A 72,089-nucleotide genomic window follows, 5' to 3' on the forward strand; every position below is an offset into this window, starting at 1 on the left:
AAAAGCACATTTTTTATTAATGATAATCATAATTAAGATTCTAATTATGATGCGCTGCAGCCCGCTCAACGAAAAACGCCCCTCCTTGAAAAATTTCTTTGTAAGCTTTCACATAAAGCTTAATTAAGCTTTATTAAATGTTTTATTTATTAAAAAAGTATTTTTTTAATTCCAAAAAAAACCTTTTCGAAAGCTTTTAAAATCTTTTCAAAAAGTTTGGAAAAGCGTGAAAAAACATGAGAAAATATGAGAATTGAGAAAAAAAAACTCTTGAATTTTCTGAAATTTTTTTCTTGGAATCTCTTGGCTTTTCGCATTCTCGGAAAACCTTTTGGCTTTTCGAATTTCGGAAAATCTTTTGACCTTTCGGATTTCAAAAACTTTTGATCTTTCACATTCTGTTTTTTTTGTCTTTTCATTTTCCCGAAACTGTTGGCTTTCCGTATTCCGAGAAAACCATTGGGATTCTGAAATTTTTTGACCGTTCGTATTCTAATGCGTTCGAGGTTAATAAAAATTTTTAAAAAATTTCTGAAAATTAGTGAAAAATTAGACAAAGGTTATTTTAAATTTCAAAAATCTGTGGGGTTGGTGTTTGGCATGTGGTGTGTCCATTCGGGTGCCCGTCACTATTCAAATTCTTTTAAAAATATATTTTTTGATCCAAAAAATTAGAAAATCCATTAAAATTATAAATTTTCCTTGGATTTGAGAATTGTCGTGCAGAATTGGAAATTTCGTGTGAACGATGGGATTCTCAGGAAAAATAAAGAATATTCTAAAAATTATTTTTAAAAATCCTAAAAATTGATATTTTTAAAATATCAATGGTATTTTGGCAAATCTAAATTGCTATTTTTTTTGAAAAATATAGGTTTGGAATGCCATAAGATAGGTTTGGTGGAATTCAAAATTATGATATTTTGAGGCCCTATAAAATTAGAAAAAATTAGAAAAAAATCATGATAATTCTTTTTCTCGAGAATTTAATATTTTCGAGGGTTATTTAATGTTGAAGTATGTTTTCTCATGTTGACATTAGATACATTCGGGTTATTCGCATATTATTAATACAATTGTATCTCGTATTAGTAGTTATTGTTTAGATTAATTCTAAACGATATTTTCATGATTTTTTTACCATTGTTTAGCCATTCTTTTTGGACATGTTCCATACTTTTGATAGCTATAATTTGCATTCAAAGTGTGTCTCACCTTTGACACTTGTACATGATAATTTATTTTACACTTGTTTAAATGTGGTCTATGCTTAATTTCCTAAGCCTAAGACAAATTCTATCATGGGTCAGTTGATCGGTTTGTTTTGGTGGATTTTATTGGATGTTTTCCAAGTTTTATATGGACTCATCAGGTTTTGCCTAGATCACTTGTGTCTACGGGTTTTTCAATGAGTGTTGCATACATGTGTTTCACTTGCTTACTTTGGAGTTTTGCTTGAATGACATCACGTCATATACTCCGGATTGATGAGTCGGCCACCAATTTTAATGCTTCTTTTGACATGATTAATGACCATTAGATGGCATGCATTGATTTTTATGATCAACTATGGTTTTCATAGATTTGAGGAGCTTCTATGCTTTTATCCATGGTTTTATAAGGATCTTTTGATCTTTTGGATAATTTCATGTGCTCTGAAGGTAGCATTTGCCTTCGTTTTTTGCACGTAATTTTGGACTATGTTCCTTGTACTCTTGTACATATTCCAACTCGGATACCTAGTTGCTTATGTATCTAGGTGAGTTGTTTTTCTATCCTAGATTGTTTATTGGGTAGTTATCATTAGAAAGGCGCCAATAATTCAATTTCTTTTCATGCACTCGAAAAGAGTTATTCCTTGATGTAGTCTCAGATATATAAAGATAGGTTTTAGTATGTGAAAGTCTGGGATAAGGCCATTTTATTCCTTTTATAGAAGATTTTATTTATATTTCCTAGACGGCATACTAGGGAGTTTCAGATTGGTAAGGTATGTATGGGTGGTATCATAGTAGTATGGGATGCTAATGATCCCTCACATATATTATCATAGTGGTATGTATGGGTGGTATCATAGTGGTATGGGACGCTAATGATCCCTCACATATATTATCTTATGCGATAATTTGGGCTCAATATTTTTGCTTTGCTTACATCACTTAGCATGTTGACCTCAACATTCAAAGACGATCTCATTTTCTGAATTCACTAGAAGTTATAGTGTAGGCATGCTAACCCACATTAAGCTTGTGAGCATGGGAGCATGGGAACAAGCTCTAGTGGAGCATGGGTTAGGACTAACCTTAAGGGTTAAGGTTGTTGAAATTAGATCATTGTGATGAGCTATGGTGGATCAAACACTAGAATCAACATCATTAACAAAGTGATTAACAAATAATTAAGACATAATTAGTGAGTAATTAACAAATAGATTACACAAACACTCACAAAACCCTAAAAGAGAACACACAAGGTGAGAGGTTGAAAATCTTCTTCTTTTTCACACAACATTCAACACACCGTATACAAAGATAAGAGTACACACAATATGAAAAGGTACTCAACCAAATACATACTAGGGTTCTCTATAGTGTGAAGCCAACTAAATGAGCTGGCGCTACAACTATGCCAATCTCTAGAATGGCTGCCACACAGCCTGTCATCCCACTGGCCGCATATCACCCATGATCTCACCAACCATGCCAGTGATGTAAGTGTGGGACCTATCCCCCAGGCGGGTCATCAGTCTCCATCGCCTCACTAGATGAGCTCGATATCTCAACACTCCCCCTCGAGCTCAACTCCATCTCATGTACACCAAGCGAAGCCCTGAATCTGCAGAGTTTCTCTGTACCCAATGCTTTAGTGAAGATGTCAGCGACCTGATCCTGTGTGCTGACATAAACAAGATCAACGTCTCCTGCCAAAACCTTCTCTCTGACAAAATGGTAGTGGATCTCTATATGCTTCGTGCGAGCATGAAAAACTGGGTTCCTGGCCAACTGTATACTACTAATGTTGTCACAGAAAATGATAACTTGTCTATCCACTGATAGACCCAAATCTGCAAGTAGCTTTCTCAACCAAACTACCTCACATGCTCCAAGGTGCTGCCATAGCAGCACCTCTGTACTCGACCTCTGTACTGGATAGAGCAACCGTAGGCTGCTTCTTGCTGCTCCAAGTCACAGCAGCACTACCCACCAAAGAAAACATGAAGCCACTAGTAGATCTTCTATCTAAGATACTACCAGCCCAATCAACATCTGTGTATCCATGTACACATATCTCTGTCCCAGTTTCATAAAATAGTCCACAACGCAAAGTAGACCTCACATACCTCAGTATGCGTCTCAATGCATCCAAATGCGGCTTCCGAGGAACCTGCATAAACTGACTCACCAATCCAACAGCATAGCTCAAATCTGGCCTGGTGATCATCATGTAGATCAAGCTTCCTACTATGCGCCTATACATGGTAGGATCCTCCAAAATCTCTCCTGAATCTGCACTCAACTTGCCATTCTGATCCAATGGCATTGAGATAGGCTTACAGCCTGTCATACCATACTTGGACAACATGTCCAAGCCATATTGTCTTTGCAGTAATCCAATACCATGAGGTGACCTAATCACCTCAATGCCCAAGAAATATTTGAGCTCTCCCAGATCCTTCATCTCAAACTTCTGTCTAAGCAAGATCTTTACATCAAAGATCTCTTGCAAGCGCACACACACTCACAAAACCCTAAAAGAGAACACACAAGGTGAGAGGTTAAAAATCTTCTTCTCTTCACACAACATTTAACACACCATATACAAAGATAAGAGTACACACAATATGAAAAGGTACTCAACCAAATACATACTAGGGTTCTCTATAGTGTGAACCCAAGTAAATGAGCTGGCGCTATAACTATGCCAGTCTCTAGAATAGCTGTCACACAGCCTGTCATCCCACTGGCCGCATATCACCCATGATCTCACCAACCATGTCAGTGGTGTAAGTGTGATGCCTAGCCCCCAGGCGGGTCATCAGTGTCCATCGCCTCACTAGATGAGCTCGATATCTCAACAAAAAGTAATATGGACTCCTGATAATCCAGATATGCTAGCCGCCCAGATACACATGAAAAGGCTATAGAAATAAGAGAAGGAAAATTTTGAAAAATAGACTAGAGACAAAGCTAAAGCTAAATAAAGATTTCAAAATAAAAAGTTATATATGAACATGATTTCAATCGGAGTAAGCTAAAAAAGATGTCGAAATGGAAGGACACATCAATGGGAGTAAGCTTAAAACGGACCACGGACTCTTGATCTAGATATGCTAGCCCAGGTGCACATGAAAAGGCTAAAGAAATAAGAGAAGGAAAAAACAATAAATATGCTAGAGACAAAGCTAAAGCCAAATAAAGATTTCAAAACAAGATGTTATATATGAACATGATTTCACTCACTTCTCTAAAAGATGGAGACTTGAACATCAAACTAACTACTACACTAAAGGTTTAAATCTCGACCTTTGGGAAGCAAACCTCTGCATTGCAGTGACTGATATAAGGGTAAGTCTAAACTTACTTTCCTATGAAACGTCGGAGACCCTGGGTTCAGATCTTGAATCTACAAATGCTAAACTCTGAGTATAAGTTCATGCATGATACATGTAAAAGGATTTTTCAAAAGCTAATATTTTTGTTATAAATAGCCCCTTGGTCTGAAAGGTTTATATGATGCCTGTAGGAACAATGGAATAACCAGTATTACTGGGCTGAACTTGGATAAATGGAACCAATTGCACCACCCAATTGGTAGATAAAATTGCTTACCTCAAGAGGGATGATGACACAATCACAGTGCCACTCTAGAGCCCCATCAAGGCCATGGTACAAATCATCCCGAGCTTTGCAAAAGACAACTACTTTGTAGTCCTCAAGGTGATAAAGAAATGCAACCTGAACCATTGCAAAGTTGCCCCATGCAAGAGAAGTTGCCAAATAAGTCAACGCCCCACACAAGAGAAGTTATCAAATAAATCAATGACCTTAAATCATCTATAAGCTTGACAATCTTGAAAGCAATGGGTTCAAAAACATTGTCTTCAATCTCAAGGATATTATGAAGGAGAAAAGTAAAACAAAGATATATGCTAAACATGGTAAACCTTACACACCCGAGGAAGATTAAGCAATGTTGGGTGTACCGGTGATGGTACTAGAAAGAAGCTCAAGGCTACTATGAAGGTCCCACTCAAATCTAGATATCTAAGCAAAAGAAAGGCCATGAAAGGAATAGTGTTAAGAGTCCTCTATAGCAAAAGTACAACCAAGAAAGGGAGACTAGAGGTACCCCATAAAAGAAGAGTGCTAGTAAGAAGCCTTAAGAACCTCAAAAGATATGGAGAAAAAAAGCCATAAGAACCTTCTTGCAGAAACAATATTAATCCAGAATCAAAGATTGGAGTAAAATAGGTAAGACCTTTAAATGCCTCCTGCAAGGGAAAAGAAAGGTAGAAGTAACACAAGAACCCATTTCGAACAAAGGAATGGACCACAAGAACCTACTACAATGTCCATAGACATCCTCATACACTGGATGGAGGAAGAGCTAAAATGTTCAAAATAAGGAGAACCTCTATCTACATTTGCCATCAACCTTAAAGGGGAAGTCTAGCTGATTGGGTACAAACACCCAAAACAATCATAAGGATGCTAAAGCCCTAATTGCATCTTTATTTCCCTCAAATCCTCTGCATGCACGAGCAATTGGCCTTTGGCAGGGATAATCAAATCAATGTTGCCAATCTCGGTATTTTATTTACACAAAGAATGGATACCCACATTAAGAAAATCACCTTGTGAGGTTAAGCATGAACACATTAGCTCCATAAGGTGAAAATTTATTGGGATTGCCTGCAGTCCCTTCACAGCTCATGCCGCATTGCCTTTTACCATTAGCTCACATACGTACACCTGCACGTGCACGTGCACGTTTGCACGTGCCACAGTATGACCATGGCACCATGACCTGGAACATATGTGCATTTGCAGCTTCACCTCTGCTGGCTAGCATATGAAGGGTAAAGATGGCTTCTGTGGGATGACCATGTGTTTTGTTGCCCTGGAATTGGCTCACCCCTCCTCCAAGCATGCTGCATGTAGGTGGGTTGCCTTGATGGGCTCCTCACATAACCCGCCACTGCCGCTCCGTGTCTGTCTTCCATGGCATGCACAAAAGGCTCCACCCCTCTTGCAGGTAAGGATGAGAAGTAATCTCCACTTGCATTGGCAATGAACTGAGGTGGATAGCCAAAATGGCCCATTACATGCTCATCAGAGCTTTCAATCTGATGCTTTGCTATCTGCAGAGCCCTCAGTACCCCCATTACCCTGTCAAGACCGGCATCTACCGACTTCCGATGACTCCACAGGTCCCTCCCTCTCTCTTGGTAAACACCATATCCCCAGGGGACAGAATGATCATGAGAAGCAGCCCTCGTAGAAGATAGAGTGTCGAAGCTATGTGCATACTGTTGCTTGTCCATATGAAAACGAGAGTACGAGGAACCACAAGTCAGATCTTTGGAATGCTCTGCCTGGCTGGCTTCTTGGGCTCTGATTCTTCTCTTGAAAATTTCTTCCCATGAAGAGTTCATCAAACTTTCGGAGGAACCTTGGCTTGATTTTCCACGTGCACTCCTTGAAGGTGAATCAAACTTAGCTCCTCTAGCCGTGTCTTCGTGATTGTCGGCCTTCATAGCTCTAGTATTGTCTGTATAAAGAGAGGAAATATCCACACTTTCTTGGATGTAATCCTGGTTCCTGTACAGCTTCTCACCTGACTCTCTAGACAGGTTTTGAGCTTGCTCTCTACTGTCTGTATAAAGAGAGGAAATATCCTGCCTCTGATAAGATGCACCTCCTGTTGGAATATGAGAGCCTTCACTGGAAGAAACTGAGTTGGCATAAAACTTGAAACTAGAAGACAGACGTTTGCTGTCACGTAGACTTGGCACCATGTCAGCATCAAGATGCCCTCCCACATCAAGTTGGTTGTTCAAGATTTCCTCTTGTGGATCTGCCAATGGTGTTTGTATGGAATGGGAGGTCTCATCTTGCAAGTTGCTGGATTTTTTTGGAATCAAGTCTGCATCAAGTGGTGTATTCTGGTCCTTGCTAGAATCAGGTGCACTGTCACAAGTTCCGGTCTCGAAGGGCATATCAATGCCGTCACCCTCAACAATGTCTGCATCATCCACCACCCCAGGTAACCTTCCCTCAGAGACGTTATTTCCAGCAACCAAGACAGCTGCACCCCTTGCATTCTCATTATTTTCAGAGATCACATGGTGAGCAACCAGCAATGGGACCATTGGCATACCTGCATTGTCACCATGGTCCCCTTCCAAAGGCTCACCAACTACATCTTCTACATGCTGTTTCGACACACACTCATCGACTTTAGCTAACTGGGCACCGTCATGCATGATCTCCATCCCTTCCTTGATGTCTGGCTTATCTGTAGTAACTGAAACGTCCTCTTCTTCTTTAAACTTAGTGTCTGGAGGGTGATCCTGCAGTCCAAAAAAATCGTTACTGACAAGGGATGGCACACACAGCCTAACCATGGGGATTCCACACCTAATATATTCTACTAAATTTCAAGGACTCTACACTTAGCCTTCACTTCCTATACACAAGATCATGTTAGCAGCAGCATGTACCACTGCCCACTCTGGTGTACTCAAAGCAAAAGTTTGATTGCAAAAGTACCAAGATTTCAAAACTACCTGTTCTTTGCCTCTATCATCGTTCAACCGGTTCCGCTCATGGAACTTCTCTTCCCATGCCCTCTGTGCACTCTCCTCTTCTTCAAACTGCTCAATAAACTCTGTCTGGCGCTCGAGAACTCTCTCCACCTCTGTCTCTCTTTCTTCATCAGATTGAAGGCCATCTTTTGTGTGGTCATGCTTAGCCTCTCCATCTCCTTCCAAATCTGCATCTTGGTTTCTACGCGAGCGCACGCGCACACACAGACACACATACAATTTCAAGGTTATCACAATACCATCAGGGTACTTACAAGAGACATCACCTTTCCCATCCCATGAGAACCATGCATCTGCTCTGTCTCAGATGCTAAATCAAAGTAGTAAGCTAAACATTATCGTATGCAGAAGAAATCTACCTGGTTCCCTTTTTCCTGATTTGGCGAACTGACTTCCCAACCCATCTTTTGTGAGGAGACTCTCTATCAGGTGATGGTGTGCTGATTGACTTCTGTGAAAAGCTTCTGTTAAGCCACCCTGTGCCTTGCCCCCATTCCTTGTCTTGCAGCCTCTTAGTTCCTCCTCGGCTGGCCCAAGCCAGGATCCCCTTTTCTCTTGTTGTGAGTTGGTCCATGTCATCATCATCACCATCATCAATGCATTGGGTAACCATTACATTCCCTTCAAAGGCATCCATCTGCCCTCCTACAGAGGCTTCATTATCTTCAGCCTTATCATGCTCTAATTGTGCATAACTCTTTGGTTTGGAAGCCATGCCACCATGGCCATCTATGGCTGCTCTCTCAAAATCTTCAACAAAAAGATGTCCAGAATCTTCCATAAGCTCTCCCTTGTGCTTGGAGAGGGCCTCCCATCTAGCTTCCTCCAGCATCTTCCGCAGTTGAATCTCAGATTCCACATGCTGCTCGAGCTCTGAAACCTAACATGACCATAAATGCAATGCAGGGTGAGGTTGAGTAGAATGCTTGGCTCATGGTTATGTGGTTGAAATGTTAGCTTAAAATCATGTGGCTTGGTAAGGTTTTTAATCTAGTCTCAACCAGCATGATTCTGAGATGAGACCATAACAATTAAACGCTAAATTAAGACCTTAGTGGAGCCTCAATTCAAAGATAAGATGTAATGAACCTTCTTTGCCAACTGTTGTGCCCGTTGCCGAGCAGCTCTTGAAACAGATCGTTCTGAAAGCAAGCGGGCGCGGAGGAACTCAATGGTCATTGCTGCTTGATCTTCAGGTAGAGAGGCTACCCTGTACAGATATGGTTTAAGATAAGATTAAGCTCAATGCATGTTGAAAAAGACAGTTTAGCACAAAATTTTGCTGAATGCACAATTTAATGCAGGATTAAGTTGCATTCAAAGGTACACTTTAGCACAACATTGAAGGTCAACTCACTGTTCAACATTTCCGTTCAATGCAATTAATTAGTTCAGGTTAAAGCTTACTGTACAGGATAGTTAACTTCTTCAGAAACAGAGAAGGTGAACTATCACAGCCCTTTACCTTTCAATAGAGGAGCTCCTATCAAAGGTGGGCTGCTGGAATTGTGAAGAATGATCATTCTCCTCCATAGCTGTGCGGCTGATTATGTTATGTTACCTGCTAGCTAAACTAGATTAGCACGAAGCAGGCCATTCATTTCACACAATGTAGTATGTGCTTTCCTCTGTTCTGCAACAGGAAGGCTATTAGTTTTTTAAATGACCTATAGCTTTGCATCAAAATAGCCTATTATCAACACTCTGCTGGCATGCAGGAATGTCCCGTAATCTTGATTAATACCCTAATCGTATCCTTGATTAGTATATAATCTACACTCTTGCTAGCATACAGAAGGAACCCAATACTCTCAAACAGAATGTTTCAAGCATGATTCAACACCACCCAAATTTGACAAAATGTAAAGTGTTCAGGTCCCGGGAGTAGAGCAAGGCAATTAGCCATAGCTAGAAAATGCTTATTTTTTCCTTGAATAAATTATTGCGCCCTTTTGAAATGACCCTTTTTGGGTATTTGTTTTTTCCCTCAATAAAATATTGAGCCATAAATAAAATGGCCCTTTTCTCCTACATGAGCTTTTGTTAAATAAAAATAACGAGGACCGTTGGGTAGGAACGGATCGTAGTAGCCGAGATGGCACATGTTGCCTTTGGCCAAAGGCAACAGAGGTGTGGGTGGTTGCGACCCCATTCTCATCCCTTTTTGGCCAGTGGGAGAATTGAACCCCAGTTTTTATGAGGACCGTTGGGTAGGAACGAATCGTAGTTGTGCCGAGATGGCACAAGTTGCCAAAGGCAACAAAGGTGTGGGTGGTTGCGACACCATTCTCGTCGCTTTTTGGCCAACCTTCTTTCGTAATGGGTTTTGTCTAAGGAGTGTCTGCCTACTTGAGAGGCTGGACTAAATCCATGTTCGTGTGTCTGTGACACACTGTCGATTTAGTCCGTGTCCCTATGAATCAGCATGCTACATCACACTACCGATTTAGTTCGTGCTTCCGTGGGTTAGCATGCTACATCACACTGCCTCCATGTGTGTTCGAGTAAAGTTTGAAGATGATGGTAGATTTCGTTTGTAGTGTCTGTGACACAGCATGCCACATCACACTGCCTCCATGTCCGTCCAAGTAAAGTTTAAAGATGATGGCAGACCACACTGTCTCCACGTGTGTCTGAGTAAAGTCTCAAGATGATGGCGGATTTCGTTTATAGCGTTCATGAGTTAGCATGCCATATCACACTGCCTCCATGTCCGTCCGAGTAAAGTTTGAAGATAATGGCATACCACATTGCCTCCATGTGGTCTCCAAGTAAAGTCTGAAGATGATGGCGGATTTCGTTTGTAGCGTATGTTAGTCAACATGCCACATCACACTAGCTCCATGTCCCTCCAAGTAAAGTTTAAAGATGATGTTAGACCACACTAGGGTTTAGGATTCAAGGTTTAGGGTCCGAGTAAAGTTTGAAGATGATGGTGGATCTCGTTTAGGGTCCGAGTAAAGTTTGAAGATATGGCAGATCTCGTTTGTAGCGTCCTTGAGTCAGCATGCCACATCACACTACCTCCATGTGTGTCCAATTAAAAGTCTAAAGATGGCAAATTTCGTTTGTAGCGTCCATGAGTCAGCATGGCACATCACACTGCCTCCATGTTCGTCCGAGTGAAGTTTGAAGATGATGGCAGATCACACTGCCTCCATGTGTGTCTGAGTAAAGTTTGAAGATGATGGTGGATTTCGTTTGTAGCGTTCATGAGTTAGCATGCCACATCACATTGCCTCCATGTTTGTCTGAGTAAAGTCTGAAGATGGTGGCAGAACATTTTTGATCGGTCGAAGCTCCGTGAGCATTCATGTCCATGGACATGCATGAAGTGGCCCTAATTGAAAAATAGCCCTTTTTTCTTACATGGGTTTTTGCAAATGAAATATATGGCCCATTTTTTCCCTACTAAAGCAATGCTCGATAAAAACAGTAGTTACATGAAACTGTACTGCCTAGATTTTGAAAAAACAGACTAAAAACTTATCATGCCCTTAAATTTCAGGGTTGAATTTCAATAACTTTATGTTAAATTCCTGGCAAACAACTAGATTTAGCATGAAAAATCAGTCAATTTTCTGAAATACCATTAGTTTAAAGGGTTAGGAAAAAGGTTTTTGTCAAGCACAGTACTAGTGGCAATTCGCCATGGCTAGAAAATGGGTTTTGAATGATTTAATGCACCATGATTTTTTTTTCCTCTGCTATAGGTTCATGCACCATTTTTAGGAAATTGGGATTTTAAAAATTAATGCGCTTCATAGGAAAAATGGTTTTTTTGGTCAAAAGTTCCCTATGCGCCCATTAGGTTTTTAAAAATAAAAATAAAAATAAAATAATTAAATAAACTTTAAAGCGCTCCCACGCCGGCCCAGTTTTTACGCAGTCAGCGCTGCTGTTTCCATCTTTTCCTGAGATGTTTTTTTCAATATTTAATTTTGCTTTTAAAAAAAGCATTTCGCTATCTTTTTCCGTCTTTCTGTCATGGGCGCACCGACATCTTTTTCAAAGCATGGCAAATAAATAATAATAATTTTGGATTTAGTACATCTTCGCCCGCGCCAGCCTCCTGCGCCGCCCTGATCGCTCAGCCTGTGCACTCCTCCCCGCGGCCAACCCCCAATTGCGCTCCCTGTACTAGTTCCTTGCGTGTCGAGAGAGAGAGAGCGCGCGCGCGCAAAGACAGGCGACGGCTCCCCTGCGAGCGAAAGCGAGAGAGAGAGACGTGTGGTCTTCTCTGCATTCCTGACATAGACAGAAATAGAGAGAGAGAGAGAGAGGGGTTCGTGCGCCTCGGTCTTATCGACGTGCGGTCCCAGATTCTTGAGAGAGAGAGAGAGAGAGAGAGGGCGTCTGGGAGACGCGATGTGCGTGCACGCGCGTGTCGGCCCACCCACACATGTGTAGGCCTTATTCTTTAGCGACAAAGGACTTTAACGTGGCGTCCCACACACATTTCTTTCAAGAGGCACGTCATGATGTATATTGGTGCGGGTTCGATCCGTGCTCTCTACGGTGTTGTGCGTCCATGTAAAACCAGAGCTGGGTGTGTGAATAGTGTATATAAAACCAATGTTTCTCGCCAAATTTTTTGAAAAAAAAATGTGCATCAACAGGTCCTAGATTCACGCCCCATGACCCGTCCAGCCCAGAGTATGCACTTTAACCATCCCACCAAACACAGTTATATGAAACAAAGGTGTTCACACGATCATAAAGTGTATATGATTTTTCTTGCCCCCCTAAAAAGTGATCGTGGGTCGGGGGGTCCCCACATCTGCAACACGTCCCCCCCTTGAAATATATCCTCAGGCCAGAGGGAGATGTCAAGGGGTCATGCTCTTCTCAACGGCCCAGTTAACTTGGCCAGGAAGAAGTCTTGAAACTTGGCCAAGCTAAAATGAAACTAGGCCACTTAATTTGCTTTGCAAACTTGGCCAAATACCTCATGCTAATGGAAGCAAGCATGTGTGGGAATGGATGTAAAAACTACAAGTTTCTTGGTCCAATTAATTGACCGTGGGAAGAGACTCTAAGCCTTATAAAACTGAGAGAGAGAGAGAGAGAGAGAGAGAGAGAGAGAGAGAGAGAGAGGGGTTTAAAAGGAAGTTTCCCAAACATTGCCCAAGACTTTAACTAACTCCATGTCAAGTATTTTTATTATCAAACTTGCTCTAAGTTTGTATTATTCCAACACCCATAATCCTTATTCCCAACAAAGAGAACATGCCTGCCCTTGAGGCTTGGCCCCTTGTGTCTTCGTCTTCGAGGTCTAAAAGATATGTCCATGTAATTTCCCACTATAGTTATGAATACCCAATCTCTCCCATTTACACGTGCATATAGCTCCACACCTTTTAAGGTAGGTACATTGCCTTCTTGGATTGATTATAACTTTTACTTTATAGGCTTTCCCCAATCTCTCCCATTTACACCTATAGCATAGCTCCACCTTTTAAGGTAGGTACATCTTCTTCTTGGATTTCTTATAACTTATTACTTTATAGGTTTTGATTCCCCAATGACAAATTTTTAGGTCCCTGTAAGAAGTGCATTGGAGCATGAGAGTGAGCACATCTTTCTTGCACTTTAATATTGGCATGCTACAAGGGGGCTAAGGTCCATCTATCCATAAGTGATGGCCCTCCTTTTAAGGTACCTTATGAATAATAGAGCCAATGATGCTACAAGGGCTAAGGTCCATCTATCCATAGGTGATGGCCCTTCTTTTAAGGTACGTTATGAATAATAGAGCCAATGATGAGGTGGAATTGAGTTGCGCGCGCACACACACACACACACACACACACACACACACACATGTATGTATGTATGTATATATATATGTATGTATGTATGCATATATGTATGTATGTATGTAGAGAGAGAGAGTACCTCAAGATAAAGAGGGAGGATTCAACATATTACTGCCATTGAAAACGATCTTTTCCCTCTCAAAAACAAAAAACATCGAATAAAAAATTTCATAGGGTGTAGCCAATTAAGTGCACCCTAAAAATTTCAGGCATTTTCTTACTCAAATCAAAATCTAACCCTATTAACAATTTGTAAGACTAAGACAAGTTAATTCAAAACTTTTAGAGAAACCAAGCATTGTGGCATGACATCCTTGAGGAGCCTATGGGGAGTAAGATTAGAAAAAGTGGGGTTTCAATGGGTTGGTGGGCAACATTTCATCACTCTACTTGAGCGCCATAGGAGATACTAAAGTTCTGGGAGATTATTTGTTTATGGAACCTGTATCTTTCTCCATTCTACTGGAAATTTTTTAATGGAATCTGTATCTTCAAATTATAAAATACAACTAGATTTTTCATGCATGTGCGCATTTACACGTGTGCGCACAAGCACACACACTTACGCACGAGAGAGAGAGAGAGAGAGAGAGAGAGAGAGAGAGAGAGAGAGAGAGAGAGAGAGAGAGAGAGAGAGAGAGAGAGAGAGAGAGAGAGAGAGAGAGGCTAACACTCAAGCATGTGGTTGAGTTAAATAATCGAATTGAGTGTATGGCCAAGCATGTGGTTGAGTTAAATAATCGAATTGAGTGTATGGCCAAGTATGTGGTTGAGTTAAATAATAGAATTGAGGGTTTCGCGTGTGTAGTACCATGAGTTATTTACGAGGATAGTTGTAATAAAATGAGAGAGAGAGAGAGAGAGAGAGGGGTTTTTCTCATGGAGGCACTTAAAGAATACACTTAAACAATATTTACATACATTTTGGGGAGAGATGGCTTAAGTATTGAATTACCTTTTAGAATAAATACACCTTTTCTTAACATGAAAAGTCTATTAAAAGTTAATAAATGCTTATCCTTGGAATGATCCTAGTGACCTTGTTGGAATTCTCAAAAGGATGAATACTAAGTTGAATTTCTTCTTATAAAGAAGTGGGGTCATTTGTGCATATGCTCAAGTTACACCTTCACACAATCTTGAGGCCCATCCTCACATTTCCCACCTTCAATGCCAGTAACTCCACAATGCTACCATATGACCCTAATCATTATTGTTCACATCTATGCCATATTCTTGTGCCCTTGTGCTTCCTTTATTTCTTCAAAGTGCAAAATCTTAGGAAACATTGGTTTGTCTAGTGAGATTTTTTTTAAACAAAAACACATAACTCTATGGATTTTAAAATTGTAGATTGTGAACATGATAATGCATGTCACATAAAGAGAACATAAAGACAACAATTTTATTTTTTTAAATTGGCAAGCGGCATATCACTAATTCTGTTGAAATTCATCCAAAAGTTCATCACAATCCTTGGTTACAATCAATAAAAAATGATTGTTCTATCTCATAAAAATAACTAGCGTCAATTAAGCCTAATTATTTTGCAATTCATCCCAATCCTTGGTTACAATCAATAAAAAATGATTGATCTATCTCATAAAAATAAGTAGTGTGAATCAAGCCTAGAATTAAAATTGCACCCTTCCAAGAGTGGTTTATTCTTTAGTCCATCAAAATAAAGGATGAAATTAGAGAAAAATAGTACCCTTTCAATCTATTTACATAGAAATGGAGGCTTAATATGCCTCCTTCAAAATGAAATTTTGGGGTTGCCCTCCAAATTGTGGAGGGTTGGTGTGAACCATTGTGCTACCCTCAAGAGGGAAGTACCGTGTTTTTAGTTTTAGATATAAGAGAAAAGTCCTTCTCATAAAAATGCACATATAGGACTAATTTATAACCTTACTTGAGCCCATAGTTTCCTATGGGCACTATCATCTCGAACCACGCCATCTTATCCTAACAATATCCTTCAACAATACCACACCATCTTGGCCTCACAAGAAAACCTTATCAACATTCACGAGATGCAAAGATCTACAATGCATGCATTCAACAACGGTATTGGTACTAAAAATCAAAGCATTATCTTGCACAAATGTCTACTCAAGAAATAGCTTTCTTAAAATTTTCCTAATTATGTTAAATAAGATTGTGCATATGCATTGTGCATATGCAATGAAAATGGAACATGTGACACAAACCACACAACTCTAACCTTTTAGATAGCTGAAATATATATTTTTAAAAAACGACAATAGAATATCTATACTCTCAAATTACTAAATTGGAGGAGATGCCTAAATTTACACAAGGAAACCATGGAGTCCATCAACAAGATGCATTAGTTTTTCCACTACAAGAACACAATTTTTGGTAAACCAACCACCATTCTTAGAACCTATGTGAAAACTCTCATGAATCCCTTTGAGACACTGGCTCTTTACCCTTCTCCAAGTCCCTCTTCGTTGTCCAAATGGAGAAGAACTGGAAATTAGTTCCATGGTAAAGCTGCTTACTAAGGAACATTATCCCTAGTGGTACATCAAAAGAGACATGTCCTGATTGCCGTAATAATTGTGGTTGTTGAGCTTCTTACTAGTCATGGTTTGCTTGGGAATCTGTCTCAAGATCCACACCAAAATGTTTGAAACATATTGGCATTGACACATAATTTGATTGCTTCCTGTGGGAACAAGCCTTAAGGTTCCAAGTCCTACTCCTTCACTATTCCATTAATGCTTATTTTAAACCACAAAAAATAGAAAAAATAGCATTAAACTTACGAAATTCCCTTCAACATCGATTCATCCATTGAATAGTAGTAACACGTGTTCCAATCGCCATATCGACGATCCACGTGCAAATCATCAACATAAATCAATAAAATAACATTTTTATTAGTAAATATTAAAATTTACTTCAAAAAATACCAAAAATTATAATAAAAAAGAAAAATACCAACAATTAACTAGAGATTGCTTTGATAATACTGTTAAAACCCTAAGATCTCTCTAGATAATTGTTATGCATAAACATGCATAAATTAGGCACATAAACTCAACCACCCACGACCACCACCGAGCCCAAGGAAATGCACACAGGAAATATAATGAAATACATCATACCTTTACCTTGATGTCCCATACCATCAAGAGGTATAACTCCAATCCAATAGCATGTAGCTATAGTGTGAAATGGTAGGTGAGTAGATATGATCCTCTACACAAGAGACCATAGCCTAAGCCTCCAAGCTTCCCGTGAGTGTGCCCCATGCCCCTATTATATAGGAGGGCCTTCAAGTGACTCTTGACTCTCCATTTCCCATGTGTTACCCTTGGATGCCTGACCCTAACCTTAACCCTTAAGGTTAGTCCTAACCCATGCTCCACTAGAGCTTGTTCCCATGCTCCCATGCTCACAAGCTTAATGTGGGTTAGCCTCCTAGTATATGCACAAATAATGTGCATATAACAGGAGCACTTTGTTGTGTTTGGTCGTTTGTTGGGATCAAATATTTGGTGGGTTTGAGGAAGTATGGTTTGATGCGCTATAGTCGACTATATCATCATTTGCAATAATTAGTCTAGATTGGGTTTGCAAAGGTCCTTAGTGCTTCTAGTGTCAATCTAAAAAATGTTTTCAGACACATTTCAAAAAAGAAACTACTAGGCTCACATCTCTAGGCTCATGTCTCTAAGCACACATATCTAGGTTCACATCTATAGGATCACGTATCCAGGCTCATGTCTCTAGGCTCACATATCTAGGTTCACATCTATAGGATCACGTATCCAGGCTCATGTCTATAGGCTCAAGTGTCTAGGATCACTCCTCTATACTTATGTTTGTAGGCTCATATATGCCAGCTCATGTGTCAAGGTTCATGCCTTTTAACTTATGTCTACGGGCTCACGTATGTAGATTCATATATCTAGGTCCACGTATATAGGTTCATGTCTTGAGACTCACATTTGTAAGATCATGTGTCCAGGCTCATGCCTTTAGACTACTGTTGTAGGCTTACATGTCGAAGTTCAAACCTTTAGACTCATGTATGTAGGGGCTTGTGTTCACGCTCATGTCTCTAGGTTCACGCATCTAGACTCACATCGTTTTTGTATGAGCTAGCCTCAGATACTTCCCTTTTATAAAATAAGCCTACTTGGGGCATGAAAATCTAGGAATTGAGCCTATAACAAGGTTGGTATTAAGCACTTATTGGGGGCAATAATTGTACTTTAATTTTCTAATAATTATGAAGGATGAGAATTTTCCTTAGAATTTGTAGCTGGTATAGAAAGAAAATCTTCCAAGAACATGAGTAGGTATGCGTGTACGAGTCTTTAGGGTAGTAACAATGTTAGTTATACCTACCTCCATGCTCATGGTTTCACATGTCTAAGCTCATGTCTACAAGGACATGTGTCAAGACTCGCATCTTTTTACACGAGCCTTTGGGCTCATGTTCCCAAGCCGAGAGCTAGCTTAGCCTGGTTTTTGGTGTTTTTAGACTTTGATAGGGTGTGATTAATGGTCCTAATCCTAGTTATTGGTTGGTATACAAAAATATATATATTTTTACTTCCAAGGACATGAGTAGGTATGCATGTACGAGTCTTTAGGGTAGTAACAATGTTAGTTATGCCTACCTCTACACTCATGTCTCCAAGCTCACATGTCCATGCTCATGGTTTCACATGTCTAAGCTCATGTCTGCAGAGCAGGGACATGTGTCAAGACTCGCATCTTTTTGCACGAGCCTATGGGCTCATGTTCCCAACTCAAGAGCTGGCTTAGCCTGGTTTTTGGTGTTTTTAGACTTTGATAGGGTGTGATTAATGGTCCTAATCCTAGTTATTGGTTGGTATACAAAAAATATATATATTTTTAATTATTTTTTGATGGATTTGCATGCTTATAATCGACCAATTCAATAATGCATGAAAAATTTATGAAATGTATGAACAAAATTGATAATCCCATTAATAGATCTTAATGCTTATGTTTTTGGAGTGGATTCCACTTCTAATCACAATTTCTAGGGTATTCCTTAGCTCACAGTAATAAAATTAAGCCTCTTGGGCTCTAATTTAATGTAAATCACCAATGAGCAAGGGTTTTTCCCTTCCAATAGATGAAATTAGAATGTGCTGATGCAAACAAACTTCAAATAAAATTAGAATAAAATTAAGCCTCTTGGGCTCTAATTTCACGTAAATCACCAATAGATGAAATTACAATGTGCCAATGCAAACAAACTTCAAATAAAAATAAAAAGGACTACTTTCCAACCCCTATATTCTACACCTAACTTATTCTACAATAACACCACACTGTAACCCCTAACTTTTTATTGGACTGCATTCCAACCCCTATCTTCTAAACCCATCTTATCTTGAATTTCTTGAATTAACACCACATTGTAACCCATCCTTGCTACCTTGTTCTTCTTTCACCAAGCCATCTCATTCATGGACACACTACACTCATACTATATTCAATCCCATCTACTTGTGTCCAACATGGCCACTTCGTGTCACTTGTTCATGAATTCCACACTCTTACCAAGAGAGGAAGATCGCCCTCATGGCACCATTAGGCCTCAACTTTCCCTTGTTCCACTAGGCTAGCTTTATAACATGCCCAATAATCATTGCAACTCATTGGGCATCTTTTGATTCAATCATATAGTCTACTCAGACCTCGAACAAGCCCTTTCCCCACTAGTGACGCCACCGTTCAAACCATCCATGTAGCTTACCGCTGTAGGACATCTCCATGGACGAGGCACATGAGGCCTTTGCATTTTCCCAAAGCCATAAACTTGAAGACGAGGAGGGTGACCTTGATGAGTTCCTATATGAAACCAGGGCGGGCATGAGTCTCCTAGAGAAGAAGCCCCAAGCTAATCATACCTCCTCATGGGATAGTTTGGGTGACAAATCGAATTCCCTAGAGCTAAACCACCCAACTCTCCACCCCCACGCATAACCCTTCCATCAAGCTATCTACAACATTTTCCATGGGAGCCCCTAACTCAACCCAAAGCCTTGACCTTCTCAATCAACTAAACCCCCTCATTAATCACATCCATGAGCCCCCAATCCTCGAAACATCCCACAATGAAAAGGAGCTAGTGATGTGAGGGGAAGAACCCATGGATGTCCTTGCCTATCTATGAACATCAGCTCACAGAATCGTCGATTGTGCAGGACCTCACATTCCAAGGAAAATTCCATAGCCATTTGGATACACCCTTTCACATGGTTGATATCCATTTGGTGAACCAACATGTGGATTTCTTACTTGCACAGTGACAAATCAACAACCCACAACACACCAAAACTGAATAAGGAGTTGACACTTTGTTGATCCCAGCAGCCGACTACCCACCTGTAGGTCACACATACGAGTCCAACCTGAATCCTCATATGTTAGAGATTTGGTAGTGCTACACTGTGAGATCATGTACTTATGCTATAGGCACTTTTGTCCCAGTGGTTTTTCCCCATGGCCAAAGGTGGGAACGGGAATCTTAGTGTTAGCTGGTATAAAAGAAACCTCTTCCTCACTTTAGGGTTGTTGTTCATTTTTGTACTTCATTGTACCTTGAGCTATTATTTTTAGTGAACTAGCCTTTGACACTCTCTCTCTCCCTTGTGTGTCTTTAACCTACGAGAACATTGAGTGAGTAAGTGTTTGCAGCTTTGCTTCCATCAAAGCTAAGAGTGGCATTAGAGAAAAGCCTTTTCATAGCTTGCTTTTTGGTTTTCTTCTAGCTTTCAATGGTTTGTGTTCAAGCTTCCATGCTTCCATATCTTGTGTTCAAGCTTTCAATAGCTTGTTTCAATCGAAGTTCAAGTTAAAGCTTCTAACAATGTTTTTAACTACTGTGCAGAGCATCTTGTGTACAAATAGCACACTAGCTCTTACAATCAGGTGGTATAGTTCATGTCAATAGTCGAGATGTGCAACTCAAACATGCACATCCATTTAGATAGTTGGATGTAGATGGTGCAGAACAGATAAGCAACTCAATTTGTTATTTTGTCTCCATCGATGCAACGTCTATTTTCGTCAGTTATTTGAAGGCTATGCCACTTTGTCAATGATAAGAGATATCCCTCAAGAATTTTGTCATTTTTCATCACTTCACTATAGTGCAATACGTGGCAAATAAAATTTGTAATTGTTTATGATTTTCTAATCGCTTAACAGTCCAATATAATCATAGATTTTTCCAATTGCTTGACTAAGCAATTGTTAGTCTAAGAAATCAAGAATAGTTCAATTGTCTAGCTTTTACAATCGTTAGGCTGAACAATTGGCAACTTCTCTAATTGTCTACTTCTCCAATGATTTGTTATGTAGTTTATATGTAGTTTAATCATATGCGGGTTTTTCCAATCGTCCAATTATTCTAGTTCATAAATCATCAGCTTCTCCAATCATCTCACAAAGAAATCACTCTGAGTTTCCAACTGTGGCTTTTTAAATCAGCCAGTCCAATCGCTCGATTGTACTTTTCCAATGGAAAATTATACTTATCCAATCGTACAACTCAACTTTTTCAATTAGTGATGATCGTTACTTCTCTAATCGTTCCAATCTTTTGATCACTACTCTCCAATCGTTCGATTGATGATTTTCGATCGATTGATCATACCCCTCCAATCATTTGCATCTTTAATCTTTCAATCGGTGATTTTCAATCAACCGATCATACCCCTCCCATTGCACATCTCTAACCGTCTGATCTTACACAGTTCAATTGGCAATTCACCTTGTCCAATCATTTGATCCAACAGTCCGAGGAGAAATAGTCCATAAAATTTATTTTTGAGAGTCTTAATAGTTATCAAGCTTTAGCAACCAAGGATAAGGGCAAGAAACTTTAGCAAAAGACCAACTCCAACAAAACTTCTAAGGCTAAGGGTGATTCCAAATAGCCAAGGAAGGTTACTTGCCATGGGTATTGCAAAAAACCTGACTATGGAATTGAAAATTGCTTTAAACTTCAAAACAAAGAGGAATCCAATAAGGGTTTCAACACTTCTATCTCCGATAATAAGAGTTCTAAGAAAGAGGACTATGCTAATGTTGTTGTCCATCAAGAATTTCCACCTATGGCAATTTGAAGTTATAATCCTTAATAAGATACATGTCTTAGTGCAGCAGTCACTCTATGATAGTTGTTTCTTTTATAGTGGTGCTTCTAAGCACATAACTTCTCAATGAAGTTTGGTCAAAAATTAAGAGAATGTGCAAAGTGGCCACACTATTACGTATGCTAATTCTCACCAACTATTGATGTGACAGTTGGTACTATTACTTGTGCCAATTCTCACTACTATTAGTGGTGAAAAGAGGATCTTTGTCTTAAAAATGTACTTTTTTTTCCAAGAATTCACAAAAATCTATTTTATGTACCCACTTTAGCAAGGGGGCTTCTTAATGTTGAATTTGCATATGGTAAGCATTAGAACATGACAAACAAATTGTGCTTACTGGATCATTAAACCACAGGTGGTTGTACAAATCAGACATGTATAACAAGTGTGATGTTACTTGTCTGGCAGACACTTCTAATGCAATGAAAGATGCTCAGTTGTTGCATGCTAGGTTTGGCCATACTTCTATTGGTGGTGGTTTGACGCTTTTGTAGGTAACATGGAATGTTAGAGGATCTTCCTTACCTTGATCCACCACCTATATATGTTTATGAAGGATGCATTCTGCAAACTTGCTTGCCAACCTTTCCCAAAGTATGCAGCAGGCAGAAGCAAAGCAGATGGACCTAGATATGTTTGTGAAGGATGCATCCTGCAAACTTGCTCGCCAACCTTTCCCAAAGAATGCAATAGTAGCAGCAAATCGATCTCATCACGCTTATACATACTGATGTGTGTGGTCCAATGAGGATAATTTCTTTTGGAGAAAATTATATTTTGTAATATTTATTAATTACTACAACAAATTCAGCTGGTTTTACCCTATAAAGCTAAATCAAAGGAATTTTCTTTATTTCAACACTTTGCTGCTATGATTAAAAATGGAACTGGCATAAAAATTCAAACTCTTCGTTCAAACAAAGTGGATAAATATATGACTAATTTTGGCATAAACAAGCATTAAGCATCAATGTACAACTCCTTATACACCATAGCAAAATGGTGTTACTGAGAGATGTAACATGACTCTCATAAAGATAGTTAGATGCATGGTTAAAGGTTGGCACCTTCCATATAAGTTTTGGATAGAAGCAGTTCTATATGCTACCTATGTGTGCTGAATAGGTGTGTCCCATTAAAGCTTTGAAGACTATCACTCCTTATAAAGATTGGCTCAATTGGAAACTAAAGGTTAACCATAAGCATGTTTTTGGTTATTTGCCATAGATGTATGTGCTAGCACAAAATCAAACTAAGCTTGATGATTAGGCAATGAAATGCATTTTTTTATCGACTATAGTGTTGTGACAGCAAAGGTTATCATCCTCTCTAAGAAGATTATTATCAATAGGGATGTTGTTTTTACAGAGGATTTTGTCTATCCATTGATGGAAATAGTATCTCAGATAGAAGATCTACTAGTGGCTTCATGTTTTCTTTAAGAGATGCTGCTGTGACTTGGAGTAGCAAGAAGCAGCCTACGGTTGCTCTATCCAGTACAGAGGCCGAGTACAGAGGTGCTGCTATGGCAGTATGTGAGGTAGCTTGGTTGAGAAAGCTATTTGCAGATTTGGGTCTATCAGTGGATAGACAAGTCATTTTCTGTGACAACATTAGCAATATACAGTTAGCCAGGAACCCAATTTTTCATGCTCGCATGAAGCATATAGAGGTCCACTACCATTTTGTCAGAGAGAAGGTTTTGGCAGGAGACGTTGACCTTGTTTATATCAGCACACAGGATCAGGTCGTTAACATCTTTACCAAAGCATTGGGTACAGAGAAGCTCCGCAGATTCAGGGCTTCGCTTGGTGTACATGAGATGGAGTTGAGCTCGAGGGGGAGTGTCGAGATATCGAGCTCATCTAGTGAGGTGATGGACACTGATGACCCGCCTGGGGGATAGGCCCCACACTTACACCACTGGCATGGTTGGTGAGATCATGGGTGATATGCGGCCAGTGGGATGACAGGCTATGTGACAGCCATTCTAGAGACTGGCATAGTTATAGTGCCAGCTCATTTAGTTGGGTTCACACTATAGAGAACCCTAGTATGTATTTGGTTGAGTACCTTTTCATATTGTGTGTACTCTTATCTTTGTATATGGTGTGTTGAATGTTGTGTGAAGAAGAAGATTTTCAGCCTCTCACCTTGTGTGTTCTCTTTTAGGGTTTTGTGAGTGTGTGCGTGCTTGCAAGAGCTCAAGCTCTCTTCTCCCCTGCATCTTTTCACTTTTTAGCTTACTTCCATTGATGTGTCCTTCCATTTCGATGCCACCAAGACTCTCAATTCTAAATGGTCTCAAGACTCTCAATTCTGAATGGTCGACACCATCAAGACTCTTACTGAATGGTCACCAAGACTCTCAATTCTGAATGGTCGACACCATCAAGACTCTTACTGAATGGTCGACACCATCAAGACTCTTAATTCTAATCAGGAGTCTGTAATACTTTTTTAGCTTACTCCCATTGATGTTTCCTTCCATTTCGACACCATCAAGACTCTCAATTCTAAATGGTCCCATACCCTAATATTTTAACTTTTTCTACTTATTGGAACCAACCTCAAATATAAGGGCTAGATCCCCTTCCTTGAGTTCTTTCTCCTTGACATTTTGGTCAAATCGTTTGTTTTAAAACGGAACTTCTCATCCATTAACCCATGTGTGATGCTACTAATTTGGTTTCATAATCCAGTTTCTCCGGTCAATCAACCTTTTAGCCATAACATTTTTAGTTAGTCATTCACTAACTACAATTCTCAAGCTAGGTATTCCATCGAGTGCATCTACTCTACGCCAATTGGAAAAGTGTGTATCTAGTTGCAACTTTGTAAGACGTGCGATAGGCCTAAAGCGTAGCTGTTGTAAGCTTATATTTCCAATCATTTTGGCTGGCTTCAAAGTTCTTTATAATAGTAGCACATAACCTCTTGTTAGTTCTTTAAGCATGGCCATTGACTCGTGGGTAATAAGATGAGTATCACCAAAAAACTCTTCATGAGGTAATCAATTACCTCGTTGATGAAATTTGATCCTTGATCGCTTAACAATTCTAAAAAACAACCAAATTTGTAAATAACTTGCTCATACAAGAATTTAGCTGTGGTATGAGAATTAGCTTTCCTTGAGGCCCTTGCCTCTGCGCATTTGTAAATAACTTGCTCATACAAGAATTTAGCTATGGTATGAGCATCAACTTTTCTCGTCAAGGTGCTTGCCTCTACCCATTTGTGGTGAAATAGTCAATAACCATAGTGAATTTAGCTATGGTATGAGCATCAACTTTCCTCGTCAAGGCGCTTGCCTCTACCCATTTTGAAAAGATGCAGGGGGGAAGAGAGCTTGAGCTCTTGCAAGCACACACACACACTCACAAAACCCTAATAGAGAACACACAAGGTGAGAGGCTGAAAATCTTCTTCTTCTCTACTCAACACTCAACACACCATATACAAGATAAGAGTACACATAATATGAAAGCCAATACATACACGGGTTCTCTATAGTGTGAACCCGACTAAATGAGCTGGCGCTATAACTATGCCAGTCTCTAGAATGGCTGTCACACAGCCTGTCATCCCACTGGCCGCATATCACCCAAGATCTCACCAACCATGCCAGTGGTGTAAGTGTGGGGCCTATCCCCCAGGCGGGTCATCAGTGTCCACCGCCTCACTAGATGAGCTCGATATCTCAACACTCCCCCTCGAGCTCAACTCCATCTCATGTACACCAAGCGAAGCCCTGAATCTGCGGAGCTTCTCTGTACCCAATGCTTTGGTGAAGATGTCAGCTACCTGATCCTCTGTGCTGACATAAACAAGGTCAAGATCTCCTGCCAAGACCTTCTCTCTGACGAAGTGGTAGTGGACCTCTATGTGCTTTGTACGAGCATGAAAGACTGGGTTCTTGGCCAACTGTATACTGCTAATGTTGTCACAGAAAATGACAACTTGTCTATCCACTGATAGACCCAAATCTGCAAGTAGCTTTCTCAACCAAGCTACCTCACATGCTGCCATAGCAGCTCCTCTGTACTCGGCCTCTGTACTCGATAGAGCAACTGTAGGCTGCTTCTTGCTGCTCCAAGTCACAGCAGCACTCCCCAAAGAAAATATGAAGCCACTGGTAGATCTTCTATCTGAGATACTACCAGCCCAATCAGCATCTGTGTACCCATGTACACATATCTCTGTCCCAGTCTCATAGAATAGTCCACAATGCAAAGTAGACTTCACATACCTCAGTATGCGTCTCACTGCATCCAAATGCGGTTTCCATGGAACCTGCATAAACTGACTCACCAACCCAATAGCATAGCTCAAATCTGGTCTGGTGATCGTCATGTAGATCAAACTTCCTACTATGCTCCTGTACATAGTACGATCCTCCAAGATCTCTCCTGAATCTGCACTCAACTTGCCATTCTGATCCAATGGCACAGAAATAGGCTTACAGCCTATCATACCATACTTAGACAACATGTCCAAGCCATACTGTCTCTGCAGTAATCCAATACCATGTGGTGACCTAATCACCTCAATGCCCAAGAAATATCTGAGCTCTCCCAGATCCTTCATCTCAAACTTCTGTTTTAGCAAGATCTTTACATCAAAGATCTCTGCTTCATGGTCCCCCGTAATGATCAAGTCACCTGCATAGATGACAACAAGTACAACTCCTCTATCACCATGTCTCACATACAGCGAGAAATCTGCATTGGCTACATGAAAGCCAATAGTGACAAGATATTCAAAAATCTTGTCAGACCATGCTCTTGGTGCTTGCTTTAAGCCATACAAGGCTTTCTTCAACCTGCAAACATGCTCGGGGTGACCCACATCCTCATAACCAGGTGGCTGCAACATATACACCTCTTCTTGCAAATCCCCATGCAAGAATGCATTCTTTACATCCATCTGATGTAAAGACCATTGCTTTGACGCAGCCACTGCTATCACAACTCTCACCGTTGCCATCTTGGCAACTGGGCTAAAAGTTTCCTCATAATCAATCCCATATGTCTGCGCGCATATCCTTTGGCTACCAATCTAGCCTTGTACCTGTTTATGCTTCCATCACTGTTATGTTTAACTTTGTACACCCACTTGTATCCAATGGCTTTCTTGCCTTCAGGCAATTGCACTAAATCCCAAGTCTCATTTCCATATAGTGCATCCATCTCCTCATCCATAGCTTTCTCCCAACACACATTTCCAACAGCCTCATCAATGCATGTGGGCTCAACAACCTGCACAACCTTTGCCATATATGCATAGTGATGTGCCACATAACCATCATATGTAAATCTCTGCACAGGGTTCTTCACTCTCCCTGATCTTCGCAGCTTTTCATTCATGGCTTCCATAGCCTTCTTTACACCAGGTGTTCTCATAGCTGGGATCCCAAGCTCCTCATCAAGGCTCATATCTGAGCCACTAGACTCACCATCAACATGAGAATGCCCTGCAGAAATGTCAGGCATACCAAGGGGCTCAACCACTTTCTCTTTTCCTTTACGTGATGTATTAATCACATTTGCAGGACTGGTATTATGACGCAACCTGCCACTCCATGGTCTATCAACAGACCCACTAGATGAGGACTCTCCTGGTTCACTCAAAGACTGTGATTGCTGACCTGCATTCTGTGCAACCACACTTCCACTCACATCAGCCCCAACAGCTTCTTTTTTCAGCAGCATACCAGCTGCTCATCTCATCAAAGACAACATCCGTGCTTACCCTCAACTCACGTGTAGCAGGGTTATAACACCTGTATCCCTTTTGCTCAAGGGAGTATCCAATAAACACAAATTTTTCAGCTTTTGGATCCAGCTTAGTTCTCAGCTCATTTGGCACATGCACATATGCAATGCATCCAAAGACTTTTAGATGAGACAAATCTGGTTTTCTGCCAGTAAACCTCTCCTCTGGAGTTACATCATGTATGGCTGCAGTTGGAGTCCTGTTCATGATGTATACTGCTGTAGAAACAGCCTCAGCCCAATAGCAATGCGGCATATTCTTCTCTTCCATCAATGCTCGCGCAATCTCAGCAATGTGCCTGTTTTTCCACTCAGCAACTCCATTTTGCTGTGGAGTGTATCTGCATGTGAACTGTCTCCGAATACCATTCTTCTTCAAAAAATCAGAGAACTCATTGGAGAAGTACTCTCCCCCTCCATCTGACCTTAGGCACTTTACATATTTCCCTGTTTGCTTTTCAACCAAAACTCTGAAATTCTGAAAAAGAGTGAACACCTCACTCTTCTCCTTCATGAAATACACCCACACTTTCCTTGTGTGGTCATCAATGAAAGTCACATTATACCTGCAGCCTCCCATAGATATGGTCTTCGTAGGACCCCATACATCTGAATGCACAACATCTAGTGCATTTCTGCTCACATATCTGTTACGTGGAAACACATGCTTTGTTTGCTTCCCAAATTGGCATGCTTCACATATTTTCTACATACCTTCCACTTTAAATTTTGGCAGCCCTGTCACAATTCCTTTTGTCTGCATAGACTTCAATCTCTGCACATTTACATGTCCAATCCTTTTATGCCAAATGTCTGTGTCTGCAACAATTCCTGAACCATTTGCAAACATCGCAGCACTCATTTCAGGCATGTCTACATTCAACGTAAACATTCTGCCCACTCTGTTGCCTTTTGCAACCAACCTGCACTTGTCTTTGAAATCTTCAACATAACACCCATCAGGGTTAAACCGAACCTGCAAACCCTGCTCAATCATCTGGCCAACTGAAACCAGATTCTTCGTTATGTTCGGTACATGAAGTACATCTGCAAGGTCCTTCACTTTGCCATCCTGCATAGACAATGGCACATCTCCAACATGGGCAATTGGATGAGCAGTGTCATCCCCTGTTTCCACAAAATCTGGTCTTTCTGGGTTTTTCATCTCCTTGAACCACTCCCCATGACTCGTCATGTGGTTCGAAGCGCCTGAATCCACATACCATACATTATCTTTTTTGTGCTGCATCAACATTTTCAGACATGGCATTCACGACATGCTGCATAACAAACAACCTTTTATTATCCTCATTATTTCTGCTTGAGGATGCATAGTTGTTTTGCTGCACTTTCCCATTTTGCATGTCAGCCTGCTTCTTATAACATTCTGCCTGCACATGTCCAGGCTTACCACAATAATAGCATTCACGTGCATCATTATATTGCCTTTGCCAATTTCCACGGCCTCTTTGACTCCCCCTGCCTCTGAATTTGCCTCTTCCACCTGCGTGTTGTTGTTGTTGTTGTTGTTGTTGATTCTGGGACTGTTGTTGTTGTTGCTGCTGGCCATAATTTTGATTACCTGTTCGGCCACCTCCTTGACCGCGTCCACGGCCTCCTCTACCTCGTCCTCTTCCCTGAACTCGTGTAGAAGGCCTGTTGCTTTGAACTGTTTTTACTTTGTGACTGTTGGTCTTCACCCAAGCTCTTCTCTTCGATAATCAGCACAGACACCAAATCTGTAAAGTTGGGAATGTTTTCCCGAGTCTGAATGGACGTCTTGAACGCCTTGTATTGTGGCCCGAGACCACGTAAACAGACTTCCACCTTGTCATCATCATCTACTGACACACCAATAGATGCAAGGGATTCCACAATACCCTTTATCTTTAGCGCATAGTCATTCACAGACATGCTCTTTTTCTCCACAGTATGAAGTTCATTCTTCAACTGTATCTTGCGTGCCTTGGTATTTGTTTCATAGAGCTTTACCAAGGTGTTCCACGCCTCCTTGGGGGACTTGGCATCCTGAATGTGCCCAATCATGGTGTCCTGTATACTAATGGATAGCCAATACATAACCTTCCTGGCTCCTTGGTTCCAGTCTTTAAACTCTTTCACATCTGCAAGCAGTCGGATTTATATCCGGTATCTCCGGTGCCTCTTCATGCTCACCTTCTATGTAATCCCAATAGCCTTTTCCCATCAAGAAATTCGTCAACCTAAACCTCCAAGCATGGAAGTTATTCTTATCCAGCTTCTCAGCCACAATTTGTGTTATGCCATCATTAGACATCTTGCTAAACACACAATTTTACCAGAAACTGCACTCTGGTTTTTCTGCACAACCTGCAGTATTTTTGCACAGCGGTACTGTAGTACTCTCAAATGTCACAACCAGTGACTTCAATGTGCATACATACACCCAGTGGCAACTGTAGACCTCTTTGCAGCACCCACAGTGTCTGCACAGTCAATCTGTCTTCCTGCAGTTCTTAAAATAGAGTTCTGCAGAGAATCGATGACTTACCTCGCAGTGCTCGAAATCGCCTGCTTTTTGAAAAACGGAGGTCCAGACGCGCCCGAAACGCGTTTTCGGCCCAAAAATTTCAGTCCGATCAGACTCAGTCCGATAGGATTGTATAGTTGCCCTATAGCTTTACTCCCGCGAAGAAAGCTCCTCAATCAGAGACTGTTTGCCGGTGCCTCCCGTAGAGCTCCCGACAAGGGTGTAGTCACCAACACAATAGGGAAGAGTAGTTGAAGCTCTTACCCTCGTACCGCTTCCTGTGGTTCTCTTGCTTGCAGCTCAGCCCTTAGCATGAACCAGGCTCTGATACCATGAAAAGATGCAGGGGGAAGAGAGCTTGAGCTCTTGCAAGCACACACACACACTCACAAAACCCTAATAGAGAACACACAAGGTGAGAGGCTGAAAATCTTCTTCTTCTCTACTCAACACTCAACACACCATATACAAGATAAGAGTACACATAATATAAAAGGTACTCAACCAATACATACATGGGTTCTCTATAGTGTGAACCCGACTAAATGAGCTGGCGCTATAACTATGCCAGTCTCTAGAATGGCTGTCACACAGCCTGTCATCCCACTGGCCGCATATCACCCAAGATCTCACCAACCATGCCAGTGGTGTAAGTGTGGGGCCTATCCCCCAGGCGGGTCATCAGTGTCCACCACCGCCTCACTAGATGAGCTCGATATCTCAACACATTTGTGGTGAAATAGTCAATAACCACAATGATATAACGTGCTTAGGTTTTTTGTGTAGCAAGGTTGGTAGGTTCTACAAAGATGATTCCCCACTTTTCCAAAGGGTTGTGAGTATAACTAGTGTGAGTGTTATTCTATCTTTTTGTTATGATATAGCAAATCTTTGACATTCTTCATATCCTTTAAAAAAATCTATGGCATCAACAATCAATGCTAGCCACCATAATCCTTCTTGCAAAACCTTGCAATCAGTCACTCGCCAATAGAAAAGTGCCATCTTGCTATTCCAGAATGTGCTTCTTCTAAGACATTCATAAATTCATCTTCATGTATGCATCTCCTTTGCACTTCATCTATATAGTTATCTTGTCTATCAATTGGTAAGGTGCAACTATTCTAGAGGGCACTTCTTCTAAGATATTCATAAATTGACCTTCCTGTATGCATCTTCTCTTCAGCATATCATTTGTATAGTTGTCTCGTTGCTATCAATTGATAAGGTGCAACTACCTTGATAAGCCCCATCGCATTGTATCTTTATTTAAGGGGCGAGTTTGTAGAAAACCATAAGCGAGGTACTGTGATCTTTCATCCCTCCATTCAAGTACCAAGTCTAACTTGAATATTTCATTGCTCCATTCAGGTACCAAGTCTAACTTGAATAAACAAGCATCTGGAAGGTCATCAATGTCATTAGTGGGTTCACCATTGGTAATTTGAGATAAATGGTTAGTTAAAACATGTTGAGAACCTTTTCTTACGATGATCGTAAAGTCAAATTTAAAGAGTAAAAGGAACAATAGCACGTGATGTCCTATTGTGCAAGGCTTGTTTACAAGGTACAATAAAGCTTGATGCTCTACAAAGAAATTAAAATTATTATTGCTAAAAGTTACAATAAACCAAAATAAGCTTATTGGCCAAAATGCTTGTTTACAAGCTATAATAAAGCTCGATGGTCTAGAAAGAAAATAAACTTATTAGCCAAAGGGCAATGACGAAATTTTTTCACAACATATACCATGGCCAATCCTTCTCTTTCCATGTGGTATAATTCATTTCAGTATCATTGTGTTGTTGCCTACTAACAAAACAAACAGGGTGGTTAAATTTGTATTCCCTTAGTTGTGCTAGCACACATCCATTTGTAAAATTGGAAGCATCAATGTGTACATAAAAGATCCTGTCCCAATTGGGTGGAATCAAGATAGGTGCACTAGCTAGTGCATTTTAAAGTTTATTATATGCTTTTAATATTCTTTCATCTAATCAAAAACTATTAATAGTTGATATAATGGCCTTATAATTTTAGCATGGAATATAATGAATCTTCAATAATACCCAATGTGGCCCATAAATCTTTGTATTCCTTTATAATTTGTTTGGGGATGGTAATTCCAAGATAAATTTGACCTTATTTTGTCATCCATGGAAATGCCAATTTTTGGATACGATGTGTTCCAAGATTACCCTATACTTTACGCAAAATTGGCATTTTAACCTTAGAAACATCACCTTTCCTAAGTGAGCCAAGTCTTTCCATCTTGAGTGGGCTCAAGGATATCTGATGTGTTCCAAGATTACCCTATACTTTACGCAAAATTGGCATTTTAACCTTAGAAACATCACCTTTCCTAAGTGAGCCAAGTCTTTCCATCTTGAGTGGGCTCAAGGATATCTGATATAATTGGCACGTTAAAAACACCACCTTTCATATGCAAGCCACTTCTTTCCAGCTTGAGTGAGCATGCAAGTCATCTCTGATGGCTTTTAAATAGTTCTTTTTCATTTTGAAAATTAAGGTTTGATTTATAACCAGCAATATATTTTTTTTCCAACAATAAAATTGTGAGTTTAGCAGTATTTTTATGTTAAACAATCAATAAAAAATTGGTTGTTACTACCAAAAAATGCTCAAATTTATAGCATTTAAAAATAAGTAGTCTTTTTTTTTTGGGTCAAAACAGCTGAATATATTAAAAAAAGGAAAGGTTACAAGTTCCCATGAGGAAGGTCCATGGGTAGACGCCTTGGACTGTTAGACCTTACAGGTGAAGGGAAGAACTTCATAACTACTTGCAGCTGGAAACAGAGCTGAGCCAGTAAAACAACACTTGAACCAGAGTTTGATGAACCAGAAAAAGAAGCTCGACAATATGAACATCCTGAAAAACTGAGATAGACTGGCTTTTATTCACTGAGGGGGGCTGATAAAACTTTATGAACAGCAGACTGAGCCCTGGAGGGAATAAGACACTCCTCATAAACTTCCCGACGCCTGGATGTAGGAGTCGGAATGTTGCAGCCTTCTTTGGCATTCGTGAGCCAGCCCTTGAAGCATGCTTTCCTTTCTTTTGCAATGTGAGGACACATGATATTGTCTCCATTTCCTCCATGGTAGGTCCTGCCAACGATCAACCTCCATAGGAGACCCTCTAGGTCGCAGCTGATGTACAAGCTTGAGAGTGCTGTCAAGAAAAAGAAAAAAGTGATGATTAGTTTTAGTAGCGAAAAGAGCTTCATTACGTTGGTTCCAAACATGCCATAAGAAAAGAAATCTGACGGAATGCCAAGTAAAGGGGTCAAGAGTGTGACATTCTCCGAGGAGGACTTCTTTCCAACTGAGAGGGGTGTTCCTGATTTGCATAAAAGATTTGTTAAGAACACTTAAGAATTGACTCGTGTCGGAGCAAGAAAAGAACAGATGGGGGACAGTTTCCAACTTGGTTTTGCAGCGGGGACAGAGACCATTTCCATGTCCGATTTTCATAGCCTTTTCGAGGGTCCAGGTCGCTTTATGAATGACCAGCCAGGCCAAGAGGGCATGTTTCCTTTCTTGAGCGAAGGCCCAGATAAGCTTAAAGCGGAAGGCCCATTGATGCTTATTCCAACCCAAAGACCATCTATTGTTGAGTTTGAGAACAAGTTTGCCCGTATGAAAACCATTAGGCAACTTGCCGAGGTGTCTGGACCACCCCCACAAGATGGCTTTAGAAAAGTGTTTGCAGTCACAAATAGGCCCCGGGGGAATGAAAACTCTGAGAGAATTACACCTCTGCATGACAAGCTCAATGCCACCCCGGGGCAGGATGAATTTGTTAATGATTTGATCCCTGGTTAACATTCCGGAAGAATCACATAAGTCTCCCCACACCTTAATCCCAGCTTTGAAACAAGAAAGGCTGATCTGGACCAGGTCATCGGAGATCGGAGCTATAAGATGGCCAAACCAAACCGAGTCAGCAGCATAGGCATACCTCCCTCTCTTTGAGTAAGTTTGGAAACAAAAGATTTTTTTATATTTCATCCAAGACTCCCACATCCTGCAGCAGAGTTTGCTACCTATTGGGGAGAGAACGGCCTTCGAAAACAGAACTTCATTAATCGAGAACCCCTTCCATGATCTCTTGCCTTTGAGCCAAAATTTTCCAACATCTCTTTTGATCAAGTCAGCCCACACATCATTGGAAAATATGGCCCTTTGCACCCACTTAGCCGCGAGCTTTTCAGCCAGCACCCCAATATCAATAATGCCAAGACCCCCTTGCTCTTTATCTAAGCAACACACCTTGAAAGCAACTTTGCTGATCCTCCTCCTGTCAAGGGAACCTCCCCACAGATAATTACCCAAGATGGAGTTTAGGGATTGAAGTTGGGTCTCTGAAGGCTTCCAGCAGGCCAGGAAGTAGACGACGGAGGGGATGATGAAGTGATTGAGTACAAAGGCTCTGGAGGCAACCCCTGTGTTAATGTGGCTCCATTTCTTGACCTGCAGCTTAAGTTTATTGAGCACATAGTCCCACCTTTGTTTAGCAGAGATGTTAAAGCCCATCGGGATACCAAGAAGTCTGAAAACGACACCCTCGGGGATAATCTTACAGCCAGCGGCAAGAATCGAAGGAGGGGGCCCTCCTTCTAACACTCTGAAGCTGGTCTTGGAGTGGTTTATTTGGGAACCACTGGCCAGGCAAAAGGTCTCAAGGCAGGACATGAAGTGGGCAGCCGTCTGCACTTCATTCCGAAGCAGCACATTAGTGTCATCAGCAAAAAGTTGAAGGCATAAAGGGTTAGGCCTGTTGGGAATCTCGATACCCTTAATGTTGTTGTTGGCTATTTCCTTGTTAACCAACCAACCAAGAGCATCAGCAACAATGGCAAAAATAAGGGGGGAGAGGGGACAGCCTTGCCTAATAGATTTCCTAAGAGGAAAGGCATCAGTGAGAGACCCATTGACAGCAACCTTGGAAGACGCATTACCAAGCAAAGTTTGGACATACTTAATGAACTTCCTGTTGAGGCCCATATCCTGAAGGGATTGGAAAAGGAAAGACCAATCAATTCTATCATAGGCTTTATCAAAGTCTATTTTGAGGAAGATGTAATTCTGCCCAGAGTTTTCCGCATGCTCCATGCCCTCCCAAAGGCTAATAATAGCATCAAGAATATATCTACCCTTGATGAAACCCTTTTGTTCTTTGAGGATCCATTCGTCCATATAGGGGTTGATTCTACTAGTGAGAATATGAGCATAGACTTTGTATAGGGAGGTGAGACATGTTATGGGTCTCCAGTTTCCAAGATCTTCTTTTTCATCTTTTTTGTGGATCAGTTTGATGATCCCCATATTGGTCCTTTCAGCCAGACCACCTTTCTTCATGGCTTCCCTCCAGATGTTAAGGATGTGAGGGGTCAGCTCATCTTTAAAAGCAAGAAAGAATTCATTAGGAATCCCATCTTCCCCCGGAGATTTCCTCTTTTTGAGATGAGAGATAGCCTCCTTGACCTCCTTCTCAGAGAACGGAGCGTCAAGCTTAAGAGCTAAAGCTGGGTTGACGACCTTTTTCCTAATGAGAGCAATCTTGGCTCTAGCAGCAGTAACTTCTTGAGAGGGAGGCTGAGCTGTGGAGAACAAGTTAGAAAAGTGCTCCTTGATGACCTGCAAGTTTTCGACATCATCTGAAGCGGAAGAACCATTGGGCTTCTTGACCATAGGAATCAGATCCCTAACTTTTTTCCTTTTGAGGAGGGCAAACATCTTAGGGTGAGGAGTGTCTATTTTCCCAGCCCACACCTCTCTGTACCACAATCTAGTGGCCTTAGCTGCCAAAAGCTCCTCGAGTCTGAGTTGATTCTTAAGATCGATCGTGGATTGATCTAAAACCCCTTTTTTAGAAAGATATAAGTCCTGGATCTGTTTCCTGATCTGGACTCTCCGATTCAACCGAATCGAATGAGCTTTACGCTTATGATCCTTGCAAATAGAATGAACCTTACTGACGAGACATTCCCATCCCTTGGAGGGGGAGGAGAAACGACTGAAGGCCTCAGTAATGGAGCCTTTAATCATTTGTTGGATACACGGAAGACGAAAGAGAGAAGGGTCCAGGTGAGGCCACCCCGCCCTCCCTTTGGCCTGGCCAATAGACAGCTTGCAAATCAGAGGGAGGTGATCAGAGATGGTCAGGGAGGAATCCGTCGTGCAGTTGATCTTTAAGCACATATCAGACAGGCTACCAGAGGCATACAGTCTGTCCAATCTCGCAGCTCTGTGAAAGGAACCTTTTTGATTGTTAGACCAGGAGAAACCAGTTTTAATAGAAAGGTCCGATAGATCTTTATCAACTTTGAGTAACTCCCATTGAACCTTTTCCTGCCCATTGATGGTTCTACCCAGAAACCTATTTCTATCTCCCTGGGATTCAACCATGTTGAAATCACCAACAAGAAGCATGGGACCCTCAATCTCAATGATAGACTGCCAGGTGGACGCCCTTAAGTTGGCCAAGCACGGGGCATAAACGGAAACAAGAGTGCAGTTGAAAGGATTGCCCAGTCTTACCGCGGTCCAACAGTGATTGACATCAGACCAAGCATCTAAAATAGTATGCTCCCACTTCGTGTGAATGCCTATAGCTGCCCCACCTCTCCCAGAGTGATGGTTGGTAAAAAACCACCGAGCATTATTGGAGATTCTTTGAAGGTTCATATGCAGCTGAGGACCCCCTATTTTAAGCTCTTGAAGACAAAGAAGGTCAAAATCAAAGGCTAAGTCCTTTAACCAAATATTGATGGCCACAGCCCTTTCCGGGTTGGTAAGCCCTTTACAGTTGAAGGATAGCAATTGACTAGACATCATTTTTTAATGGTTTTGGAAGGTTTACCCGCGGACACGGAGGTTCTGAGAGCTTCTTGACTTTTATCCTTTTTCCTCTTCATTTTTGAACCCAAGAGAAGGGGAGAGAAGTCACTCTCCTCGTGATGTTTCATAGGTGAGAGGGACATCCTCTTCATCATAGCAACATCTTCTTCATCAAGTTGAGCTTTGAAAGCTTCATCAATACGTTGGGTTTTATCAATGAAATCCTCGTCTGATTCCATAGGGGAATCAAGATCTTGGCTGAAAATCACTCGGTCCTTGTTAGGGGCCCTTCCCGGGGAGGGGTGATCGGCATCTATAGGGCCTGAAATCGGGGCCTCTTTGGCCTGAAACTGAATGCTAAGACCATCCTGAACCTCTGCTAGGAGGGGGGCATATCTATTAGCTGGGATGTGCCAATTAGCTTTGTTGTTTTTGGCCTTGGAAACATGTTTTTTCTGGGGCAGAACAAAGGCCTCGTCTTTGGCCGGGTTTTTGTCACTAACGGCTGGCTGCTGGAGCTCAGGGCATTCCCTAATCAAATGCCCTTGCTTATTGCAGTTGAAACAGGCGTACGGGAGGTTCTTATAGGTCAGGGTTTGCTCATAAATTATCTGACCCTCACTGTTTTTCAAGGGGACTTTCTCCTTAAGGGGCTTGGCGGTATCAACTTCAATAAGCATTTGATGCGCCCATTGGGGATTGACAACTTGAAACGGTTTTTGACCTAGAACTTTACCTACCGCACTGCCAATCCTCTTAGCCCATATGGAATACTTAGTGGGCATATCAGTCAATTCAACCCAAACGGGGATTTTGGTGGGTTTGGGGCCTTTGGGATCAAAGGAGTCATACCATCGGAAGAACGAAAGGGGCGTGTTTCTTATGATCCACTGCCCGCTGTTTATAACAGAAGACGCACTTAAAATATCCTCAAAGATGAACATATAATACGAGTTAGGAAGATGCTGCACAGAAGCTACCTTAATTCCTTTCTGTTCCCAATTTGATTTAATCCAGAATTTCAATGTGTCTATAGGGGGTCTGGCCCCATGACAAAGACCAATCAACGCATGGGAAGACAGATGGTCCTGCCATGCTTCTAACTCTTCATTATCACAAATAACAGCGCCATCTGAATCAACATCAAACTCACCAATTTTTTCTTCAAATGTCGGGTTTTGCGACAAATTAATCAGACGATCAAACCTGGAGGGAGTCGAAGCTTGACCAAGACCTGAGATGGCTGCAGGGAGTCGGACCGCGTCAGCAAAGGATGCGGGCTGGCCGTTGAAGCAGGGCCACGATGCCCCTGAGAGGCAACAACATGATGAGGCTCAACAGAATCCAGACGGCCTCCCACACCGTGTGACTGATGGAGAGGCGGAGCAGACGCTCTGCTCACAGAGAGCGAGCCACCGAGATGGCCGTTGACAGCAGGGCCACGATGCCCCTGAGAGGCGACAGCCTGATGTGGCTCAGCAACACCTTCAGAATCAAGACCGTGTAGCTGATGGAGAGGCGGAGCAGATGCTTTGCTAACGGAGAGCGAGCCACCAAGGAGCTTCACAGGCGCCTGATGGAGGACAAGAGACGAGGGGCCAGCACCTTCATGAAATGATTGAGAGGACGAAGCAGCACCGGCTCGAACAACATCATGAAACGACATCGTAGAGCAGAGTTCCCCCCTCTCGGGGGGAGCGAGTACAGAAAGGAGGAGCGCAGCAGTCAGAACCTGATGGAAAACCTCGAAGGGAAGATTGGAGCTGGAGCATGCAGAGCTCAGAGGGCATGAACGACACCTGGGCCAACGGCTCGTTCACGCGTCGTTCATGCGAGAGCTGTAAGCATCACATTCGGTTGTAGATTTCTGATGCAAAAGGCGGATGCAGACTAAGTAGTCTTTTTCATAATATGGTACACATCAATACACAAATAAATCACAGGTACTAGCTTTCGTGTCTGACATAATGTTTGTTGTGATATTTAAATTCATTTAAACCAGACCTCCCTCCAGCATTCGATGGCCTTTTTGGTGGAGGCCCGCCTAGAGAGATCCAGGCGAACCTACCCGCCGCAAGGGCTCTCGTCCGTGGTGGCAGCGCCACCATTCCGAGCTCTACCCACAGCCAGAGGATGGAGCCTTCCCTGCGGATTTCAGGCTCGGAGTCGACAGAACAAAAAAGAAGAGATGGAACAGGAGGTGTTGGAAGAGGAGCAAACTGGAAACCTTCTCAAGATCCTGCACAACGACCCGATGTCGCCAAACTTCGATATGCATGACGAAGGTAGAAGCCACAGAAGTCTTGTGTAATATCTCAGTTTCTCTTCCTTTTCACTTGGTAAAGGAAAGCCTTGATTCTTACCAGGCCAAGGTCCTCATTGGCCTTTGTCATGGACCAAGACCTATCCTGCGAGGGTGGATCAGAAGCAACTGGATTTCAAGAGGGGTGATTATAGATCAGATTCAGTATTTTCTCAACAACTATTTCAGCTTCATGTTCAGGGACGAGGGCATGGCCCTACACATCCTCGAGGCTGGCCAATGGATGATAAAGAACACCCCTCTGTCCTTGTTCAGATGGACTCCCTGGTTTTCCCCAACGGCCCTAAATCGACAAGAAGCTTGGTGGGGGTTGAGCTGCTGGACCTCCCCCTTCACCTGTACCCCTTTTTGCGAATGATAGTGGAGCCCCTAGGTAAACTGCTGGGACAGAGACCCCACCTGGACCTTAACCCCCGTTGGCACCCACAAGCATCAATCGAAATGGACCTGAGCTCTGACCTTCCAAAAACCCTAATCATCCACCTGGGGAGGGAGGACATGGTGATAGAACAACCCATAGCCTACAAAAATCTCCTGAACGCCTGACTAGAAACTGCGTGGATAGAACTCCCCCTTCTGACCCCAGCAAGGAGAACGCCCCCTCCTAGAAGGCTACTAATGGGGACAAGGAAGGGTTCCAACAAGTCAACAGCTGCAGTAGAAATAACTGTACCCCCCCCCCCCCCCCCCCTCCCCGCCCCTCCCCCTCCCAAACCCATGCAGAAGACCAGGAATGCCGACAGGTTTGGATGCCTGCTGGTGGACCTGACTGACTCCACCCAACTGGAGGACTGCCAGGAGATGGAACAGAGTGAAGAAGAGACCATCCCAATTACCCAACACATGGAAGGCATCCCTGGGAACCTGGAGAGGGAACTAGACAACATGGACTTCGACGAGGAGCAGCCCCACGCCCGAAGAAGAGAGACTGCGGACTTCGACGAGGAGCAGCCCCACACCCGAAGAAGAGAGACTGCCTAACACTACCCCCCATCTTAGGAAGCCTTTGGAGAGTGGCCATGCTCATATGTTAGTGCATAGCCTGGAAACCCCCTCCTTAGCCTTACCCCTCACCCCGTAAGAGATTGCCTGAACAAAGAGCAGAATCTCAAAGGTTGGTGGAAGCGCTAAATCTTCGATAGCGGTCGAAAAGACTCCAGTGGTCAGACCCAAAAACCAAAGGAAATAATGTTTAGTCAAATACCCTCTCTCAACACGCAGGGACTCATGGATCCTTAGAAAGCAAACCAGCTTAGGAATTGGCTGTTCAAAGAGAAACACCACCCGAGTTGTATCTGCCTACAAGAGGTCAAAGATACGGGGGCCCATCGAAGCTCCAACCTAAGAAGAATCTCCAAGGAACACCTGTGGTTCTCCACTGAGCACACGCGGCATTGAGAATCCAAAGGAAATGGGAAAAGGCAATAAGGGGATGCATTAACAGAAACAGACCACCCTTGGTACGTGGTGTCACTGTATGCTTCGGGACCAGCTAACACCAGACCGGCCCTCCGGAATTCCCTTATGGCGCTGGACCTCCAATTATAGTGGTCGGTGACTTCAATTCCCCGCTCGACCGATTTCAAGGTCTCGGGCTAGTTATTAAAGGCCTAGAACTGGAAGAATGGATGAAGATGAAGACCTTCCATGAGCTAGTAGAAAGCAAACCAGCTTAGGAATTGGCTGTTCAAAGAGAAACACCACCCGAGTTGTATCTGCCTACAAGAGGTCAAAGATACGGGGGCTCATCTAAGCTCCAACCTAAGAAGAATCTCCAAGGAACACCTGTGGTTCTCCACTGAGCAACGCGGCACTGAGAATCCAAAGGAAATGGGAAAAGGCAATAAGGGGATGCATTAACAGAAACAGACCACCCTTGGTACGTGGTGTCACTGTATGCTTCGGGACCAGCTAACACCAGACCGACAAACCGGAATTCCCTTATGGCGCTGGACCTCCAATTATAGTGGTCGGTGACTTCAATTCCCCGCTCGACCGATTTCAAGGTCTCGGGCTAGTTATCAAAGGCCTAGAATTGGAAGAATTCCAAAAGTTTAGGGACTTGCAGATGAAAGCTACAAAGATGGATCCCAATACTCTTTTGGGGTTTTTTGTAGCTGCTTTACCAAATGTAAAACATTGGACGAGGCCATTCATTCAGCTCGTATCTATGATGATACAATGGTCTCTTCCAAGTCGAAACCCGTTTTACCGAGCAAGGAAATAAGCATAAAAGAAAGTTCTCCGTACCTATGGCTAACACGACAGAAGGAAAGTCTTCGGACCAACTTTCGAAGAATTCAAGTTCGACACCAGCGCAGAAGAAACGACTCCTTAGGGGTTTAAAACTCAAGAAGAAAGGACGTTGTTTTATCTGCGAAGAAAAAGGACACATGCGTAACGAGTGCCCAAAGCAAAAGGGTGCCAAGACAAACGTAGGACCCAAGTCAAAGGTAGGTAACCAGTTGTCTTTGACAGGTACGTCAATTATTGTACTTTCTCGCCCTAGTACTTGTTCTGATTGTCTGTTCAATTCTAAAGTATTTGGCTTGCATGATCTTCTCCGAGTTTATGGAGAAGTGAATGGCCATAAGATTCACATTCTTCTAGACCCTGGTAGCTCACACAATTTTGTTAACTACAAACTTGTGCAGAAATTGAGTCTTGATATGACGCCCAACGATCATACCTATGAGGTACGCCTACCTGCGGGAAGGCAAGTATGGGATCGAAAGGTGGAGATGCTTCCAATTCAGATTCAGGACTACAAAGATACTCCAGAATGCTATGTAATGTATCTGGAAAATGTAGACTTGTTATTAGGGATTGAGTGGTTTAAGACTCTTCAAGTCCAGATAGATTGGTCTAGTTATATTTTTTCTTTTCAGCATAAGGACACCCAGTATAGTATTTTAGGTGATTGTATTCATCCCTCTCAGGGACCTCTTGTAAATACACTTGATTTTGGAAATATAAAGGACTCCGGGAAAAGAGTGGGATGATGACAGTCATCCAAGAACAGGTTGGAATCCCGTCATCAAGTTTAGCAGAGGAGGATGTCATGTGCATGTTTGCCCATGGACAAATCTTGGAGCTAATCCTAAAGGGGCAACCAGAAAAACAGAGTAGAACTAGGAAGTGATGAGCATGACGTGCAGTTTTGGCCAAGGGACAGGACATGGAAGAGAAGGACCTGTCGGCTGCGTTGGTTGTTGTCGGGAGCAGGGGATTGTTTCGGCTGCAAGAAGACCAGGCGGTGCAGCAATGATGGTGATTATACCCAGTCGGCTGGCCGACCAACAGTCAGCCAGCACTTTATTTGTCCAACAAGTCTATAAATAGCATAAGTTGTTCATTGTGTTAGTCATTCATTCCTCTAGGGAATGGGTCCTTAGGGTCTAGCATTAGGACCAAATTTTGGGTGTTTCCCACCTTTTTATGAAGGCACCCAACGGCTGTAGATTAGGAGTAACTTTTTGTACCATATTAATATATTGAATTTCCAGCTCATCTCTCTCTCTCTCTCTCTCTCTCTCTCTCCTCTCCCTTCTGTTTGCGTTATGCATCAGCATGTTTTCATTGGTGTTTAGGGTTGAAAGAAGACCCCTAGAGCTTTCGCGTGCTACATCATCCAAAGATAAAATCAAAGTCATGCACACACACGAGTGCAATTATATTGGAAGAAACACCCATCTGCTCAGTTGTATTCGATAAAATGTCTAGGGCTCATGATCCTTTTGGAACCTTTCTAGAACATAAATACACAAGATCTCCAAGATAGCTAGTCCCAGAGACTTTTATCATGTCAGGCTCCATGGCCATACATGTACACCATGTCAGGCCCCACAAGCCACACATGTACTATCATGTTAGGCTACACCAGGCATACATGTACTGTCATGTCAGGCTCCATATGCCACACGGACACACCATGTCAGGCTACACCAGCCATACATGTATGTCATGTCAGGCTCCACATGCTACACATGAATAGTAGAAAAATAGAAGCTGTAAGGAATTTTGTGACATTCCCTTCGCCTTCTAAGAAGTTGACCGCAACTGAAAAGCTTCCAAGTAGGCCTTCAGAAGTTCCGGATAATCCGCAAAATAATCCTCGTCCATCCATAGCCGAATAGTTTTTAAACTTCGCAAGATACCTGCGCACTAGGTTGCCACATGTATGCTTGCGCTCTTTATGAAAAACTATCTGCTTAGGTTGCAATACCTCCTCAAGTTCATCCACTTCAGGTGGATCTTCCAAAACTGGTTTCATAGGAGGTGGTCCCACATAAGGCCTTAACATACTGACATGAAAGGCATTGTGGATTTTCCAGTGATGATTGGGCAATACCAATCTATATGCCACTTCATTTATTTTTTTGCAAAATTTGGAATGGCCCATAATACCTGTTTGAAAGCTTAGGAAATCGGCCTTCCTTACGTGGCCGCTTCCGAAGACGTGCTTTCGCAAACTTTAGTAATACTCAATCACCTTCCTTGAAAACGACCTCTCGCCTGTGTCAGCTGCCTTTTTCTGCTTATCTTGAGATCTTTCTATGGCTGTTCGAACCTATGCAAACGCAGTATCCAAATCACAGACGTATTCATCTTTTGCAAAGATTTCATCTTTTGTTCGTAAGATAGGTGTAAGATAGGTGGAAGCACCACCTTGCCATAGACTATCTCAAATGGAGCCTTATTAGTTGAAGAATGCACTGTGTTATTGTATGCAAATTCAACCAATGGCAAATACTTTTCCCAGTTTGACTTCTGCTTAGATACATAACATTTGAGCAAATCAAGCACAACTGAATTTGCTATTTCACTTTGACCATCCGTCTCAGGATGATAGGCTGATGAAAAACTCAACTTTGTGCCCATATTATCAAACAATGCCTGCCAAAATAAACTGGTAGTCCGAGGATCTCTATCCTCCACAATAGACTTGGGTATGCCATGATGTTTTGAAAATTTGAGCTAAGAACAACTTGCCAATGTGCTCTGGTTTGATTGTTTTCCTCACAGGAACAAAGTGTGCTTGTTTGCTAAAACGATCTATAATAGTCCATATAGCATCATTTCCATGTGCTGATTTCGGAAGATCCATAATGAAATCCATAGCAATGCTTTCCCATGGTTCCTGTGAAATGGGTAAGGGTTGAAGCAAACCATGTGTCGTGTCTGTCAAACTTGACTTTCTGACACACTATGCACTCTCGCACATAAGCTTCAATATCCCTGCATAGAGCTGGCCAAAAGAAATATCTTTCCAAAGCCTGTGTAGTAGCCAGAATACCATGGCGGAGCATGACACTCTTCCATAACCTTTTGGCGTAATTCACGCACTACACAAATACGATTCTGCATCAACAAAAATCCATCTCTAATCGAATAAGATGGGACAGCAATATCATGGTTCAAATCAGCCCAAATAAGCTGAAAATCTGTCCCCAAAGCATACATATCTGGCATCCCTGGTAAGTCCTGGTGGTAGGCGGTAGTTACAGAGTGCACTTGTTGTGGCCTGTGTGACAAAGCATCCGCCACCAAATTCTTCTTGCCCAGGGTATGCAAAAATTGAAAATGAAACATGGACAAGAAGTTTGCCCACCTTAGATGCTTTTCCGAGAGTTTAAGCTGTGTAAGAAAGTGCCGTAAACTCTGGTGGTCTGTTTTTACCATAAATTCAGTCCCCAAAAGATAATGCTTCCATGTTTGAAGGGCATGAATAACGGCTAACAACTCTTTCTCATAAACCTGCAAATACAATTCCGCATGTTTCAGGCGGCGGCTTTCAAAAGCCATTGCATGTCCCTCTTGGTTCAAAACAGCCCCCAAGCAATCTCCACATGCATCACACTCGACCACAAAAGGCCTATGCAAATCTGGAATAATAAGAACTGGCCTTGATATGATGGCATCCTTTAACTTTTGAAAACCTGTCTTTTCGGGTTTCGATCAATGGAATGCTACTTTCTTCTTTGTTAGATCATGTAATGGTGAAGCTAAGAAAGCAAAGTGTCGAATGAATCGATGAGAGTACGAGCATAAACCAATAAAGCTCCTAACTTGATGCACATTCTGCAGTTGTGTGGCCAATCCTGATTGCTTTAATATTTGCAGGATCCATGCATACTCCATCCTTGGAAATAATATGCCCTAAATAGTGAATTTCTAACAAGAAGAATTCACTCTTCTTCCCATTGATGAAAAGCTTATGTTTCCTTAGCTCTTCAAAAACAATGGCAAGATGCTCTTTATGTTTAGCCTCACTCTTTGAGAAAATGATAATATTATCAAAGAAAGTTCCTGTGAACTTGCGGTGAGGTTAAAATTTTTTGTCCATCATTCTATTGAAAGTGGGAGGAGCATTCGTAAGTCCAAATGGCACAACCAAATACTCATATAATCCAAATGATGTTCGAAAAGCCGTTTTGTGCACATCTTGAGGTACCACTCGAATTTGATAGTAACCACTCTTAAGATCAATGCGACCGAAACAAGCAGCTCCCTCAAGTTCATCAAGAATATCATCGACTCGGGGAATCGAAAACCTGTTCTTGATACTAATCTTGTTAAGGGTCCTATAATCAACACACATCCTGTATGTCTTGTCCTTTTTTTGCACAAGTAAAACTGGAGAACAATAAGGTGAAGAACTTGGCCTTATCGACCCCTTCTCAAGTAAATCATTTACTTGAGTTATGATCTCCTCCTGTTGGGCAGCACTCACCCTATAAGGAGGTCAGTTAGGAGGAGAGCTCCCAGGGATTATGTCAATACAATGATCCTCTAGTCTCTCTGGAGGTAACTGTCCTGGAAGTGAATCGGTAAAACAATCATCATATTCACTCAAGATACATGGGAAGCTTAACCATAAACATTCCATGGTTATATGCTACCATTTGGTCCATCTCCATTTTTGGAGCCACTTCTATGGGATTGTCACTCCATAGAGCGGTCAGATTCATGCTATGTTCACATGGGACCAGGCCAGTGTCCCATGTGAAAGGGCCAGTCTTTTGGTGTCACATGGACGGGAGCCAGATTAGTGTCACCCGTTTGTGACCAGTGCTGCGTCACATGGACGGGAACCAGTTTCGTGCCACCCGCGTGACTTGCTTCGTGCTGTATGGATGGGAGCTTGTTGGTGCCACCCGTGTATGGCCAGGATTGTGTCATACCTATGGGGCTGTCACTCTATAGGAAGACCAAGACATATTTTTATATTTTTGTCGCACCAGTTTTGTGTCCGACAGGAACATCTTGTATAAGTTTCATGAAAGGGAGATATCGTCCATTACATGTGCACATGCATTTATGCTTTCATGCATAAATTTGTTTTTGCATTACTTGTTTGCATGTGTCTGCCTATTATGCCGTGCCAGTACACTGGTTGGGGACGCCCCCAATGTACTGTGGAGTGCTGTTTGCTGAAACGTTGGTGTGGCGTGTAAACAGGTGGTAAGTATTACCATTTTTCCCGTTTTCAAAATGTAAAATTTATAAGTCATGGCCAACTTTAATATTTATAAGCCCATGTGTTCACACACATTTAAATTAGGGGTTGGACATTATCACATTAGGGTGCCCATGAGCACTGTAAGTACCCTTTTAATATGGTGTACCCTTTTTAAAAACCTTTGGATAAACTCTTGCATGAGTTATTATAGAAATAAATCACACGTGGGAAGCTAGTTGCTCATTTCCTCTCATCGATTGTTATTCTCTCCCTTGTTCTCCACAGCCTACCTCTTCTAGGACTGGTTTTGCTCATCGCCTGCTTCCCATGGATTCTACCTGCTGCTCTGCTGAAAACCCACACGCGTGCTGAAAATCTGGTTGTATATGTTGCCCACGTGGACTGTACTTGCTGAAAATCAGATTGTACTTATTGCCCTACTAGATTGTACCTGATTGTATATGCTGAAAATCAGATTGTACTTGCTGTCCTGCTAGATTGTACCTGATTGTACTTGCTAGACGGTACCTGTTGCACCCACACGTGTGTTGAATCTAAACTGTACTTGCTGAAATTTGATGGTACCTGCTATACTGAATTTCACACGTGAGTTACATTTGGATTGTACCGGCTGAATCTGGACTGTACTTGCTACACCAGATTGTACTTGTTGTATCATGTGCCCTCATGTTTTCTCATTTGTGTAAATATGAAATGATTTAAATTCAGAGAATTCTTTAAGTTTTGTGTAGAGCACGAGCAAAGCATGTATTTGCTGACCATGCTCAGGAAGTTCTTCCTGGTGTGGTTAGTATTTTTCCCTGTGTGGTGGTGCTAACCGCGCCCTCAGAGCCTCTGAGAGCCAGTAAAGGTTAGACTCACCAGGGAATTTGGGAGCAAAGCTCATTGGGGAGAACCAAACTATGTTCCCTCCGGACTTCAATTCAGCCACTTCGGACTGTAATTGCTGCAACATAACCTCACTATGATGTGGAGAACTGCTCATGATGGTTGTTGGAGTTGCCCTTCCCTTAGTAGAGCAAGGGAACACAACTCAAAAAATACTGTCAAAGCTGTCCAAAACAATGCTTTGCTTTGCAACTCAATTCTGCATACCTAAGACCAGTCTCTACTTGCGTCTTAATATGATACAGAATAGACCGCAAGGGTACAACAGTGCTCCTACACGGACAGGAGGGCCACAAGGTCTTTCCAACATGCTCGTCTCGCTGTCACCAAAACCGTTGGTACCTCATTTCGGAGTGTGACAATAAGACCAGGGCTACCTTAGAATCCCAACCTTCCCTCACGGATAATGACTCCACGGTCTTATCCAGTATCATAAAAAGATTTATGCAAAGTAAGAGAACCGGAGCTTTGATACCACTGTCACAAACGGGTACGTGGTTATACAGAATTTAATACTGAAATCACAAGATTTATTATCCTTTGATCACTGCCATATCCCACATACATAGTCATAACAATTGATTTTACAATGTGGAAGTACTGAAAAGAAATGATACTACACTAGGGACCAGAAGATGGGTTGGTCCCCCCCCCCCCCCCCCCTTGAAGGGTATGTATTGCCTTAAGGGAGTAAGAATTTTACAAGTACATAAAACGGGTGGATTGGCCTAGCCATACACCATCGTTTCTTCCAAAATGATTGAATATGAAAACAACTTACAAACTCTATACTTGCCTACAAGTAGCCCAGCTACAAGTTAGCAATATGGTGTCCTGCACCCTTCACCAAGATTGCCCAGCAATCCCGATTTCTTCAAATGTAGCTTAACTTCAATAAAATCAACCACCTGATGGCTGAAAATCAGTCTTAGGAGAATGCCCAGCACTTCCCAAGGGTTCTCCCGCATAGAACTTGTAGCAACCGGATCCAAGATGATTCTTCCACAGCTTCAATCTTGGGAATAGTCTTCTTCTTCTTCTTCTAACTTGAATGGAGACTTTCAATTCCGAAAATCAGAATTCAGCCAGCTTCTAAGTGTTTTGGGGAAATAAAAACATTATGGTATGGCTGGAAAAATACTCTAGAAGAATAAGTGCATTAGATAGAGCAATAAACAAAGGCCAAGAAGTACTCTTGAACGAGGCTGGAAATCTGAATTTATAGAGTTCTATTTAGTCTAGAAGGAGGCGCCTACAAGAAGAGAAGGAGTGGAGGTTATTGCTCATGAAAAGATGTGGTACACATGTGAAAGAGTCTTTTGATGTGAACAAAAGTTGGAATTGTTTGTGGATGCCGAGTGAACAAGAAACCATGATGCAGGGTCTTTGCAGGCTTCAGTAGTTCTACTGTGGACGACTGTGATCAAAGCTCTTATAATCTATTAAAGAAATATCGCAAGGGGCTCCACTGTGTTTTGGGGCCAATCGGTGTTCGTGTACTGTTTGTAGGAGCACTCTAGCTCCCTCTGTTTGTTTTCCTTTTCTAGGTCTTCAAAGGTGCTAAAGTGTTTGTGTCCCAGTTTGTTTTGCACCACCCTTTGGGTTTGTCTGAAGGCCAAGGCCGGTTTACAAGGTTCCGTCGCCGAGACAATCACCAACTTTCCTAAGAGGTTTGTGCAAGACTTTTGGATCAAAGAATGGCTACTCGCAAAGTAGCGTAGCGAAAAGAGAAGGAAATGTTTACTTTTTATCTTTTTCTTTTGAGTTAACTAGCTTGCATGAAAAGTGAGCTTGCATGATATACTTTTAAGTAAAGTAAGCTTGCATGATTTACTTTTAAGTAAAGTAAAGTAAGCTTGCATGGCACACTTTTAGGTGCATGAAGAGAGAAAGCATTGCATGATGCATGCATGTAGCTGAAAAAGCTTGCATGTTGCATGCATGGGGTTTTCTGGCCATGCATGTCGCATACATGAGGGTTTCTAACTATGCATGTCGCATGCATGGGGGTTTCTAACTATGCATGTCACATGCATGAGGGTTTCTCATCATGGAGAAGAAGTTTATCAACAATACTTAGCTAGACTATCATGCATGCGTGTATAGAGATAGAAATCCCGCATAAGAGTGGGTTGCCTTCAAAATGTCAATTATTCCTTTACAAATCCATCAGTACAAGTTAAATGAAGATATGTTATGCAACATACTAACCCATGGGTGCAATCTAGGCGTCCCCAGATTCCGGAGCTTCGCATGTAATAAAATATAAGCATTGTCCAGGCAAACAAAACAATACACGCAAATAAAAATAAGCCATGCACACAAATGTATGCATTTCAACACATATTTTGGAAGAAACCCCATCTATTTATATGTACTTGATAATTACAAGGGCTATGGTATTTGGCTCTCTAAGATCCATCAAATATCCATGGCATTATATATTGCATTTGGTTCTCCAAGATCCATCAAATGCTTAACATGCTTCTATGCAGCCAGGATCTCATAGATATAGCTAGCATACACATACATGGGAAGCTTAACCATAAACATTCCATGGCTACATGTGGTGTCCAACATCTATGTCCATGGGTAATAGAGAATTTACAATATGAATCCTGAGAAATTAGGGAGTAGTTACAATCTCTCCAATTCGGGTCCCTTCCGCTCTCCATAAATGGTGGGGTCATAAAACTCATTGACCAAAGGGAAGAGAAGGACTGCTTGAGCAATTAGAGGCCTATCTCACCATGCTGACGCCACCAAGCACTATGGACTAATGAGAGAGCTCATAAGATAGGAATAGGGCATGAGTATACAACATTCACGTTCCTAAAAGGTGAATTTGGGCACGTTTTTGGATTCATCTAGGTATATATATATGTAGGGGACGGCCAGTGTCCAAGATGTAGAGGTAGGCCAGAAAACATCCCTCACCTCTTCATATCTTGTCCTACCAACTTGGAGGTGTTGAAACTCCTGTCTAGCTTAATTGTTTCCCCGCCCATCCGAAGGACCTCAATTGGAAATAGCTACTTCTAGGAGAAAGTTATGGGTTGTCCTTGAATCTGTGGAATTCTATTAAGGCCTTATATCTATGGACATCATGGGTCAATAGAAACCTGTGGGTCTTCCAACGTGTGCAAGGGGATATGATACATGGCCTGAAACATTTTTTTGTCTATGTAGATGAGAATGGCATTGAAGAAGTCCAACACAAAGTGGTTGAAGGAGATCGAAAAACTTGAATTAACTCAAATGGCAAGAATGGACTTGGACTCGATCAATGCAAACAACAATGAGGCAATTGAAGCGGCCAAAGAAATTGACTCCAAAAAGAAAGAGGCTATGGCACTGAACATCAGAGATAATAAGATGATCCAATTTATCCTAGAACTAGTTGAGCTACAAGCTATGCTTTAACAAGTTAAGCTTCTTTAGAAAAAGCTTTTTGTAAAAATATTCTCCTATTTCTATAATATAATTCTAGTCTTTAAAAAACATAGAAAAAAATTAAATCACATGAACAAAACTATTGAAAAAGAGAAAATATTGAATTCAAGACTACAAATTAAAACATAAGTCCATTGCCTTACCTAAAAAATAAATAAAAATATAAGTCCATTGTCTTATTTGAAAAGTAGATAACCTATGCAATTCAAAAAGAACTATGCTACTACAAATTTAAGTGTTTTCTACTACAAATTTGTTGGGAACTCTAGTATAAATCAATTGGGAATTCCCCAAGAATACTATAAGCAATAGGTGGGCTCTCTCATGCACTCTTTTGAGAGCCTCCTTATCTTCCTCTTCATGGTGCACAAGGTCAACCATCTCTCCCTTGCATCACCTCTTGATGCATCAAGAACACAAGGGTCGTTCTCTATGCTCTTCACCTCTTGATACTTGTCAATAAGTTCTTTGATAGTAATCACCGTGACTCTTTGTTCAACGAGCTTCACTCGCAAAGGGTCTAACTTCTTTGATTATTTTTCATTGCACTCATTCATTGCACTTACCGTGGTAGTACACATGTTCTTGTAAACATTTCTAAAATCCAATCTCCCTCATACAAAAGGAGTTCAATGATGTCCATCATTAACAATTGTGGCTTTTGATAAGGGTTTACTAAACCCTGAAACCCACTACCCATGTATTGCTTGAGTTTTTGTGTACACATGATCTATCAAAAACATTTGTCCTCGACTTTGTCTTCCTTCCATTGTGAATGGAAAACTAGTAGTCCTCATTTCAAAAAGCACAAGAAGTCCTCCTTTCAAAAAGCACAAGAGAGTCACCCTAACTTATAGCCATGGATATTAGGTTTCATCTTGAAAAATAAATTTAAGATATGTTTAATGGATAAAAATGATAAAACATGTTACAAAATCGAAAGTCACATAACAACAATACTTACCACATAACAACAATACTTGCCACCCAATGGATTGGTATTTTAGCATCAAGAAGGGCCTTTCTCTCACTGTTGTTATTTGCTTATATGAATGAAAGAAAACAATCGTCCAAGAATCACTTGCAGTTATCTTCTTCAAGGTTATAATTACATTGACTATATCATTATAGTCATTTTCCTTTTCATTATTTAGTAATGCTAATGCTTTCTTTTAAATTAGATTCATAAGGAATATTTGTAATGCCTAAGGAGAATTCACAAGGAGTTACAAATGTAGACATATCTTCAACTTCACCCTCATCCATATACCACCACATTGGTGGAGATCAATATCATCTTAAATGAAAGTTGAGAGTTGAGTAATATTTTGAATCTGTGCTCTCTTGCCTTCTTCTTTCCTCATGAGCATGTGCTAGATCTATCATGCTATTCTTCTAGGTCTTTTGCATGTGGAGATGTTTACGGTACCACTACTCATAGTTCTCATAGTTTACTTGGAAGTGTTTATGTGGGGTATAGTGCATATATTTGGGCAATCAGGTATTGAGCACAAGGGTAGTGTTGATTTTACTCGGGTGAGATCTCATAGGAGACAAATGATTATTCATACGGATCTAGAGAGTTTCACATTTGACTTAGATATTTTCTTAGATCCATTATTGATGTATAGACCCTACTTATGAGGATTACTTTAGTGACCTTAGAGATAGACCCTACCTATGAGAGGATTACTTCAGTGACCTTGGAGATTCCAGGGTTAGGGATTTTTTGGATGATGATTTCATTTATTTCTCATGTGTAGACACATTGTTAGTCTTCAATAACGAGATGATGCTTATGATGATCCTATCGATCGTATTCTTACCAGGCTTGGAGGATCATGCACACATAGAGAGATTTGCACATGAGGATGTGATGCATAGTTTAGATCATGCACATACACCCATAGATTAGTGGATCATGCCTTAGATGTTTCAAGTTGTGCTACATTGTGCAATGGCATTGATTCCGGTCTAATTTTGCATGATGTTGACTACAAGCTATGTGCAGGTACATCTGAAGCCTTATTCAAAACCACCAGCACCAGATCTGTGGTGGGAAAAAGCAAGGAGTCCACCTTAGGACAATAGGTCGTCGAACAGCTGGCCGCTGCAAATGACACAGCACTAGAGAACCGCCGGCCAAGGCCGAGATCAGGTTGGTCAACCCCATCTCTACCCTAAGAGGGATCTAGTATGGTGCCCAATTTGTCAAGCTAACCATCCTAGCATGGAGTGTCCACATCTGCGACCCTGTCCCACCCTCTACTACACATACTGCGAAAGATGGGGCAATCATGAGATCACAAACTGCTATCAGCAAAGGGCTGCTCAAGCCTGTGCCCTGCCTCAAGCCCTTCTAGCAAACGCAAGGCAACCTTTGGCCTTGCCAGCATCTGCGCTTCACAACGCACCTCAACTAGGATAGGAACTAGCCTAAAGAGGAATCCTTAGGGTACTAGAGATGGCCTTACCACCCCTAATACTCCCACATCAACCCCCATTACCACGAGTCACACCTGTTCTATCATGAAGAAGGGAATGAGGGGGAAGTTGCTGAAGGTCCCACTTATGAGCCTCTGGAGCCAAGCAGTCCACCCTCCCAGATTTTAAGCCAATGTGATGGAGGGAGACCAACTGTTCCCTGTATACTTAGCTACCCCAATTCCATGGGGACGGGACATGAATGCTATGGCTAAATGATCGCCCATGCATTGTTACATTGCGCATGACCTCACCGAGTAGCTAAGTGGCCAATAGAAAAAGGGATGGCAAGTACCTCTATAGGCGCTTTCGCATTAACCCCTTTATGTGTTAGGGGTGTGGGATAGACCACATGTTTAAGGATTGTTCACTAAGAGCAGGGACATCAGGAAACACTTGTGAAGCTAATCCCAGTACTAGCATTAACTTGCTGAGTGTAAGAGACGACTTCATCCATACGGTCCCTCTCAACGTGGTGGCTAGATTGCAGAACAGACAGAGGGCCACATCTCACGCTGTTGCAGCAGAGGCATTGACCTCGCAAAACCAAGGACATGCAAAAGTTTTATCTTCAAAAAATGTCCCGAAACAAGCGCGTGCAGCAACTAGACACTCTTCACGAGAGAAAACCACGAAATTGGCAAAGGGGATAGCCGGGTAGTTATTAAAAGTTGTTCGAAAGATGGCACAACCACCCATGCATCAACCTCTTCATTAGAAGAGGAACATCTGCTACCTTCAGCCACCGTGCGAGGGAGCCAATTGACCCTAACCATCTCCCTAAAAAGGTAGCCGAATACCCTAATCCCATTGAGGAAAAGGAAAGGCCCTTGGCAACAGCCCAAGAATTGATCAGGGAATGCTAAGATCAGATAGAAAACAAACCTCCAACATCTTACCTAGAGCCATGCCCCTCGGTCTCCACCATGTGACGTACCAAAGAGGCTCAGGTATATAATGGAGGACTCATAGAACTGTTATCCCCTCATAGGTCAACACAAGCAGCAACACCCATTGCAACAGCTAGCCCCACCAAGGAAACCAGGTAGCTGGATATCTCAAAAACTTGGGAGATTACCATCTCAAAACAATAGATATAGAGGTCCAAATCCCAATACCCTATACGAATAAGAGCTTGACAAGCCAAGGTGACCTTCCTCAACAAGGAACAACATTTGCTCCTTAGAGACATTGCAGGTCTCTCTTCTTTCCTCTCTTCTCAGATCTAGATCCCCATTGGCACCTTGCTTCAAGGTAGCCCAGGTTTATGGAAGGATCTAAAAGATTGGATGGAGGGACGCCTCGGGGCATGCATGCAAGAATCTGTGAAGCTAGATAGCTCAATGATACTGAGGAAGATAAACTCATTGAACCCCAGGAGATGGCTGGCACCCCCATGATTCAAGTCAATGAACTCAGACAATATTTTAAAGGCGATGAACTCAATGCTGCATTGCCAATAACCTTTGACGGCCTTCAGGTCACTGTAATTCTAGATGGGGGGACATGAGTGAGCATTGTCACCAAACAATGCTGGGAAAATTGGGGAGCACCAACCATGGATGACATGACCTTATTGGTAAAACTTGCTGATGGAGCCACTGCTAGACCAATTGGTCTTTTGAAGGATTTAAAAATAAAGATTCTTGGAACCACCTTGTGCCACACTTTCGTGGTGGTGATGAACTTCAGCCAACAGCCAGTTTCGTACAACTGCATCCTTGGACGACCCTTCATGAGGAAAACAAAAATGATCCATGACTGAGATACCGACCACATCTACATTCGAAGGAAGGATCAAACAGTTAAGATCAACCTATGCACATGGAAAGTTCATCCCATGAGCGACCGACCCTTCGCAGAGGACTCAGCTACCTGATCCACTGTAGTCCACCTATGTCAAGTGTGCCATAAAACAATAGATGAGGAAAAGGATAGTGTGATGAATGTGTACCTCTTTCGGATCCAGAAGAATCTGAGAATTGGATGCATATCCTTGCCACCTTGGACATACTTCCAAGGCACACGGGAATCAGGATTACGACAGCCAATGGATAGGAGATTACATCTCTCTACATGCTTAGCACTACATACTTGCCCAATGTCGCCACTCATGAACCTGAAAAAGCCGATAATGCAGAACCATCACGGGGAACATGCTCACATAGAACTCGCAAACCCGATGGATTCCCTGGACAAGAATACTATGTTTTCCCTACAGATTCGGACATTCATTAGATTAAATACGTAGGGGTGGTTGATGCACATGAACACTTCAAACCAAATATGGCAAAAGGAGTCCACATGACCACCACCAAGCCAATGGAACCCATTAACCCCCAACCCGAACCCCAAAAGCTTTGCTGCTCGGCGCGCAAAGCACGCAACAAGAAGTTAGTGCTGGCGAAAAAAGCAGCCAAAAAGATGATAGAAGAGAAAAGAGCTAGGGCAGAAGAGACTAAAAAAGTACCCAAACACTTCAAAACCTTCCTCTCAAATGCCAGTTCTGGGTTAGGCATGGAGTTATCATGGGATACATTGTCTCCAAACAAGGAATTTCACTGATGATAGTAGCAAGGTGCGGCTCACTGCCCCCACCAACCAACTTTAAGGGAGTCCAACTCTTCATGGGACACGTTGGCTATTATCGGTAGTTTATTTTCATGTATGCGGATATAGCTTGCCCCCTTTATGGACTCTTGATCCTCTTTGAGTGGACAGAGGAATGCCAACAAGCTTATACCATCCTAAAGAAAGCCTTGGCAACAAGTGCTCCGATTTTGAGGTCCTCCAGTTGAGACATCATCTTTCATGTCCACATCGATGCCTCTGCCTTTGATGTTGGGTGTGTATTGGCCCAACCCTATGAATATAAGATGGATTTTCCCATTAGCTTTGCCAGTTGTTGCCAAGTAAATGAGGCAGAACAAAATTATACCACAACTCAGAGGGAAGGGTTAGCTATGGTTTATACGGTCAAGAAGTTTTGCCATTATCTTCTGGCAACCAAATTTATCTTCTTCATAGACCATCACGCTCTTTTATATCTGGTAAACAAGCCCTGCACATCAAGAAGAATCACTAAATTTCTTTCAATCATGCGTGTAGTAGGCATGATACCTCTATGACCAGCATAAGGTGGAGCGTGACATTCCTCCATAACCTTTGGACGAATATACTTCACCACACACAAACAGTTATCCTTCACCACACATAAGCAGTTATCCTCCATAAGATAACCCTCTTTGATCACATAAGAGGCATGTGAGTGACCAGCCATCAAATCAATCCATATGGTTGCTGATCTTTCTTGAGTTTGATATTACTACCACAGTGCGGAAGGGCTCACAACATGTCTTGGCTGACCATATGTCATGCATCCCCAATGGTGAGCCACTGGTGGGAGTTGAGGATGATTTACCAGATGCCCACCTTGTTCCACTTATGCTTAATTCTGAAATGGGGCAAGGAGGTTGCACACTTTCTAGCCAATGGCCTACCACTTGACCCTCTCCTCAACAAGGACCATGCACGATGACTCATTAAACTTGTGGCCCCTTACCAACTGATTACATGCCAACTCTACAGGCAAGGTAAAGATAAAATTATCAGATGCTATGTCCGAGAAGACGAATATGTCTTCCTTTTAGGATAGACTCACTCTGTGCTGGGGGGCACTTCACAACAAATATCACTGCACGCAAAGTCCTCACAATAGGGCTATGGTGGCCCATCTTAATGGCCAATGTAGCGGAATATGTCAAGTGGTGCATGAATGCCAACAAGTGGCAATTCCTTGCTTTAAGGACAGTATGCCCCTAAAGAACCCCATTGTGTCCTTGCAAAACCATTCAAAAAATGGGGCATTGATTTCATTAGACCCAGTAGTCCCATAGCTAGATACACTCAAGCTTGATATATCATCACAGCCATAGACTATTGCATGAAATGGAGCAAAAAAGCAAGGGCTACCCATAAAGCTAATGCGTGATCTATTGTAAAATTCCTGTATGAGTCAGTAATCACTCGTTTCGGATGCCCCTTTGAGATTGTGAGCGACAATGGCACACATTTTATTAATGAGGTAATCCAATTTCTCTTACAAGAATTCCTTGTCACTCATAGGAAATCTTCCCCATATTACCCCCAAGCAAAAAGAAAAAATAAATCTCTATGTGCCATTCTTACCAAAACGGTTGAAGCGAGCTGCAATGATTGGGAACAAAAGTTGCTGGCAGCACTTTGGTCCTATCGAACATCCTACAAGGCTGCTACTAATGCGACACCCTTCATTTTGACCTTTGGTACTAAAGCGGTTATGCTAATGGAGTTCTTGGTGTCCTGAGTTTATGAATTGTTGTAAAAGAAAAACTCACGGGCAATGTCCTAGGCTGTCGCTTATTCAAGCTTGAAAAGCTTGACGAAACACCTCCTCACTGTCTATAGCACGATTGTAGAAAAACTGAGGTGTAAACAATGGTTTTATGAATAGATAGCTGAAGGATAAACAAATGAACGAGGGCGACATGGTCCTCCTCTTTATCACAAAAACACATAAAAAGAAACTCAAGCTCAGAGGCTTAGGACCTTTCCCAGTCACACTGCGATAACCCTGCAAGACGCAGTGTGCATAGAGACACTCGAAGGCATCAAGATGGCAAGATATTTCAATGGTAGCAAATTAAAACACTACTTTGGCCCATTAACTGAAACCACCCTCAGGGCCATTCATTAAGAAATGAAACAAGAAGCCCAACAAGAGGCTAAAGAGCAGCAAGCCAAACTTTGAGGGAAAAACATTGTGGTCAACATGGTCCAAGTTGTAGACCTTGAAGAGGAAGATTAGAAGGTGAAACCTACTCGGTTATGGTTAGAAATGACCACCTTGACAAGCTTCACCCAAAAATTAGCTCTTGTAGATATAGGGGCTAATTATAACTTAATGTCTTATGATACATGGCTTTCTCTCGAGAAACCCCTGTTAAAAGAGACTCATGCCACAGTCACAATAGTGGCCTCTCAAGAAGTTCAGGCACAATCACAATCTTATTCCACATTGGAAATAATCCCTTGGAAGGGAAGTTTTATGTGATGCCTGCAGGAACCATGCATGGGGAGATTCTTCTCAAAAGAGGTTGGATGGGATGCAAGGACTGCCACCCTACAATTGGCCTCTGGTCAAGTTATAGTCCTAATGATGACGAACGATGAAGAACCCGTGCCCTCTACTCCCTCATGCAAAGATGATACTCCTCCCCTCACCACTGTTTTTTCACCCTCCAATCTACTTATTTCTCCCTCCAATCTACACCGATCTTCCATACCACTCAAAAAGATGCCGCTCCCCACTCTGGACACTCCACTGCCTTGCACATCCTCTTCTCAACTATCCCACTTGGTCCACAAGAACACAACCCAGAAAAAGAAGCACCCAGTAGGCAGACACTTTGAGGAGTATGGATGCCATCCCGTACAGCTGTCACACCTTAAAGAGAAGTTGATGAAGCAGATCAGTGGACACACTGTCCACAACTTGATGAAGAACAATCATAAAGCAGAGCACAAGCTTCTTTACTACACAGGATTGTGTTATTGAGCTGTTGGGGTCGATCCATCCACATAGTGGCCCGCTTGGAGCAGATTGGGCTCGACGAGCTGCCAACTTCGAACCTTGGGGCCTAGACCTTTTCAATTGCCTCTACTCCACAAAGACTTACGATGCACATGATGCAACTGGACAGGTGTTGGATGCCACAGGTCAGACCCAGACAGTGCACCTAAGTCTTGATGTGGTCTGAGATCTCTTACACATTAGGAATTTTTGGGACCCAAAAAGGGCCTCAGATTCCTAATTTTAAGGGATTAGAGCTTAAAAAGCTGGGCTTAAGGAAGAAAAAGGCTATGATGACCCCTATTTTTTGCCTTGCCACATCAGCCATACCCTCCTAGTTTCACTTTTTAAAGAGAATATTCTCATTCTCTCTTACTTTTTGACTTTTCTCATACTTTCTCTCTTACTTTTTGAATTATTTATCTTCACTCTCTACAAATTGAATCTTTCTTGTCAGTTTAAAATCTCCTTTCTCATTAACTTCCACCATATCTCCCTTCCACATCAGCAAAACATTCTCGTATTTAGGTGGGCCCCAAAAAGTGAAAATTTTTTATTTTTATTTTTTTACATTTTGAGGTGAAAAAAACACCACCCAACCAATATGTATGATGAAAATAAATTTTCCCTCCAAAAAGCTTGTAATTCAAGGGTCACGTCAGAAGCCTGTCTCAGGAGCCAGTACATCCATAACTAACTGTGAGGTCCCCACAACCCCATAAACATAACTAACTATCAGGAACCACTACATCCTCATAATTTTTTTTAAATTTTTCTCATAAATGTAATTTATTGATGAAAAACTCCATGTTAGTATATTTGTATATCAAAAATATCATTTTCTACTTAGAAAAACGGATTTGTGTTAAACCTGCAACAATAAAGTTTTAACAGTCTCTCTCTCTCTCTCTCTCTCTCTCTCTCTCTCCCCCTATGAGGATCTCTCTGCTTTAGCTTCTTCCTCTGCTTAGCTATGGAGCCTTTGCAAGCTGTGTGTGTAGCCCCTTGTGAAGCTAGAAAACGGAAGGTTGATTTACACATTCGTATTCCTGAAGAGTATGGCAGCTCTAAAAAAGCCCATCCTACTGATGCACAATCTATCCAAGCTCGTAGGATAGCTAAGGAGAAAAATGTAGATCTTTGGGTTGATGGGCATCTCTATCCAATTGACCCTCCATTAAGAGCAAACCCTCCTTTCTGCAATTTATCGTCTTTTATGTAATTTGTTGGTGAAGGAGATCTTGGCTTGTTAGGATGCTGCAAAAGATTGACTACAAGTGGAGCTTGGCAAACCCATATTCTCCATGTGGAGTACCCAAGGGATGGAGAAATCACATTATAAAGCAAGAGGGGTTTATTTCAAAAATACAAGACATGGAGGTGGAGCTTCTGCAGGAGGAACACATACAAACTATCTATAAGAGATGTTCAATTGGTTTTATCGCATAATCTTTGGAAGGGTATTGGTTAGAGAGCAGGCCCAACAATCTAAGCTTGTGCAAGAGGCACGCAAGGCTACAAAAAGTCATGCTCGGCTTTAATGGTTACAGACCAATGCTCCTCACAGGCATGGTGCTTGGCATGTGCACAAATGAGGAGACAAGGGAGGCGTTGGGTTGTGCACGCACCAGCATAAATCTAGATGTAATAAGGCTAAGAAAATAAGTTTAGTTAGGTTTTTTTTTTGCCCTAAAAAAAAACTATTAATAGTTCCTTCTCTCACTTCATTTTCATTTCACTTTTTTAGAGAGCTTGAGCTCAAAATCTATGTAGACACCCACGTAAGGACACTAGCGCATCACCATGTTAGCATAGTCGTACATGGATATGGCACGCACCAAGAACACCGCACGTGTTACCATGCCTTCACAAAACATAGTGCAAGGCACCCAATGACCGCACGTGTTACCATGCCTTCACAAAACACAGTGCAAGGCACCCAATGACCACATACTGGCAACACCACGGAAGAGAGTGACCCCTTGGATTCTAGGACACGCCCAATGGGATCACCAGAGTTTAACCCTCCTCCCACAGCAACACCAACGCACACACATGCAGGCCCTTCTAGTGGGAGCAAGCATGTGAAGAAGACCCCACTTGCAAGTGCACGCAAGCGTAGAAAGGTCAAGCTCTTCAAGCCAAGGAAGTCCCAACCTCGCCAACACTCTAACACAACACAGAGAGCTCCAAGGAGAAGGATGCGTCAAGGGCATAGGGCTCTACAAGAAATCAAGTTTTATCAGAGGAACACTGAGTTGCTGATAAGAAGAGCCCCTTTTGCTCGCACAGTGAAGGAGATTCTCCAACGATTTCCGTGTGCAGGGGATTGCCCTTGAAGCATTGCAAGAAGCCTATGAGGCTTAACTTGTTGGGCTTTTTGAAGACACCAAACTCCTTGCAATACATGCAAAGAGGATTACCATATTTGCCAAGGACATGCAACTAGCTCGGCGCATTCGAGGCGAGCGAGACACGATCTAGAGATCTTAGATGTTAACCTTTTTTTTGAAGCAACTCTTTTGTTTCAAACCCCCCTTTGTAACAAGCCTATCTGGCTTTCATTTGTAACCTTCTGATAATTAAAATTTTAAGTTTCTTACAATGTCTCGGTGTCATCATGTTTGTTTAACATGGAGTGTCTATCATGTGCCAGTTTGTCACCCAAGGCATCAGAAACGCTCCTGGAGGACTGAGGAAGCTGTGCCAGAATAGTGCGAATTTGGCCTCTGCAAAACGGCGATGTAGGCTCAAAATTCGCACTGTTCTGGCACTTCTCCCCTAGCCACTCAAGATCATTTCTGATGCATTTATAATAAAGTTGAGCACACTAATTATGAGAAATAGTAGTTTATAAGATAAAAACACCTTTAATCATGTGTAAAAATATAGTGTTTATCATATCCAATGCATCAAAATTGCTCCTGGAGGACTAGGGAAGCTATGCCAAGAACAGTGCAAATTTAGGCTCTACAGCGACGGTGCAGGCTCAAAATTTGCACTGTTCTGGCATTGCTCCCCCAGCCACTCAGGATCATTTTTGATGCATTTATAATGAAGTTGAGTACACTAATTGTGAGAAACAATAGTTTATAAGATGAAAACAGCTTTAATCATGTGTAAAATTACATTGTTTGTCATCCAATGCATCAGAATTGCTCCTGGAGGACTGGGGAAGCTATCCCAGAACAGTGCGAATTTAGGCTGTGCAATGGCGGTGTAGGCTCAAAATTCGCACTATTCTGCTCCCCCAACCACTCAGGATCATTTCTGATGCATTTATAATGAAGTTGAGCACACTAATTGTGAGAAACAATAGTTTATAAGATAAAAACACCTTTAATCATGTGTAAAAATATAGTGTTTATCATCCAATGCATCAAAATTACTCCTAGAGGACTGGGGAAGATATGCTAGAACAGTGCAAATTTAGGCTCTACAGCGATGACGGTGCAGGCTCAAAATTTGCACTGTTCTGGCACTGCTCCCCCAGCCACTCAGGATCACTTCTGATATATTTATAATGAAGTTGAGTACACTAATTTGTGAGAAACAATAGTTTATAAGATAAAAACAGCTTTAATCATGTGTAAAATTACATTGTTTGTCATCCAATGCATCAGAATTTCTCCTCGAGGACTGGGAAAGCTATGCCAAAACAGTGCAAATTTAGGCTCTGCACAGCGACGGTGCAGGCTCAAAATTCGCACTATTCTGGCACTACTCCCCCAGCCACTCAAGATCATTTCTGATGCATTTATATGAAGTTGAGCACACTAATTGTGAGAAACAGTAGTTTATAAGATAAAAACACCTTTAATCATATGTAAAAATAGTGTTTATCATCCAATGCATCAGAATTGCTCCTGGGGAGGACTGGGAAAGCTATGCCAGAACAGTGCGAATTTAGGCTCTGTAGTGGCGGTGCAGGCTCAAAATTTGCACTGTTCTGGCACTGCTCCCCCAGCCACTCAAGATCATTTCTTATACAATTATAATGAAGTTGAGTACACTAATTGTGAGAAACAATAGTTTATAAGATAAAAACAGCTTTAATCATGTGTAAAATTATATTGTTTGTCATCCAATGCATCATAATTGCTCCTGAAGGGCTAGGGAAGCTGTGCCAAAACAGTGCGAATTTGGGCTCTACAGTAGTGGTGTAGGCTCAAAATTTGCACTATTCTGGCACTGCTCCCCTAGGCTCCCAGGGCCATTTCTGATGCATTTACAAAAACATTGATAGTACAAACTAGAAAAAACAATGATATACTTGATGAAAATAAGTTTGCAAAAATTGTATTGTATTCATATAATAAGAAGTGATACATCATCTTTACAAAAGCTTTCTTACAATATTGAGCTTCCTTCTCTTGTTATTAGGCAGAGTGTGGCTCAAGGAGTGATTGGGCTATTTCTTGAGGATCCTCTATGCCTATGCTTTGGCTATACCTACACGAGCAAGAAGCTTACCCCTAAATCCAGAACCAAAAACATCGAAGACAAGGGATTTTTAATCAGATCTATACATTTGGTGCTCTGTGCCATAGAGGCTACACAGAGCACCTTAGAGAGGGCTTTCAAAAAGAAGAGAGTGAAGGCAGATTGAGGGGTGTAGTCCCTGTGGATAATGGCAATGCCATCCACAGGAAGTCGACCAAGATAGTGCGCCAACGCAGCATCATGTCCATGGACCTTGGCCTGGTCTCTGTTGGTGTCGCCTCTCCCAGCAAATGCGTCAATTTCAACCACCCTCTGCAATCAAAGGAAAAATCAAAATATTTTTCTATACATAATTACAAATGTTTCTAGGTTGTAAAAGGTCGATTATTATCTCTTGCTCAATGTCTTCTTTTGCCAAAGTGCTGGTGGGGACGGAGAGGTCAATCGAGGACTTAGCCTCATCCTTTTTTGGTGTTTTGGTCTCCTGGGTATCCTTTTCAGCCTCTAGCTTGTCTTGTAAGGTTGTGAATTCCTCCTCTGGAACTAGGGCTTGCTCTGCGGTCTCAATCACAGTTTCCTTGACCAAAGCAACTGTCTCTGCGATAGATTCTCCAAGGGGTAATATAGCACTATCTAGGTGAGGACCGAGGTAGGACCGAGGTTGGACGTATCAAGGTCCACCTCACATCGCGTGCATATAATGCCCAAGCATTCATCTATTCTCAAGCCAGTTGCCTTTTCAAAGTCATGAAGAAATAAGTATTCTTCACCTTCCACCACAATGGTGCTCAAGAGATTGATCTCAAGCTCTGGCAGCACCTTGCTCTCCTCGTGTGGGGAAGATGGCCCCGCATCTTCTACTACAGCGGGCTGTTCAGCTGCAGATTGTGCACCCTCTAGAAAGTGCTCTGATGCAAGCTGCTCTTTGTTACCATATTATAGTAGTGATGTGTGTGAACACACTTAGGACCGCCGGGGCACTTTTTCCCTCACTAGGAGGTTTTTTCCCCCGTGCATTGTATATACGCCCATTATCTTCTAGGGCTTGTTATCTTTTCATTTTTGGCACTCATAATACACTACTGTGTTGTGCTCAAGCTTCCTCATCTTCTTGAAGTTGTGTGTGCATTCCTGCAACCCTAATTCCAACAATTGGTATCAGAGCAGGCTTCCTCCTCCCGGGCAGCATCACCGGCACCTGCCGCTTCATCTCCTCCGATTGCAACGAGGTTTCACGAGCGTCTGCAGGTTAGTATATGCCGTGGGGGAGCCCGTAGGGCCTGGTCGTTTCAGAATTTTGATCTGAAGTCATTTCGCCCTCCGTTTTTGCATTCCAAGTACTGCGCAGGCAAAATCGTCCTACTGTGCAGATTTTCTGTCAAGATTAAAATCTGCAGGACAGGTGCCCATTCGTCTGTTTTGGGCTGTGCTACATAGCACAGGTCGATTTTATACAGGTTTACCTCTTGCAGACAGCATTTACATCTAGTAGTACAGTCATTGGCCATGGCTGACAACAATGATGTATTCCGCATGTTGGCTGCTGAGGATAAGTTGGATGGCACCAACTATCCATTGTGGGCATATATGATGCGACATGTATTGGTAGCAAAGGGGTTATGGAATATTGTGCAGGGTATTGATGCACGTCCTATTGTGGCTGGGAATGCTGCAAACACATCAGAAACAGGTACTGTTGATGATGGTGCAGGCACAAGTGCTGTAGCAGCTGTTCGAGAACCACCACTTTCAGCAGAGCAGATTCGTTGGGATGGTAGAGATGCGCAGGCTCATGCCTTGATTGCGCTGTCTGTCAAACGTACCATTATCCCACATATTCGCTCCTGCAGGACTTCTAAGGATGCTTGGGATGTACTTGCCACATTGTATCAGGCAAGAAATGAGGCTCGTGTTGCTTATCTCCGAAAACAGTTGGAGAGTGAGCATATGAATGAAGGTGATTCTATGGATAGCTTTTTGACAAAGATCAAGGATTTCAAAGAGCAGCTCATTTCTGCAGATGAAATCCTGTCAGACAGTTCACTTGTGCAGACTGTTTTGAATGGTCTACCAGATTCTTATCAGGGTTTTGCTTCCACTCTTCGCTTGATGATGAAAGGCAATCCCAATGCCTTATCATTTGAGGAGTTAGTTTCTGTTTTGCTGCAAGAAGACCAGTCAAGGCAAAACAGGAATAATATGCGTGTCGCAGATCAAGCTTTCGTTGCTAGTCAGAGAAGCGGGAAAGGTAAAGCTGGCTTTTCTTCTAGTAAGCAGAAATCTGCAAATGCTGCGCAACCAAAGAAGGAAGACAAAGATGAGAAGAAGGGTGACAAACAGAAGACATTTTGCAAGTACTGTAAGGGAAATGATCATGTCATCAAAGCGTGTCCTAAGCTGGCTGCGAAAGAGGCTAAGAAGAAAGAGGCTAGTATGGCTGTTGCAGATGCCTCTCCTTCTAACAATGAATCTGCTAATGTTGTGCTAGATACAGAATGGGCATTCAATGCGCAGTGCAGTTATGACCCATCTTTGCATGACACATGTATGTCTGCAGTAGATTCAGATGTATGGTACTTTGACAGTGGTGCCACTAAGCATATCACCTCGCAGCGCAGTTTATTCACTTTCCTTGAGTCTGCTCCCACAGGGAATACTGTCACTTGTGCCAATAACTCCTCTTATCCCGTTGAAGGAGTTGGACAGATTGTGCTGAATGTTGCAAATGGCAACACCTTTACACTTTTTGATGCATTGTATGTGCCAGGGATCAAAAAGAATCTGCTGTCAGTCTCCGCATTTGCCAAAACAGGTTTGGTTGTAAAATTTGTGGATGACAGATGTACTGTTCATGATCTCTCTTGTGGTGACATCATTGTAGCATCTGGTTCACTATGTCGAGGGCTGTATAAGCTCAATATGGATGGCAAATGTGTAGAGGATTCAGCATGTGCTATTATGGATACGCAGGCTATTTCAAATGCAAAACTGTGGCATGCACGTTTTGGTCATCTGAATTTTGCAAGTTTGCTGCGCCTGCAGAAATCTGAAATGGTGTCCTCTTTGCCTAAGCTTGAGGCACCTGTCAAGCATGTTTGTGAGGGCTGCATATTGGGTAAAATGCAGCGTGCTTCCTTTCCCAAAGATGGATCAGTGAGAGCTGAACGCAGATTGCAGCTTGTTCACAGTGATGTTTGTGGACCCATGCAAACTCCATCATTTGGAAACTACCTTTACTTCGTGACTTTCATTGATGATTTTACCAGGCATGCATGGGTATATCCTTTGAAGGCAAAGTCCGAAGTGTTTTTGTGCTTCAAACAGTTTTTGGTTATGGCTGAAAATGTGTCAGAAAGTAAGATGGGCACCCTTCGTTCAGATCGAGGGGGGGAGTATATGTCTTCAGAATTTAATGCATTTCTGGCTGAGCGTGGGATAAAACACCAATGTACAGTGCCGTATACACCACAGCAAAATGGTGTGGCTGAGAGAAAAAACAGGTCTCTCCTGGAAATGGCAAGATGTATGGTTAAGAGTCAAAGTCTACCACATGGTTTTTGGCTTGAGGCTGTCATGTGTGCCACTTATGTACTAAACAGGTGTCCCACCAAAGCATTACAGGTTGTCACTCCATATGAGGCTTGGCATGGCCGCAAGCCATCTGTTGGCCATTTACGTGTTTTTGGTTGCCTGGCATATGCATTAGTGCCTGTGCAACATCGCAGAAAATTGGATGACAAAGCTGTCAAATGTATTTTTGTTGGATATAGTGCTGAGAGCAAAGGCTATCGTTTGTATCATCCACAGACAAAGCGCATTTTGGTTAGCCGTGATGTTGTATTTGTGGAAGATGCAGTTCAGCCCTTGGTTTCATGTACTAAGGAGACAGATATCAGCTCACGTGATGTCTATGATACATTGTTGCCTCTTTTCAGTGGTGCACAGTCAAGTGCAATACCTCATGAGGCAGTTTTTCAGCCTATGCAGGTTTTAAATGATGGCACAGATCAGCCTATATCTGATGCAGATGTGCATGATGCACTTGAGGATGAGAGACAAGAGATTGAGGGCTCTAGGAATATGCCTAGATGGCTGGTGCAGACTTTGCGTGACAGCAAGTTGGATGCCCCTTTGTCTAGTCGCACTCGTTCTGGCTCTCATGGTGCCTCTTATGCGTCAGATTGTTATGCATTGGCTGTTTCTAGTATGTGCGATGAAAGTGAGCCTGTTTCATTTGATGAGGCACAAAGTTCAGAAAATTGGATGGCTGCTATGCAAGCAGAATACGATGCTATTATGAAGAATGGTACATGGTCTTTATGTGACTTGCCCCCTGGCAAGAAGGCCATTGGCACTAAGTGGGTATACAAATTGAAGCGTAAGCCTGATGGCACAGTGGATCGCCATAAGGCTAGGCTTGTTGCAAAAGGTTATGCTCAAGAGAAGGGCATTGATTTTGATGAGACTTTTGCTCCCACATGTCGTATGACCACTGTTCGTAGCATCTGTGCATTAGCAGCTCATAATGGTTGGAATGTACATCAGCTGGACATAAAGACTGCGTTCTTAAATGGAGATTTGCATGAGGAGGTGTATGTATCGCAGCCTCGTGGTTTTGTTCAAAGAGGGCAGGAAAACAAAGTGTGCAGGTTAAAAAAGGCTTTATATGGTTTAAAGCAAGCTCCACGAGCTTGGTATGAAAAAATACATGCATATTTGACTGCACATGGGTTTCAGAATAGTCCAACAGAAAGCACTTTGTATGTTAAACGTGTGGATGGTGTACATCTAATCATTGCTCTCTATGTCGATGACATGCTGCTCACAGGACCAAATGAGAGTCATATTGCTGATTTTAAGGCTGATTTGAATGCCTCTTTTGAGATGTCAGATTTGGGGCATTTGCATCATTATTTGGGGATACAATTTAAGCAGTGTGATGGAGGTATTGCTTTGTGTCAGACAAAGTATATTGAAACATTGTTGCGGAGATTTGGCCTTGAAGACTGCAAGCCTATTGCTACTCCAATGGAGACAGGTTTGAAGTTGAGTCTTCATGATGCTGGAGATCACTTTGATGTCACACTCTATCAGACAGCTATTGGTTGCCTCATTTATGTATGCATTACGAGGCCAGACATTCAGTTTGCAGTCTCACAGGTGAGCAGATTTATGCATAGCCCAGGCATTAAGCATTGGCAGGCAGTGAAGCGTATCTTTCGCTATTTGAGTGGTACTCGGCATCTTGGGTTGTTTTATCCCAAGGGGGGATCATTGCCGCCAGATTTACATGTTTTTTCAGATTCTGACTGGGCTGGTTGTTATGACACACGCGTGTCCACGAGTGGTTTTTGCTTCATGCTTGGAAGCTCATGCATATCATGGTTGAGCAAGAAGCAGCCTACTGTGGCCACTTCTAGTTGTGAAGCTGAGTACAGGGCAGCTTTCACAGCTACGGTTGAGTGTGTGTGGCTCAGACGCCTTATGGCTGATTTGGGTGTTGGGCAGCCATCTGCCACCACCATCTTCACTGACAGTCAGAGCGCATTGGCAGTTGCGCGGAACCCAGTGTTCCATGCTCGTACGAAGCACATTGAGGTGCACTACCATTATGTCAGGGAGAGACTCTCTGCAGGAGAGATCAGTTTGGCTTATGTGCCAACACAGGATAACCTTGCAGACCTTTTCACAAAGGCTCTGCCTCGTGAGAAGTTCGAAGCTTTTCGCAAAGCTTTGGGCTTACTCCCTTTTGTGGATTCGTCCACATAGCTAGACACTTCCCTATACATGAGTGCTAGCTCTTGTTCACCGCATCACTCCAGGGGGGATTTGTTACCATATTATAGTAGTGATGTGTGTGAACACACTTAGGACCGCCGGGGCACTTTTTCCCTCACTAGGAGGTTTTTTCCCCCGTGCATTGTATATACGCCCATTATCTTCTAGGGCTTGTTATCTTTTCATTTTTGGCACTCATAATACACTACTGTGTTGTGCTCAAGCTTCCTCATCTTCTTGAAGTTGTGTGTGCATTCCTGCAACCCTAATTCCAACACTCTTCCACACTAGCACTCGTTTCCTACTACCTTCACTTCCTTGTCATCCCTCAAATACCCTGCCAACTGCAATGCAGGCATCTCTACCTCCTTATCCGAATCCTCATCTTGCTGATGATTGAGGAACACAAAAGTGGCGAGCCACGAGAGGAACCTAGTTCCTAAATTGCCCTTCCCCAACCTCTTCACCTCCTGCGCTTATTGAAGGTACAGTAAGCTCCTGCGGGGATGCAAATGTCGATGAAGCGTTCAAGGCACTGGGATGTAGGGGCGGGCATATTGTTGAATGTACTTAAGCAGCTCAACAGGCACCCATCGATCATTGGGGCAATGGGGAAAGGAGATGGAGTGGGGAGCTAAGTATTGCTACATGCATATATCCATTTTCACATCCTCATTTATACATCCACATCCCATATCCACATTCATATATACACATCCATATATCCACATCCACATTCACATTCATACATCCACATCCACATTCCCATTCACATCTATACATCCACATACATACATACATCACATCCGTATCTACATCCATACATCCACATCCACATCCACATCCACATCCACATTCACATTCACATCCATATATCCACATCTACATGCATACATCCATTATCACGTCCTCATTCATATATCCACATCCACATACATACATACATCCACATCCCCATTCCCATTCACATCTATACATTCATATCTACATCCACATACATACATACATCCACATCCGCATTCACATTCACATCTATACATCCACACACATACATACATCCACATTCACATCTACACATATACATCTTCATGCATACATCCATTTTCACATTCATACATCCACACTCCCATCTCCACATTTACACATCCACATACATCCATTTTCACATACATCCACACTCCCATCTCCACATTCACACATCCACATACATACATCCATTTCCACATTCCCATTCATATAACCCCATATGCCTTCACATCTAATCTTTTACATCACATCCATTCTTGCCCTATCACAACCCATATACATCTTATCCTATCACATACACTTCTTACCTCATCTCATACACATCTTATCACATCTTAATTCATCTTATCACCTGCTAACTTATTTCATAAGCATCTTATCACCTCTTATCACATCTTATACACCTCTTATCACATCCTATCTCATATCTATTTATAGAATACAAGAGAATTCTTATATTTGATATAAGATTTTTTTACACATTTATTTATGCATAAATTCCATTTAAGGAGATTAATACTTTCGAAGTAAAATTCAATCTTTTATGCATCTTCCTATGCATAAATTCATTTTAAATGAAAATGACACTTTTGAATTAAAATTCAATCTTTTATGTATCTTCCTATGCATAAATTCAATCTTTTATGTATCTTCCTATGCATAAATTCAATTTGGTAGGAATTACACTTTTAGAATAAAAGAATTTCTCTTATGCATCTAAGTTATGCATAAAATCCATTTATGATGAAAATCACACTTTTAGTATAAAAAGAATATCTTTTATGCATACTTCTATGCATGAAATCCAAATATGATAAAAGTAACACTTTTATAATAAAATAATCAACTCTTATGCATACTTCTATGCATGAAATTCAATTGTGATAAAAGTAACACTTTTATAATAAAATAATCAACTCTTATGCATACCTCTATGCATGAAATTCAATTGTGATAAAAGTAACACTTTTATAATAAAATAATCAACTTTTATGCATACCTCTATGCATGAAATTCAAATATGATAAAAGTAACACTTTTATAATAAAATAATCAACTTTTATGCATACCTCTATGCATGAAATTCAAATATGATAAAAGTAACACTTTTATAATAAAATAATCAACTTTTATGCATACCTCTATGCATGAATTTCAAATATGATAAAAGTAACACTTCTATAATAAAATAATCAACTTTTATGCATACCTTTATGCATGAAATTCAAATATGATAAAAGTAACTCTTTTATAATAAAATATTCATCTTTTATGCATACCTCTATGCATGAAATTCAATTAAGCTAAAAGTAACACTTTTATAATAAAATATTCATCTTTTATGCATACCTCTATGCATGAAATTTAATTATGCTAAAAGTAACTCTTTTATAATAAAAAAAGATAAATTTTCTAAAAATTTCGCCATAACCTCCTTTGTATGGCTGACCATTTTTCAATTTTCTACGTCTTTAAAACTAATTAAAAGTACACCAATATTGAAATTATCCTAAAGTAAACATTTTTTTTCCACTTAATTGAGATAAACGTTCTAAAAATTTGACATTAATCACTTAACCATTCACCTAGGATAGAGAATGGTTGGTTTTGTTAGAGAAGAGA

The 72,089-nt window shown here is 41.8% G+C and overlaps 1 protein-coding gene across 2 annotated transcripts; it reads right to left on the reverse strand.

Annotated features, from left to right (window-relative positions):
* Positions 1–5,471: 5,471 nt before the first annotated feature.
* LOC147611944 (uncharacterized) lies at positions 5,472–9,698 on the reverse strand. Of its 2 annotated transcripts, XM_086784235.1 has the most exons (6): positions 9,294–9,698; positions 8,918–9,038; positions 8,188–8,708; positions 7,790–8,009; positions 7,381–7,573; positions 5,472–7,245 (listed from the first exon to the last, which is right to left on the reverse strand). In XM_086784235.1, exons 1-6 carry the CDS (start codon positions 9,359–9,361, stop codon positions 6,053–6,055), a joined length of 2,316 nt encoding a protein of 771 aa, XP_086640361.1. In that variant the 5' UTR covers positions 9,362–9,698; the 3' UTR covers positions 5,472–6,052. The 2 variants fall into 2 exon arrangements, with proteins under 2 accessions (XP_086640361.1, XP_086640359.1); XM_086784233.1 differs by having other exon boundaries at positions 5,472–7,573.
* Between the last annotated feature and the right edge of the window lie 62,391 nt (positions 9,699–72,089).

This window comes from Cibotium barometz, chromosome 46 (assembly GCF_041138505.1).
Source record: "Cibotium barometz isolate CiBa-2024 chromosome 46, ASM4113850v1, whole genome shotgun sequence".
Taxonomy (NCBI): domain Eukaryota; kingdom Viridiplantae; phylum Streptophyta; class Polypodiopsida; order Cyatheales; family Cibotiaceae; genus Cibotium; species Cibotium barometz.

What these genes read in the sequence shown, in the direction of transcription:
- LOC147611944 (XM_086784233.1), bottom strand. Translation starts at nt 9,361, where the DNA reads ATGGAGGAGAATGATCATTCTTCACAATTCCAGCAGCCCACCTTTGAT. An exon ending in AGGAGCTCCTCTATTGAAAG is followed by an intron (nt 9,039 to 9,293) that starts GTAAAGGGCTGT and finishes ATATCTGTACAG; the next exon opens with GGTAGCCTCTCTACCTGAAG. An exon ending in ATGATAGAGGCAAAGAACAG is followed by an intron (nt 7,574 to 7,789) that starts GTAGTTTTGAAA and finishes TTTGGACTGCAG; the next exon opens with GATCACCCTCCAGACACTAA.